Source organism: Lactuca saligna, chromosome 9, assembly GCF_052625555.1.
Source record: "Lactuca saligna cultivar CGN05327 chromosome 9, ASM5262555v1, whole genome shotgun sequence".
NCBI lineage: Eukaryota > Viridiplantae > Streptophyta > Magnoliopsida > Asterales > Asteraceae > Lactuca > Lactuca saligna.
The window spans coordinates 160,303,905-160,375,993 of NC_136425.1; the positions used below are offsets into that span (position 1 = coordinate 160,303,905).

Here is a 72,089-nt window from a genome sequence, read left to right on the forward strand (position 1 = left end):
CTCATTTTATTTGTATCACAGGTATCGATGTGAAGATACTTTACACTGAGAGATTAAAGTAGATGTAATTCATTAATGTAAATGAATGTAAGGTCTGCTTATGCTTATGTCTCTGTATTGATGATGACATCCCAATGTTTTACGATAAATAAAATACATTTCTTTGGAAATGCTTTAATAACATCTTTATCATGTTTTTCTGGGAGCAAATTCCACAATATTATTCTTCAAAAGAGGATACTCTGATTTTTAAATAAGCATAAACAAATTGGTCTTTTCTGGCCATGAAAATGGGGATGTCACAGTTGGTATCAGAGCATTAGTTTAAGAGAACTAGGAATATTAGGAAATTTCTAGACTTAAACTTAGAATGCCAAGAAATGATTATGAGATGAGTGTCTTATATATTTAGGAAGTATGCCCGAATAGACTCGAGCACTAGCTTATTTAGGATTAGATGCCTAAATTGCTTTTATGAGCTAAATGATTTATGTTATAGCCTTATCTGCTTTATGATGCTATTATTTGATCGGATCCATGGTCTATTGCCGACCAGATCTGAAAATTTATGCGTTCAGATTTCTAAACGTTTAATTACAATATTAAAACTGGCATGTAGCTTTTCAGAGTAATCTAAACCTTCTCTATCTTAAACTTCTCCTATTGAACAACTATTACGTTGTATGGAACGTCATGAAAAGGATTCGTACCAGACTAAGCAAGTAGAGGAAATAAGAAAGCCGATGATAGTGAATGATACCTATCAGAAGATATCATAAGAGAGGTATCTTGCCTTTAGAATGTGTCTAATAAATAATATGTCTAATATGGGAGAAGTACACTTTTGTCACACACCCAAACTGGAACGGCGGAAACGTTCGGGGGTGGAGGACGTCATGTAAAGTATCATAACAATGCACAATAGTAAAACAAGCAACAACATCCATTGAATTAATAGAATAGTTAATACATGTTTGTTCTTTGTATAGTTGTAATACACCAAAAATGTATAGCAAAATAAAAGACGAGTCTTGAACATGCTCCGTCTTCCCGAAACCTGGTCCAGTGTACTTGTCTACTGGTTCCTTGAGAATACAAGTTATTTTGAAAGAGAGTATCAATATTTAAGTTGGTGAGTTCATAACTATTTTAGTGTCAAGTGTGTGCATTTGTTTCATGAAAATGTTTATACTGTCTTAGTGAAAATGATTGTATTTTTCTTAGTGAAAATGTTTGTATACTTCCCAGAAAATCCTATATTTTCTTCTTTAAATGAAAAGTAGCCTTCAATCCAAAACCAACATGTTTGTATGTTTTGCTCTCTTGAAATTGATGTAAAGTGTATGTTTGTACTTGAAATAGTATAAAATGTATGTTTTCCATATTTGTAAACCATCTTTACTAGAAAAATAGCATGTATTACTCATGTGAGAATTTCACTTATATCAATGTAATGGAAATGATGATTTATAGTAGCATTGTATAAAGTACACTACTGATGCAATAACTACCTTGAAACCAAACTGGTTAATTAAGGTTAAAATGTGATTATGGTTATAACCATACTTGATTGACTAGTATAAAACATGACGTTCTTCAGGCGTCGAAAATGGTATGACATTTGTTACCTGTAGACCTGCAGGTCCCACTGTAGCTAGTAGCAAGGTGTGGGATAGTCAATCTTGTATAGATCTATACACAAACTCAAGCTCTCCCTCTAGGATACTCTGGTTACAAAACTTGACATAGTAGGTATATTGTTATGCCATGAAATAGTATCTCACATTTTAGTTATCTTGTTCTTGTTATAGTGTGTAAGTTCCTTCTTGTTCTTGTTATAGTGTGTAAGTTCCTTCTTGCTCTTGTAAATGAATAGTATACTTTGTAATGAATAGTAATAGTATGCATGTATTGATTTATGTATGTTCCTCTGTTCTAGAAAATAATATGTATTGATCCTCTAAACTATACCTATTATAATTTACTAGTACGTTCTGTATTAGTAATAACTGGTCATGAATACACCCCTTTGTTCAACATGTCAAAAATGGTATTGAAAATGAATGGAACACTTTTATATTTATATACATATATAAATATATATAACTAAAATTTAAACGACATTCAGACAAATATTTATACCCTAAGTCCACATCCAAATAAGGAAAATGAAAAGTTATTAGTCCTAAGACCTTTAAATCTTATTTATATAACTATAACTATATATATATATATATATATATATATATATATATATATATATATATATATATAATTTTTGACAATATATAAGTTTAAAAAGAGTTTGTAAAACATTTAAAGAGTTTAACCATTTTGAAAGATTCTTGATGACTTGATGTCATTTTAAAATAATTTGAAACCGTTTGTTGGTAACATAGTTATGTTGTGTTCTACTTATATTCCCTACTTAAGACATTGAAAAAGGTAAATTTCATGGGTATGAACTAACCTTATCTGAGCGATTCGATTGAAAGTTTGATATAGGATGTTATTTCCACGAGTGAAATCCGATAGCAAAATCGAGTCCTAAATAGCATTTTATGTAATATATATGTAAACAACTTGTGTATATAGACATAAGAACGATAAGGAATTGGACTAATTCGTAAGTTTAACTTACAAATAAGAGTGCTAGAAGCAAATATGGGAGGCTGCAAGGTGTTCACGGCCAGCATGGGGGTTTACGGCCCATGGAAGATGTTGATGATCTTGATGAATTTAAGAAGATTCAAGTGTTTGCGGTCGAGAAATTCCCAGAAATATTGATGAAATGAAGAACACTTTGAAGATCCAAAAAATATTTTAATAAGATTCAACGGATTAAAGGATGAGAGTTGAGAGAGAAAGGTGTTTTCGGTTGGTGTTCCTAAGAGAAAAGTCTTGAATTTGCAGCTAGAAGAGAAGAAGTGAAGAATATTCCGTTTAAACACACACACACACACACATATATATATATATATATATATATATATATAGGGTAGATTTTGCGGTCCGAATGAGTTCACAGCCCAAAAGAGTTTACGGTCCGACGCATGTTCACGGCCCGAAGGCTCGTTTGCGGCCCATGTGAAGGTTTGCGGTTCTCGGAAAATGTCCCTTATAATTCACTTCTAATTCAAGCAACTATTCTAATTAAAGGTTTTAAACCAAAATTAAATATACTTAAATAAGATAGATCAAAATGAGAAGTTTGACTTTAGTTGACCAAGTTTGACTTTTACAAGAATATAAATTTTGGGTTGTCACATCATCCCCCCGTTAGTGGGAATTTTGTCCTGAAATTAAGTCTAAGAGATACATATGGACTAAGGGAAAAAGATGAGGATACTTAGCTTTACATTCCAGCGAACCTTCACTATCGGAATACGACTTTGTTTGGTTTGATTGAATTCCCTATCCATGATTTCTACTGGTTCTTCCACGAAATGTAAGTTCTCGTTTAACTTAATCTCCTCGAGCGGGATCACAAGTGTCTCTTCAGATAGACACTTATTTAGGTTTGATACGTGGAAGGTAGGTTGTACGTTGCTAAGTTCTTGAGGTATTCGGAGTTTGTAAGCTACAGGGTTGATTCGTGCGAGAATCTAGAACGACCCAATGTACCTTGGATTTAGTTTGCCACGCTTTCTGAAGTGTATCATGCCCTTCCAGGGTGAGACCATTAACAGAACACTATCACTAACCTGAAATTCCAAGGGTTTTTGTCGTTTATCTGCGTAGCTTTTCTGCCTGTCTCGCGAGGATTTCAATCACTCCCTAATTTGTACGTTCTTCTCTATAGTTTCTCGAATGATTTCCGGACCGGTGAGAGTGGTGTCAAGGATTTTCCCTTTAGCTAACTAAGTATCACCCGCTTCAACCCAGCACAGTGGTAATCTATACTTGTGGCCAAAGAGGGATTCGAATGGAGCAGACTTTATGCTAGTGTGATAACTGTTATTGTATGAGAACTCGACAATGGGTAAATGAGTATCCCATGCCTTTCCAAAGTGTATCACGCAGGCTCACAACATATCTTCTAGAGCTTGAATAGTCCTCTCACTCTATCTATCAGTTTGTGGATGGTAGGCTGTACTCATATCCAGCCTAGTTCCTAGTGCCTTCTGTAGTGACTATCAGAACCTTGAGGTGAATCTACTGTCTCTATGAGAGATAATAGATATGGGTATACCATGCAGTTGTACTATCTCTCTAAGGTAGGTTCTGGTCAATTTCTCCATTTTGTCGGTTTCTTTGATTGGTAGGAAGTGCGTGGATTTGGTTAACCGTTCCACGATCACCCAAATGGTATCAAGACCACCCGTTGTCTTGGGCAACTTGGTTATGAAATCCATTGTAATTCGCTCCCACTTCCACTCAGGTATCTCCAATTGTTGTAGTAGAACTACGAGTGTAACGCCCCAATCCTAGTATGTTATTTAAATGCATATTTTTTTCATGTTTTAAGATGGGACTCGACGAGTCAATAGCCCGACTCATCGAGTAGGGATGGGTTTTCGAGCACGTGTAAGTAGGTGACTCGACGAGTCCATATTTGGGACTCGGCGAGTCCGCCGGTCTGGAAGAAACCCAAGAATCCATGGGTCGTGCACCTTTTTTAAACCATGTTATGAGCCCCAAACTCACATCCTTCACCCTCAGAACGTCATTTAGCAAACCCTAGCCATTATTTGAGCATTTTGAGCATATCTTGTGTATCTTTTGAAGTTTGGAGAAAAGAAAGAAGGAAGGACTGAAAGTGTAACACCCCGAGTTCAGAAGTGAAAGTTCAGGGTTCTAACTGTAAATAAGGAAGGTCAACTCGGCGAGTCGATGGATAGACTCGGAGAGTCGGGTCGCTATTTTGGACGCGTGATGAGTGACCAACTCGGCGAGTCGGCAGCTGGACTTAGCGAGTTGTTGCTGAAGGGAGAAAAACCCTAATTCCTAGCGTTTGCACCCTATTTAAAGAATGATATGCCTTCATTTCAGCCTCTATCTTCCGTGAGTGTTCCAGTGAAACCCTAAATCATGAGAGGCTCCATTGTTGAGAAGATTAAAGCTTAGAAGGATAAATTGTGTAGAGAAGTTGGAGAACATTGAAGATAGCATCAAGAGGGCTTGTGGATCTGAAGTCTGCATCAGTTTAGACTCATCTTTGGGGTAAGAAGCCAGTGCCTTGAGCCTTTTTCCTTATTGTCATCCATGGTGTTTGTTTTGGGGGGAATTCTTTAGCTTGGTTTGGATCCATTTTGGGTTTAGAGGCTAGATCTGAAGTTGCAACTTCAAATCTAGGTTAATTGGAGTCATAAGGGCAGAAAGCATCAGTCCTTAGGCTTGATTGAGAGTGTCCTTGCCTTAAACCTTCATTTTTAGCTTGTTGGAGCTTATTGAGCCTTGCATGCACGTAAAGTTGGAAACTTTACGTGTGAATCTGGCCTTAGGATTCCAACTCAATGTATTGGAAGCAATGGAAAGGCTTGGAATCATCTGGATGAAGATGTCACGTCTGGACTCGACAAGTCACATGGGTGACCTCGACGAGTAGTATGAATATGTGCATGAACTCACCGAGTTGGAAGAACAACTCGACGAGTCTGTTGAAGATTGCATTGGACTCAACGAATCTGATCGTGGAGTCCTAACCTTTTCTGGTTGAGCGGTGAATCGGTGGGTCGAGGGATGACTAAGTGAGTTGAGCGAGAAGGGACTCAGAGTTGTTGGACTTGGCGAGTCATGGGGTGACTCGGCGATTTGAGTCGCGATATGGGAATTTTCAGAGCATAGGGACTCGACGAGTCAGTGGGTTGACTCGGCGATTAGAGTCAGTCAGAGAGTTCGAATTTGATTGAGGACTTTGACTATGACCAAGAGTTAACCATTTGACTTCCAAGGGTATTTTAGTAATTATTGGTATTTATTGAGTTCAGTCATTTGGTATTGATCAGTGGTGGAGTTCGTGTCGGAGGTTGGAGCAGCTTGATCTTATCTCTTCAGTCAGCAGTTGTGAGGTGAGTTATCCTCACTATATCGACATGGTCTAAGGCACCAAGGCCGGCCATTTATCGGATGGAAATCCGGATAGTTGTTATGTTATTGCTTTGCTATATGTTTGCATCCTGGTAGTTAGGATGGTACATGTTAGAGACCTGGTTAAGGTCGGAATCCTGGTATATAGGATAATGCTATGTTAGTGACCGGTTAAGTCGGTATCTTGGTTAGAGTGTGCTATGTATGTGATCTGCTAGATCGGTTGATTAGTGATGAATTGCTATATGATTATATGTTTATGTGCACATGGTTGGTTGAATGGAGTTGGGTTGAGGCGGGTCCTGCTTTGTGCTGTAGCCCAATATACCTCGGGCGGACCGGATATCCCGAAGGCCCAGCGAGCGGTCCGGATAGGTTGTAGGCCCCACGAGGGCAGACAAGACGTGCCGAGGCTCGGAGAATGGACCACGCCGATTGAAGGCTCCGTGCGGGCGGACCAGTCATACTGTAGACTCAGAGAGTGAACCAGGTGGGTTGAAGGCCCGGTGCGAGCGGACCAACCACACTGCAAACTCGATGTATATGGCTAGACTCAGAGGGTGGACCAGGTGGACTGAAGGCCCAGTGCGGCGGACCAGTCACACAGTAGACCCGAAGTGCATGTCTGTTATGTTTATGATATGATATTTTATGATTATGGTATATGTGGTTGGTATTTTGGGGGTAACTCACTAAGGTTTCAGGGTTACAGTTTTCAATGTATTGTTTCAGGTACTTAGGGAGATCGTGGCAAGGCGAAGACGTGATTGTACCGCTCCTCATGTTTTATGTATTTATGATGTGGTTCTGGGAAATAATCTGATAATAAATGAATTGAAGCCCTTTTTGTAATGAATTAGTGAATATGGGTTGTTTTTGAAAAGTTTAAATTGGCTGAAAATTTTTGGATGTTACAAGTTGGTATCAGAGCCTTGGTTTGAGTGAATTGGAGGAACATTCGTGTGAATCCAGTCTCAAATCAAGGAGAGTTTTCAAAGAGAAATTAAAAATGGTTTTCAAAAATAAGTAAAAGATGACGCAAAGTGTACGATTAGCCGGAGCCAGTAAGTTACCCCAATAAAATTACCATACAAGTTATTTGTTTATGTCATATGTTAGAACAGCATGCTAGTGTTAGGATAGGGATCTTCAGGAAGTGCATGATAGAGTTGCCTGAATGTGATGCCAGCTAGCCTAGGGTCTCATTTTATGAGAGTTTCTGTGCTCCTCTAAGAGTGAAGATAAAGCGCTTGCTATGTTCGTTAGGGCTTGGGGTGTTGTGATGATACTTGAGACAAATATGGGTAGGTGTGGAAGGTAGTATGGGCCCGTACTACTGAAAGCAAAGGACCCATACGCGTATCAAGGAAGTCACAACCCCTGGGTGGTTGATTATAGGGTCATTCTGGGTGGTTATGCGAGGTTTCTGAGGATCTCATGGTGTATTGCAGAATGGCGATTACAAGACGTTTCGGGGCAGGAACCGGTTTGGGATCAGGAGCAGGAGAGGGTGGTCAGGATGGGTAAGCACCACCCGAGGTCATTGGCCAGATGAGTACGGACGAGTTGGATGTCACGATTCGTGAGATCCTGCATGATGAGGTTGTCGCTATGTTCCGGGTTGAGTTGTCGGAACTGTTTGGGTCGATCAAGATCGCTATGATTGAGTATTTTGATGAATGTTATGCGACTCTGGCAGAGACAGCGGTCGCGGCAGCCACAGTGGCAGGGGGAGGAGCCAGTCGGGGTTTTCAGTATCAGGACTTAGACAATACGAAGCCGCCTACTTTCGATGGAGTTCAGGATCCCGATCGTTGCGACGCGATGGTTGTCGGATGTGGAGGGATGTTTCTTCACATGTTCACGCCCTGCTGATCAGAGGGTGAGGTGTGCTCTGAACCTGTTGAGGCTCAGAGTGAAGGATTGGTGGAAATTGACCATGAGGTCATATTTGGATGCGCAGCAGGCTGCCGTTTCTTGGGATCAGTTCCGGGAGATGTTCAGTACTCGATATGTTTTGAGGGTTGAGAGAGAGATATTGGCTCAGGAGTTCTTGGAGCTGAAGCAGGATTCAGAGTTGGTGATGGAGATCACCAGGATGTTTACTGAGAGGGTGATGTTTTGCCCTGAGTTTGCTTCGGAGTAGGCTCAGATGTCCCCATATATCTGAGTATGCTCAAGAGGGACATCAGGCAGTTTGTGTCCACGCAGAGATGTGATACCTTGTTAGAGTTGCAGGAGGTCGCTCGGCGGCATGAGTTGGAGATTGAGTTACAGTTGAGAGAGCAGAGGCAGGCCCAACGCAGTCGCAGCCGACACCGAAACGGTCCAAGACCGTTGATTCTAGGTTGGGAGATTAGAGCAGCCGCACTTGTGGGAAGTGCAGGAAGGGTCACACCGGAGTTTGTAGGTCCGGTGGTGTGTGCCACAGGTGCAGGAAAGAGGGGCATTATGCAAGGGATTGACGTCAGTCAACCCCAGTTCAGGATATGAGGATTTGTTATCAGTTCCATCAAATTGGTCACATGAGGGCCAACTGTCCACAGCTTACTGCAGGACCGGTGCAGGCTCCAGCACCGGCCACTTTTAGGATTACGGGTGGAGGTCAGGGAGGAGCAGATCCCCCGAGGGCTCAGGGACGTGCCTTTCAGCTTATAGCAGAGGAGGTCAGGGCAGAGCCGGATGCAGCTGCGAGTATGTTTCCTTCTTGATATCTTGTTACCTTGTGGTTATTAAAGAATATGGTATATCCGCTAGTCTCGTTTGCATAAATCATGGTATTGTATTCATTCGTTATTTCAGATTTAAGGTATTATTGAGGGTTCTGGTAGTTAGAGGTTGTAGACTGTTAGCATCCAAGATGATAGGTGATCAGAAGATAGGATGCAGGGACTCGTTGCTAGGATTAGCAACTGCAGTGCGAAAAGTGTTCAGTTGAGACTTCAGGAAGATTGCTCATTCTAGAGGAAATCAATTCAAGTATAAGAGAATTTGTTGAGTAGGATTGTTTAAGTGATACCAGTTGGGTCACCGGTGGTTGGTAGTCAGTGCTCTAAGTGGGGAGAATTGGAAAATTCTCAGGAGGATCGACAGCATGAGAGGTTAATTAGTTGTTTGGGTTTCAATAGTGTTTCTGTCAGCCAAGAGCGTAGGCTGGTATAAGTAAGTGACAGGCGATTTGGGCGGGATACAGACCAAGGTTAGGCCTAGGGTTAGGCTAGGAGTTGAGTATATAGAAGGGAGTTAGAGTTCGGAACCCCCAAGAGGGCTAGAACAGTATGTATGGGAGAGATTCCCGGAAAGAATGGTTCAGGGTGACGTAAGACAGTTTTGAGTGGTCCGGACAGACTGGAGACCTGTGGGCGTACCAGTCAGGCCGAAGGCTCAGGGAACGGTCCAGTCAGGATGAAGGCCCAGGAGGGCGGTCCAGACATGCGGAAGATTCCGAGAGTGGTCCAGATAAGCTGAAGGCCTGGTAAGGCGGTCCAGTCATGCTGAAAACTATGTATGTGTTAGTGGATCGGTACGAGGAGAATGAGGAAAAGTGTCACCAGGGAATGATAATTGATATGGTTTGGCCCCAAGTATTGATCATGTTAGTGGAAAGCAGTGCATGGACCCGAGATTCCTTGCGAGCAGATTCATGGTATATGGAAGTTCGAGAATAGCAGTTTCTCTACATGGATAATGTTGAGTGAAGTGTGGCTTAGTGGCACGTACAAGTGCGGTAAGGGTTGTTGAGTGGATTTCCTGGGAAGGAAAGACAGGTAGCTCCGGAAGGAGCGTGGGTACTCCAAAAGAGGAGGAAGTGGAGTAAGTGGATTATCATCAGTGCTTTAGCTAATGGTAGTAAGTACTGGGATTGTACCAGTGGTATGGAAGCACATCCAGGTTGGGTGTCTATTGAGGTTGCGGAAGGATTTCCGGTACCAGAGGAGTTCAGAAGGGATGCAGGGAGGGAGCCTTGGATTTTCTGTATGGTTGTGATCAGGAGGTTATGTATATAGCAGTAATTCATCCTAGGAATGTCTGGATGTATCATCAGTGTGTCGGGTTTTCCACCCCGAGGATGTTAGAGCAGGTTCAACATGTGTATGTGATTGCAGGGGAGAGCTCATGGGAGTTGCTCAGGAGCTGAAGGATGTGCCATCCTGTTAACTCGGAAAGAAGCAAGTTGGATTCGGAAAGGAAAGAGGGATAAGTCCCAGAAGTGAATTCGATAAAGGATATGCCAGTCGAGGAAAGGGGTAGCATCCTGGTACTGGGTCAAGACCCAGTGGTTTAAGGTGATGTCTAGCTTTGTAAGGGTCAAGTGATTATTGTGATTTGGGGTGATGAAAGTATCATCGGGTGATCATTGGTTAATAAGGGTCGTTATCAGAGAATGAAGCTGGTGGCCGGCTTGAATCAGTTGTCGTAACTCTGGGAGGGAAGAGTTGGACTTTATAGAGGTTCTATAGCAGTGTTCTGAGGAACCTGGGTCGGTTGATACCGGGAGGTGCATAGTGGGAGTATTATCTGGAATTGTGTGCTGCAGTAGGCTTCGAGGACAAAGCCTGATTTAAGTGGGGGAGAATTGTAACACCCCGAGTTCAAAAGTGAAAGTTCGGGGTTCTAAGTGTAAATAAGGTAGGTCGACTCGGCTAGTCGATGGATAGACTCGGCAAGTCGGGTTGCGATTCTAGACGCTTGATGAGTGACCAACTCGGCGAGTTGGCATCTGGACTCGGCGAGTTGGTGTTGAAGGGAGAAAAACCCAAATTCCTGGTGTTTTCACCATATTTAAAGAATGATATGCCTTCATTTCAGCCTCTATCTGCTGTGACTGTTCCAGTGAAACCCTAAATCGTGAGAGGCTCCATTATTGAGAAGATTAAAGCTTGGAAGGAGAAATTGTGCAGAGAAGTTGGAGAACAATGAGGATAGCATCAAGAGGGCTTGTGGATCTAAAGTCTACATCAGTTCAGACTCATCTTTGGGGTAAGAAGCCACTGCCTTAAGCCTTTTTCCTTATTTTCATCCACGGTGGTTGTTTTGGGGGAATTCTTTAGCTTGGTTTGGATCCATTTTGGGTTTAAAGGCTAGATCTGAAGTTGCAACTTCAGATCTAGGTTGTATTGGAGTCATAAGGGCAGAAATCATCAGTCCTTGGGCTTGATTGAGAGTGTCCTTTCCTTAAACCTTCATTTTTAGCTTGTTGGAGCTTGTTGAGCCTTGCATGCACGTAAAGTTGGAAACTTTACGTGTGAATATGGCCCTAGGAGTCCAAATCAATGTATTGGTAGCAATGGAATGGCCTGGAATCATCTGGATGAAGATGTCATGTCTGGACTCGGCGAGTGACATGGGTGAACTGGACGAGTAGTATGAATATGTGCATGAAGTCAACGAGTTGGAAGAACAACTCGGCGAGTCTGTTGAAGATTGCCTTGGACTCAACGAGTCTGTTCTTGGACTCGGCTAGTCTGATCGTGGAGTCCTAACCTTTTCTGGTTAAGTGGTGAATCAGTAGGTCCAGGGATGACTTAGTGAGTTGAGCGAGATGGGACTCGGAGTTGTTGGACTTGGTGAGTCATGGGGCGACTCGGCGATTTGAGTCGCGATATGGGAATTTTCAGAGAATAGGGACTCGACGAATCAACGGGTTGACTCGGTGAGTAGAGTCAGTCAGAGAGTTTGCCTTTGACTAAGGACTTTGACTTTGACCTAGAGTTGACCAGTTGACTTCCAAGGGTATTTTGGTGATTATTGGTATTTATTGAGTTCAGTCATTTGGTATTGATCAGTGGTGGAGTTCGTATCGGAGGTTGGAGCAGCTTAATCTTAACTCTTCAGTCAGCAGTTGTGAGGTGAGTTATCCTCACTATATCAACAGCGTCTAAGGCACCAAGGCCGACCCTTTATCGGATGGAAATCCGGATAGTTGTTATGTTATTGCTTTGCTATATGTTTGCATCCTGGTAGTTAGGATGGTACATGTTAGAGACCTGGTTAAGGTCGGAATTCTGGTATATAGGATAATGCTATGTTAGTGACCGGTTAGGTCGGTATCCTGGTTAGTGTGTGCTATGAATGTGATCTTCTAGACCGGTTGATTAGTGATGAAATGCTATATGATTATATGTTTATGTGCACATGGTTGGTTGACTGGGGTTGGGTTGAGGCCTGTCCTGCTTTGTGCTATAGGCCAACATACCCACGGCGGACCAGATATCCCGAAGGCCCAGGGAGCGGTCCAGATAGGTTGTAGGCCCCACGAGGGTGGATCAGGCCAATTGAAGGCCCGATGCGGGCAGACCAGTCATACTGTAGACTCAGAGGGTGGACCAGGTGGGTTGAAGGCCCGGTGCGGGTGGACCAACCACACTGCAGACTCGATGTATATGGCTATACTCGGAGGGTGGACTAGGTGGACTGAAGGCCCAGTGCGGTGGACTAGTCACACAGTACTCCCGAAGCGCATGGATGTTTTGTTTATGATATGATATGTTATGAGTATGGTATATGTGGTTGGTATTTAGGGGGTAACTCACTAAGCTTTTGGGCTTACAGTTTTCAGTGTATTGTTTCAGGTATTCGGGAGATCGTGGCAAGGCGAAGGCATGATCGTACCGCTCCTCATGTTTTATGTATTTATGATGTGGTTCTGGGAAATACTATGATAATAAATGAATTGAAGACCTTTTTGTAATGAGTTAATGAATATGGGTTGTTTTTGAAAAGTTTAAATTGGTTGAAAATTTTTGGATGTTACAAAAAGGGAAGGTAAGAAGCAAAGATCTAGAGTCCAATCCACAATTTGTTGAGGTATAATCCGAATCTCTTTTGTTTCTATGTTGATCTTCCATTATAAATCCCATTTAGGCCATTTTTATCCACTTCCTAGCTTGATTGTAGTGGAGAAATCATATTGAGTTGAATAGCCAATGGATCTAGCTGGGTTTGAGCTTCAAAAGTTCAGATCTACCATCTTTATGAGCCTAACTCGTGTATAAGCCCTAGATCTACTCTTTTAGTCCTTGCTAAGCCTTTAAATTCCTTTTCATGCATATATACATGTAAAGGTGGAAACTTTACGTGGTAACCAAACATTAAGAACCCAGATCTATAAGTTGTATGCATTGGTTTTGATAAGAATCAACTGTTTAGAAGTTGCATGTAACCGACTCGGCGAGTTGTTCTTCAGACTCGACGAGTCGAGTCGCGAGTCCCCGAGTTTTCCCCCTTTCATGTATTATGTCGAGTGGAACAAGTGAGTTATAGGTGGACTGAGTGAGTCGAAGATCGGACTCATTCATGGAGGGACTCGGCGAGTCAATGCCCTGACTCAGCGAGTCCAAGGTAATCTTCATATCTCAAGAACAGAGTCGGCGAGTTGTTCGTACAACTCGGCGAGTCACAGTCGGAGTGCTCATATATTGAAGGAGAACTCGACGAGTTGTTCATAAAATCGGCGAGTCGGATGCAGATTGAATAAGTGTTGGTATCGAAGAGGAACTTGTCGAGTCTACGCCAAACTCGATGAGTAGTTGCGAGCAGAAACGAGAAATGAGAGTAGGGACTCAACGAGTTGGCGGTCCAACTTGGTGAGTCAGGTCAACTGTATGTTGACTTCAACCAAGAGGTTGACTTTGACCAGGGGTAAAATTGTTATTTTATCCTCAGTATAGTTATTAGTATTTGATTGAGTATACTTATGGAAATTAAAGCAGAGGAGTTACCGGAGCAGCAACAGATAGTTTCCCGAGCAGTTCATTCAGCAGCCAGATTACGACGTGAGTTTCCTTCCAGTAGGAATGGGTCTACGATCACAATGCCGACCCGTTTAGTTAGTAGTAGTTCCGGACCTTGATCCGATGCAGTTGTTAGATTGCTTGATGTCTTTGTGATTCAAACATGTTTTGTGTTATTTTTTTCGGACTTCGGTCCGATGCAGTATACAGTATATGTGCTGATACTAATTGATATGTTTATGCCATGCTATGTTATGCTCAGTTAGTTTTCGGACTTCGGTTCGATGCAGGGGACAAGATCCCAGTCAGTTCCGGATTTCAGTTTGATGCAGTTAGTTCTGGACTTCGGTCCGACGCAGGGGACAAGTTCCCAGTCAGTTCCAGACTTCGGTCCGATGCAGTTTCCGGACTTTGGTCCGATGCAGAGGGCAAAGCCCTGGTTAGTTCCGGACTTCGGTTCGACGCAGTTTCCGGACTTTGGTCCGATGCAGTTTTCGGATTTCGGTCCGATGCAGTGGGCAAGGCCCAGTATGTGCTTTACATGTTATTGTATGGTATGTGGTAGTTCGGTGGAGCTCACTAAGCTTCATGCTTATAGTTTCAGTTTTGGTTTCAGGTACTTCCACAAGTAAAGGGAAGAGCTCGGGATGATGGCATCGCATACACCACCGCTTCAGTTTTTGTCCTGGGAGTCGATTCAGCTTTTAGTAGATATGATTTGATACAGTCTTGATATAGTTTTCTCATGATACTTTATTATGGTTTTGAGATATTGACGTATGGGTTTTTATTTTATGATATTCATGTAATGATTTAGTCATGATTAAACAAAAAAAATTTTGGGTCGTATTTTGGGATGTTACAAGTTGGTATCAGAGCCTTGGTTTGAGGGATTCAGGCACACTTACGGGTGTGACTGAACTCAAACTAAGGGAAATAGTAAAAAGATTTTTGAATGAAAAATGTTTTCAAAAGAATTTTTGAGGAAAAGACTTAAAAAGTAAAGAGTTTTGAAAACGAGAAAAGGGTGTGGTGCATGCGATCAGCTAAGCTCAAGTAAGTACTCCCAAATTACCCATACAAGATTATGTTATGATTATCTGTTTCAGTTTCAGTAGAATAGCATGCTAGAATAGGACCAAGGATCTAGGAAGATGCCTTATGTGCCTGCTATATGTGTTCCAGCTTTATGAGAATTGCATGCTAGTATTGAGTAGACAGTAGTAGGATAGCCTGTTAAGTTATGCCTGATAGTATGAGCTTAGCATTGTATGCTAGTACAGTTTCTCGTTATGAGGATAGAATTGCTTGAGTAGTTTCCTGTGTCCAAATGTTGCTTTCTTTGTGCTTTGTGGGACTCCGAATAATGGGAGTTAGCCATTAGGTGAATACATTACATCGCATGTGATCAGGGTTGAATAATCTCAGAGTGCTGGATTTGGCCCTACCGCGCAACTCTTGTTTGAGTCTAACCATTGTAAGGATGAGTCTTTTACTCGAAGGATTATCCGAGCCTCGTCATATGTGATGGTATTCAGGTGATGACTAATTGTCATTACAAGGAGGCTTTCAGCGGTTGAGGACAGGTTTTGGTTGAGTTAGAGATTTCCCTAGGGCAAGCCTAGGATGAGAGTAGCAGAGATCAGTAGCAGTGGTAGTGTCTTGGTTGAGTCGAGGCGGTCCTTGAGGAAGGTACGGATAGATGTGGAAGGTAGTAGGGGCCCATACTACTGGAAGCAGAGGATCCGTACTTGAATTGAGGAAGGCTGAGACAAGACCGGAAAGCCTGTAGTAGTAGTGGTCCCTCGAGATATATTAGTGTTTCTGACGTTTATCGTAATGTGTTTCAGAATGGTGGTTTTATGCCCTAGACAAGCAGGCGGCAGTTCAGATGCCGGGGAGGGATCAGGATCAAGCTCGGGGGCCGAATAGTTGGATGAGCAGACTAGAGAGTTCTTCACTTCATAGGTTACTCATATCATTCTTGAGCAGACTCCAGTGATATTGGTTCGATCAAGGAGGGTATACTAGAGTTGATGGAGGAAAAGCTAGGCACATTTCGTGCTGAGGTGGCGGTCATGATGGGGTCGCACACGCTTACTTTCAGGGAGTTCCGAGCATGTGGAGCTTTAGATTATCACGGGGCGCGGGACCCCATAGCGAGTACCAGATGGTTGGCGGATGTGGCCAACGCATTCCACACTAGCAAGTGTCCCGAGGGGGACAAGGTCAGATTAGCGTCCTATCTCCTGAAGGATAGGGCACGAGATTGGTGGGATGAGGTTGGACATGTCATTGGAGATGACGCAGCTTTGGATGCTATGACTTGGGCTGAATTTACTGCTAGGTTCAAAGCTGAGTTCGTACCGGTTATTGAGGTGCAGCAGTTAGCCATGGAGTTTCAGGATCTCACCCAGACTACAGAGACAGTGGCAGAGGTTACCGCCAAGTTTAGGGAAAGGGCGCTTCTCATTCCTCAGTACGCAGCTGATGAGGAAATGAAGAAGGCTCGTTATCATGAGATCTACGGAGTGACATTTGCTAGTTTGTGAGCCGGTCCAACTGTAAAACGTTGGATGACATGATTGCTAGGGCGAGAGAGAGAGAGAGAGATAGAGAGAGAGAGAGAGAGAGAGATTGACCTTGAGATGGAGAAGAAGAGGAAGCCGGAGGCGGATTTGGGTACAGGAAGTTCGAGAAAAAAGCCTAAGGTTTCAGATCATAGATACAGAAGTCAGCAGAGCCATGGTCGATGTGGCAAGTGTGGGAGATTGCACGAGAGGATGTGCAAAGCAGGGAGTTCCGGCTGCTACAAGTGCGGTCGGACTGGGCATATGAGCAGAGATTGTACAGCCACTACTACTGCCATCGCAGCGTCAGATCTGATTTGCTTCCAGTGCAATCAGAGGGGACATAAAAAGTCCCAGTGTCACAGTTTAGCTGCTGCGGGGAAGGTGTTAGCACCTGCCCCTGCTACTTTGAGGATTACGGATGGCCGTCAGGGCCGAGTTGAGACGTCGGTGGCGAAGAGTAGGGCTTTTTAGCTGATAGCAAAGGGGGCGTGAGCGACTCCTGAAGTGGTGACGGGTATGTATTTTTCCTTATCTCTGCATTTATTTCTGGTTGTTTCTTATGGTTATATGTTTTGTATAGGGTCATTCTCAGTGAATGGCATATCAGCCATAGTATTGTTTGATTTGGGGCCACACGATCATTCGTCTCTCTTGTGCTTAGCAAGAGGTTTAGAAGAGCTCCAAGGGAGTTGCAAGAGTACACAGAGGATGTTCCCTTCAGTTATTCGATGAGCAGTTTCCGGTGGACTTGGTCCCTATTCCCCTGCGAGGGAATAAAGTCATAGTAGGCATAGATTGGTTGAGCCCCACTGGGGCGGTGATAGATTGTGAGCTGCAGTTAGTGAGGATTCGCACTTCCAGTGGGGGAGAGTTAGTGATTCACAGCGAGAGGCCACAACGCGGACGATTTCTTTGTTTAGTAGCGAGAGCGAGGCGCTACTTCCAGCAGGGTTGCTCCGACTACATTACCTATGTTCTAGATGCTCGGGAGAAGGGTAAGATGATAGGTGACGATGTTCCGGTAGTGCGAGACTACCCGGATGTATTTCCAGAGGATTTGCCGGGAGTGCCCCCAGAGAGGCAGGTGGAGTTCAGGATTGACCTGATCCATAGTGCAGCTCCGATAGCCAAGGAATCGTATCAGTTGGCTCCCCCAGAGATGCAGGAGTTGTCTATGCAACTGCAAGAGTTGCTAGACAAAGGTTTTTACAGGCCAAGCAATTCGCCTTGGAGAGCACCGATTTTGTTCATGAAGAAGAAGGACGAGTTGCACCGTATGTGTATAGATTACTAGGAGTTTGATAAGGTAACGGTGAAGAACCATTACCCACTCCCGAGGATTGATGATTTGTTTGATCAGCTGCAGGGAGCATCTTGGTTTTCCAAGATTGATTTACGCTCTGGGTACCATCAGATGCGAATCAGGGATGAGGACGTCTAGAAGACTGCTTTTAGGATCCGCTATGGTCATTATGAGTTTGTGGTGATGTCGTTTGGGCTCACCAACGCTCTAGCCGCGTTCATGGACCTCATGAACCGCGTGTGCAGGACGATGTTGGATCAGTCTGTGATAGTATTCATAGACGACATCTTGGTTTACTGGTAGATCCGGCTAAGATAGAGACCTTGAGGAGGGAGAGGCTTTTCGCAAAGTTCTCCAAGTGCGAGTTCTAGTTGCGCGAGGTACAGTTCCTTGGGCGTATCGTCAACCAGAATGGTATACTGGTAGATCCGGCTAAAATAGAGGTTGTGATGCAGTGGGAGGTCTCGAAGTATCCATCTGAGATTCGGAGCTTCCTAGGTTTGGCAGGGTACTACAGAAGATTCATCCAGGATTTCTCCAAGATAACTCTACCGCTCACCCAACTGACTAAGAAGTCAGTGGTGTTTCGTTGGGGGCCTGACCAGTAGGCAACATTCGAGACCCTCAGGCAGAGATTGTGCGAGGCACCGATTCTTACCCTGCTAGAGGGAGTAGAGGATTTCGTAGTCTACTGTGATTCTTCGATCACAGGTATGGGAGTAGTGTTGATGCAGTGAGGCCGTGTGATAGCTTACGCCTATATACAGTTGAAGCCTCACGAGGCTAACTATCCTACGCATGATTTAGAGCTGGGGGCAGTGGTGTTTGCTCTCATGATTTGGAGGCATTACCTTTATGGGGTCCGTTGTACCATATACATGGATCATAAGAGTCTGAGGTACCTCATGGATCAGTCGAATCTTAACATGAGACAGCGGCGGTGGTTAGATGTGGTAAAGGATTACAACTATGAGATCCTTTATCACCCAGGGAAGGCCAACGTGGTGGCCGACACCTTGAGCCGCAAGGCGGCAACAACTTTGATCAGGAATATATGTCTGAGGATGATAGTGATTACTCCATTGTTAGAGTAGATCAGAGAGGCACAGGTCGAGGGCCTCAAGGAGGAGAGGTAGAAGTGTGAGAGGATCGTGGGCCGAGTAGCTTCCTTTTACTATGACAGCCAAGGAATGTTGACCCTTCATGGGAGAGTTTGGGTATCGTACTGGGCGGTGTGCGGCAAGTATTGATGGACGAGGCCCATAAGTCTCGATTTTCCATCCATCCAAGGGTGACGAAGATGTATAGAGATCTTCGGGCCTATTATTGGTGTCCCTATAAGAAGCGGGATGTCGCCTGGTATGTGGAGAGGTGCCTGACCTGCAGGAAGGTCAAGGCAGAGCACCAAAGGCCTCACGGAAAGATGCAGCTGTTAGACATTCCAGTGTGGAAATGGGAGGACATCACCATGGATTTCATCACTAAGCTTCCCAGGACCGCACGTGGAGTGAATTTGATTTGGGTTATTGTGGATCGGCTGACGATGAGTGCTCAGTTTATACCGATCCACGAGAGTATATCGGCTGAGAAGCTAGCCGATATTTATGTGCGAGAGGTTGTGGCACGGCATGGAGTGCCTGTTTCAGTGGTGTCAGACCGAGACGTCCGTTTTACTTCCAGATTCTGGAAGCGGTTTCATGACAAGATGGCTACTCATCTCCATTTCAGCACCGCTTTCCACCCTCAGACGGACTGGCAGAGCGAGAGGACAATTCAGACTCCCGAGGACATGCTTCGAGCATGTGTTCTAGACTTCGGTGGCATTTGGGATACGTACCTTCCATTAGCAGAATTGTCATATAACAACAATTACCATGCGAGTATTGACCACCCTCCTTTCGAGATGCTCTACGGGAGGAAGTGCAGGACCCCGATTTGTTGGGGCGAGGTCGGTCAGTGTGTCATTGGGAGCACCGAAGTGGTGCTCAAGACAACATAGTTGATCCAGCAGGTTTGTAGTAGACTACAGACTGCGCAGAGTCGGCAGAAGAGTTACGCCGACAGGAGGTGTTCATACTTGGAGTTTTAGGTGGGTGACATGGTCCTCTTGAAGGTATCACCCTGGAAGGGTGTCATCAGATTCCAAAAGAGGGGCAAGCTGGGCCTCAGGTTTATCGGTCCTTTTATGGTTTTGGGTCGGGTAGGTCGTGTCGCTTATCGGTTGGATCTTCCAGCAAAGCTCAACCAGATCCACAACACCTTCCATGTTTCCTAGTTATGGAAGTGTTTAGTGGACGAGTCAGCAGTTGTACCCTTAGAAGACATTCAGGTTGATAGCAGCCTAAATTATATCGAGAGACCGGTCGTGATTCTGGACCGAAAAACGAAGACCTTGAAGAACAAGGTGGTTTGGTTGGTGAAGGTGCAGTGGCAACACCGGAAGGGGTCGGAGTGGATGTGGGAGGCAGAGGAGGAGATGAGGGAGCACTACCCAGAGTTATTTCCAGATGCAGTAGCAGCAGACTATGAGGACAAAGTATGAGACAAGTGGGGGAAAGTTGTAACGCCCCAATCCTGGTATGTTATTTAAATGCATATTTTTTTCAAGTTTTAAGAGGGACTCGACGATTCAGTAGCCCAACTCGTCAAGTAGGGATGGGTTTTCAAGCACATGTAAGTAGGCGACTCGATGAGTCCATATTTGGGACTCAGCGAGTCCGTTGGTCTGGAAGAAACCCTAGAATCCACGGGTCGTGCACCTTATTTAAACCATGTTATGAGCCCCAAACTCGCCTCCTTCACCCTCAGAACGTCATTTAGCAAACCCTTGCCATTATTTGAGCATTTTGAGCACATCTTGTGTATCTGTTGAAGTTTAGAGAAAAGAAAGAAGGAAGGACTAAAAGGGAAGGTGAGAAGAAAAGATCTAGAGTCCAATCTAGAGTTTGTTGAGGTATAATTCGAATCTCTTCTGTTTCTATGTTGATCTTCCATTAGAAATCCCATTTAGGCCATTTTTATCCACTTCCTAGCTTGACTGTAGTGGAGAAATCATATTGAGTTGAATAGCTAATGGATCTAGTTGGGTTAGAGCTTTAAAAGTTCAGATCTATCACCTTTATGAGCCTAACTCGTGTATAAGCCCTAGATCTACTCTTTTAGTCCTTGCTAAGCCTTTAAATTCCTTTTCATGCATATGTACATGTAAAGTTGGAAACTTTACGTGGTAACCAAGCCTTAAGAACCCAAATATATAAGTTGTATTCATTGGTTTTGAGCATAATCAACTGTTTAGAAGTTGCATGCAACCGACTCGGCGAGTCGAGTCACGAGTCCCCAAGTTTTCCCCCTTTCATGCATTATGCCAAGTGGAACCAGTAAGTTATAGCTGGACTCAGTGAGTCGGAGATCAGACTCGTTCATGGAGGGACTCGGCGAGTCAATGCCTTTACTCGGCGAGTCCAAGGCAATCTTCATATCTCAAGAACAGAGTCGGCGAGTTGTTCATATAACACGGTGAGTCACAGTCGGAGTGTTCATATGTTGAAGGAGAACTCGACGAGTTGTTCATATAACTCGGCGATTCGGATGCAGATTGACTAAGTGTTGGTATCGAAGAGGAACTCATCGAGTCTATGCCAAACTCGACGAGTAGTAGCGAGCAGAAACGAGAAATAAGAGTAGGGACTCAACGAGTTGGCGGCCCAACTCGGTGAGTCAGGTCAACTGTATGTTGACTTCGACCAATAGGTTGACTTTGAACAGGGGTAAAATAGTCATTTTATCCTCAGTGTAGTTCTTAGTATTGATTGAGTGTTCTTATGGAAATTGTAGCCGAGGAGATACCGGAGCAGCAGCAGATAGTTTCCTGAGCAGTTCATTCAGCAGCCATATTACGAGGTGAGTTTCCTTCCAGTAGGAACGGGTCTACAGCCACAATGCCGGCCCGTTTAGTTAGCATTAGTTCCGGACCTCGGTCTGATGCAGTAGTTAGATTGCTTGATGTCTTTGTGAGTCAAGCATGTTTTGTGTTATGTGTTCTGGAATTCGGTCCAATGCAGTATGCAGTATATGTGCTTATGCTAGTTGATATGTTTATGCTATGCTATGTTATGCTCAGTTAGTTTCCGGACTTCGGTTCGATGAAAGGGACAAGGTCGCAATCAGTTCTTGATTTCGGTCCGATGCAGTTAGTTCCGGACTTCGGTCCGATGCAGGGGATAAGGTCCCAGTTAGTTCTGGACTTCAGTCCGATGCAGTTTCTGGACTTCGGTCCGATGTAGAGGGCAAGGCCCTGGTTAGTTCTGGACTTCGGTCTGATGCAGTTTCCGGACTTTGGTCCGATGTAGTTTCCAGATTTCGGTTCGATGCAGTGGGCAAGGCCCAGTATGTGCTTTCCTTGTTATTGTATGGTATGTGGTAGTTTGGGGGAGCTCACTAAGCTTCATGCTTTCAGTTTCTATTTTGGTTTCAGGTACTTCCACAAGTAAAGGGAAGAGCTCGGGATGATGGCATCGCATACACCACCACTTCAGTTTTTATCCTGGGAGTCGATTCAGCTTTTCGAAGATATGATTTGATACAATATTTATACAGTTTTCTCATGATACTTTATTATGGTTTTGAGATATTGATGTATGGGTTTTTATTTTATGATATTGATATAATGATTAAGTCATGATTAAACAAAAAAAATTTTAGGTCGTATTTTGGGATGTTACAGCGGGCTTTTGGTATTCTACCTTAACTTTGGTGCAAGTAAGGCACTCGCCCACGAAGGTAGCAATCTTTGCTTTCATGTTAGGCCACCAATATAACCTTTTGTGATCCATATACATTTTTTCTAAACCGGGATGCATGAATTATTGAGTATTGTGTGCTTCGTTCATGACAACGTCTCTAAATCCACCGAGCTTCGTTGTCTAGATGCGATCCAGAAGGTATAAGGCTCTGTCAACCTTGACTTCTAAGTTCTTATTCATCCCTCTCAGGATTTCACCTGCCACATTTTCGGGTTTTAAGGCTTCTTGCTGAGCCTCCTTAATTTGTGTGGACAGATATGAATGGATTGTCATAGTCAATGTTGTGACTCTATGACTTGAGTAATCTTTCCGACTTAGGGCGTCATCTACTACGTTGGCTTTACTGGGATGATAACGAATTTCGCATTCATAGTCAGGGACTCGGCGAGTCAATGCCTTTACTCGGCGAGTCCAAGGCAATCTTCATATCTCAAGAACAGAGTCGGCGAGTTGTTCATATAACACGGTGAGTCACAGTCGGAGTGTTCATATGTTGAAGGAGAACTCGACGAGTTGTTCATATAACTCGGCGATTCGGATGCAGATTGACTAAGTGTTGGTATCGAAGAGGAACTCATCGAGTCTATGCCAAACTCGACGAGTAGTAGCGAGCAGAAACGAGAAATAAGAGTAGGGACTCAACGAGTTGGCGGCCCAACTCGGTGAGTCAGGTCAACTGTATATTGACTTCGACCAATAGGTTGACTTTGAACAGGGGTAAAATAGTCATTTTATCCTCAGTGTAGTTCTTAGTATTGATTGAGTGTTCTTATGGAAATTGTAGCCGAGGAGATACCGGAGCAGCAGCAGATAGTTTCCTGAGCAGTTCATTCAGCAGCCATATTACGAGGTGAGTTTCCTTCCAGTAGGAACGGGTCTACAGCCACAATGCCGGCCCGTTTAGTTAGCATTAGTTCCGGACCTCGGTCTGATGCAGTAGTTAGATTGCTTGATGTCTTTGTGAGTCAAGCATGTTTTGTGTTATGTGTTCTGGAATTCGGTCCAATGCAGTATGCAGTATATGTGCTTATGCTAGTTGATATGTTTATGCTATGCTATGTTATGCTCAGTTAGTTTCCGGACTTCGGTTCGATGAAAGGGACAAGGTCGCAATCAGTTCTTGATTTCGGTCCGATGCAGTTAGTTCCGGACTTCGGTCCGATGCAGGGGATAAGGTCCCAGTTAGTTCTGGACTTCAGTCCGATGCAGTTTCTGGACTTCGGTCCGATGTAGAGGGCAAGGCCCTGGTTAGTTCTGGACTTCGGTCTGATGCAGTTTCCGGACTTTGGTCCGATGTAGTTTCCAGATTTCGGTTCGATGCAGTGGGCAAGGCCCAGTATGTGCTTTCCTTGTTATTGTATGGTATGTGGTAGTTTGGGGGAGCTCACTAAGCTTCATGCTTTCAGTTTCTATTTTGGTTTCAGGTACTTCCACAAGTAAAGGGAAGAGCTCGGGATGATGGCATCGCATACACCACCACTTCAGTTTTTATCCTGGGAGTCGATTCAGCTTTTCGAAGATATGATTTGATACAATATTTATACAGTTTTCTCATGATACTTTATTATGGTTTTGAGATATTGATGTATGGGTTTTTATTTTATGATATTGATATAATGATTAAGTCATGATTAAACAAAAAAAATTTTAGGTCGTATTTTGGGATGTTACAGCGGGCTTTTGGTATTCTACCTTAACTTTGGTGCAAGTAAGGCACTCGCCCACGAAGGTAGCAATCTTTGCTTTCATGTTAGGCCACCAATATAACCTTTTGTGATCCATATACATTTTTTCTAAACCGGGATGCATGAATTATTGAGTATTGTGTGCTTCGTTCATGACAACGTCTCTAAATCCACCGAGCTTCGTTGTCTAGATGCGATCCAGAAGGTATAAGGCTCTGTCAACCTTGACTTCTAAGTTCTTATTCATCCCTCTCAGGATTTCACCTGCCACATTTTCGGGTTTTAAGGCTTCTTGCTGAGCCTCCTTAATTTGTGTGGACAGATATGAATGGATTGTCATAGTCAATGTTGTGACTCTATGACTTGAGTAATCTTTCCGACTTAGGGCGTCATCTACTACGTTGGCTTTACTGGGATGATAACGAATTTCGCATTCATAGTCAGGGACTCGGCGAGTCAATGCCTTTACTCGGCGAGTCCAAGGCAATCTTCATATCTCAAGAACAGAGTCGGCGAGTTGTTCATATAACACGGTGAGTCACAGTCGGAGTGTTCATATGTTGAAGGAGAACTCGACGAGTTGTTCATATAACTCGGCGATTCGGATGCAGATTGACTAAGTGTTGGTATCGAAGAGGAACTCATCGAGTCTATGCCAAACTCGACGAGTAGTAGCGAGCAGAAACGAGAAATAAGAGTAGGGACTCAACGAGTTGGCGGCCCAACTCGGTGAGTCAGGTCAACTGTATGTTGACTTCGACCAATAGGTTGACTTTGAACAGGGGTAAAATAGTCATTTTATCCTCAGTGTAGTTCTTAGTATTGATTGAGTGTTCTTATGGAAATTGTAGCCGAGGAGATACCGGAGCAGCAGCAGATAGTTTCCTGAGCAGTTCATTCAGCAGCCATATTACGAGGTGAGTTTCCTTCCAGTAGGAACGGGTCTACAGCCACAATGCCGGCCCGTTTAGTTAGCATTAGTTCCGGACCTCGGTCTGATGCAGTAGTTAGATTGCTTGATGTCTTTGTGAGTCAAGCATGTTTTGTGTTATGTGTTCTGGAATTCGGTCCAATGCAGTATGCAGTATATGTGCTTATGCTAGTTGATATGTTTATGCTATGCTATGTTATGCTCAGTTAGTTTCCGGACTTCGGTTCGATGAAAGGGACAAGGTCGCAATCAGTTCTTGATTTCGGTCCGATGCAGTTAGTTCCGGACTTCGGTCCGATGCAGGGGATAAGGTCCCAGTTAGTTCTGGACTTCAGTCCGATGCAGTTTCTGGACTTCGGTCCGATGTAGAGGGCAAGGCCCTGGTTAGTTCTGGACTTCGGTCTGATGCAGTTTCCGGACTTTGGTCCGATGTAGTTTCCAGATTTCGGTTCGATGCAGTGGGCAAGGCCCAGTATGTGCTTTCCTTGTTATTGTATGGTATGTGGTAGTTTGGGGGAGCTCACTAAGCTTCATGCTTTCAGTTTCTATTTTGGTTTCAGGTACTTCCACAAGTAAAGGGAAGAGCTCGGGATGATGGCATCGCATACACCACCACTTCAGTTTTTATCCTGGGAGTCGATTCAGCTTTTCGAAGATATGATTTGATACAATATTTATACAGTTTTCTCATGATACTTTATTATGGTTTTGAGATATTGATGTATGGGTTTTTATTTTATGATATTGATATAATGATTAAGTCATGATTAAACAAAAAAAATTTTAGGTCGTATTTTGGGATGTTACAGCGGGCTTTTGGTATTCTACCTTAACTTTGGTGCAAGTAAGGCACTCGCCCACGAAGGTAGCAATCTTTTCTTTCATGTTAGGCCACCAATATAACCTTTTGTGATCCATATACATTTTTTCTAAACCGGGATGCATGAATTATTGAGTATTGTGTGCTTCGTTCATGACAACGTCTCTAAATCCACCGAGCTTCGTTGTCTAGATGCGATCCAGAAAGTATAAGGCTCCGTCAACCTTGACTTCTAAGTTCTTATTCATCCCTCTCAGGATTTCACCTGCCACATTTTCGGGTTTTAAGGCTTCTTGCTGAGCCTCCTTAATTTGTGTGGACAGATATGAATGGATTGTCATAGTCAATGTTGTGACTCTATGACTTGAGTAATCTTTCCGACTTAGGGCGTCATCTACTACGTTGGCTTTACTGGGATGATAACGAATTTCGCATTCATAGTCAGGGACTCGGCGAGTCAATGCCTTTACTCGGCGAGTCCAAGGCAATCTTCATATCTCAAGAACAGAGTCGGCGAGTTGTTCATATAACACGGTGAGTCACAGTCGGAGTGTTCATATGTTGAAGGAGAACTCGACGAGTTGTTCATATAACTCGGTGATTCGGATGCAGATTGACTAAGTGTTGGTATCGAAGAGGAACTCATCGAGTCTATGCCAAACTCGACGAGTAGTAGCGAGCAGAAACGAGAAATAAGAGTAGGGACTCAACGAGTTGGCGGCCCAACTCGGTGAGTCAGGTCAACTGTATGTTGACTTCGACCAATAGGTTGACTTTGAACAGGGGTAAAATAGTCATTTTATCCTCAGTGTAGTTCTTAGTATTGATTGAGTGTTCTTATGGAAATTGTAGCCGAGGAGATACCGGAGCAGCAGCAGATAGTTTCCTGAGCAGTTCATTCAGCAGCCATATTACGAGGTGAGTTTCCTTCCAGTAGGAACGGGTCTACAGCCACAATGCCGGCCCGTTTAGTTAGCATTAGTTCCGGACCTCGGTCTGATGCAGTAGTTAGATTGCTTGATGTCTTTGTGAGTCAAGCATGTTTTGTGTTATGTGTTCTGGAATTCGGTCCAATGCAGTATGCAGTATATGTGCTTATGCTAGTTGATATGTTTATGCTATGCTATGTTATGCTCAGTTAGTTTCTGGACTTCGGTTCGATGAAAGGGACAAGGTCGCAATCAGTTCTTGATTTCGGTCCGATGCAGTTAGTTCCGGACTTCGGTCCGATGCAGGGGATAAGGTCCCAGTTAGTTCTGGACTTCAGTCCGATGCAGTTTCTGGACTTCGGTCCGATGTAGAGGGCAAGGCCCTGGTTAGTTCTGGACTTCGGTCTGATGCAGTTTCCGGACTTTGGTCCGATGTAGTTTCCAGATTTCGGTTCGATGCAGTGGGCAAGGCCCAGTATGTGCTTTCCTTGTTATTGTATGGTATGTGGTAGTTTGGGGGAGCTCACTAAGCTTCATGCTTTCAGTTTCTATTTTGGTTTCAGGTACTTCCACAAGTAAAGGGAAGAGCTCGGGATGATGGCATCGCATACACCACCACTTCAGTTTTTATCCTGGGAGTCGATTCAGCTTTTCGAAGATATGATTTGATACAATCTTTATACAGTTTTCTCATGATACTTTATTATGGTTTTGAGATATTGATGTATGGGTTTTTATTTTATGATATTGATATAATGATTAAGTCATGATTAAACAAAAAAAATTTTAGGTCGTATTTTGGGATGTTACAGCGGGCTTTTGGTATTCTACCTTAACTTTGGTGCAAGTAAGGCACTCGCCCACGAAGGTAGCAATCTTTGCTTTCATGTTAGGCCACCAATATAACCTTTTGTGATCCATATACATTTTTTCTAAACCGGGATGCATGAATTATTGAGTATTGTGTGCTTCGTTCATGACAACGTCTCTAAATCCACCGAGCTTCGTTGTCTAGATGCGATCCAGAAGGTATAAGGCTCCGTCAACCTTGACTTCTAAGTTCTTATTCATCCCTCTCAGGATTTCACCTGCCACATTTTCGGGTTTTAAGGCTTCTTGCTGAGCCTCCTTAATTTGTGTGGACAGATATGAATGGATTGTCATAGTCAATGTTGTGACTCTATGACTTGAGTAATCTTTCCGACTTAGGGCGTCATCTACTACGTTGGCTTTACTGGGATGATAACGATGTTGGCTTTACAGACCATAAAATCCTTCAGCATATATATATATATATATATATATATATATATATATATATATATATATATATATATATATATATATATATATATATAAGCTTAAAAAGAGTTTTGTAAAACATTTGAAGAGTTTAACTATTTGAATAGATATTGATGAATTGATGTTAGTTTATAAAATGATTTGAAATCGTTTGTTTGATAACACAGTTTGAAGTATAAGAAATCCTTTGTCTGATTGTTATAAATCACATGTAATTGATTAAATAACTATGATTTTTTTCTACTTTTATCCCCCCCCCCCCCCCCCCCCCATAAAAGCATTTAAAACCATTAAAAGATAAGTTTAGGGGTATGAACTCACCTGTAGTGAGTGATTCGAAGGTAAGATCGATATAGGATGCTAAGTGTCAAGTGAATCCTTGAGCACAAACGGATCCTATTAAGCATATAATGACACATATATGTATATAATTAGTGTATATAATAACTAATCATGAAAGGGAACAACCTTAAATACTAGGAAACACTTGGAATGAAGTGTTACAATCACATATGATTGTATAAAGGGTATTCACGGCCACACCTTAGGTGTTTACGGTTATAGGGTGAGTTTACAGCCCAATGTGCATGACTTTAAGAAGTGCTTACGGCCTCAACTAGCACCTAAGAAGTGTTCACATTCCTATGCTTGGACTTAAGAAGTGGTTACGGCCAAAACATGCACCAAACAAGGGTTTACGACCATAAGAAGGAGTTTACGACCGTAAACTCTTGGAGTTTATGCACTAGATAATGTTTTATGGTTAGGAATCAAGTGTTTCTCATGTTTAACTAGATGATAGAAGAGATACTCACACTTTTGAAGGTTCTTATGGAGTTCACGGCCGAAGAACAAGTAGGTATTCTTGGTGTTCGTGGTGATCTTGTTGGATAAGGTGTCTAAGTCCATAACTTATTTGGTATATACTTGACCCGACCCGACAGGGTCCATTTGGGTTGCCCTTCACACGAACTATTTATATGGATAATATTTATGAGAATAGTATGTTTATGATTTATTAATATATTATAAGTTATAATATATTAATATGAAATCATATTATTTAATTAGTATTGATCTTAAATTAATTATGAATTAATTTAGTGATAAAAAAGGTGACCAATTAAACATGGGTATTATATTTATATAGTGTGGGCTAACGCTCATTAGGAAATGGGCTAAGCTTGCATGGGATTCCATGGATGATCCATGGAGCTTTTAACCCATGGATGATCCATGGAGCTTTTAACCCATGGATCCTTGGAAAAGGAAAAGACATGGGTTATTAGGGTTTACCCTAATCATCTACACTATATAAGGAGGCTTGTGATGCTTGAAATGACACTAAGTGTGTGTGCATAAGAGTGGCCGGTTTATAGAGAAAAGACATACTCTCTCATAAATTTTTCCAAGTTTGTGGTGTTTTGTGATTTCCATTTGAGGAATTCACATTATTGGGGCTTGGCTCTCAAACTCCAAAGGAATCAACTCACAACCAAAGGTATGTAATTCTTCTAGTTCTTTTATGTTTAAAAGTACCCTATGCCATGCTAGATAAGTTATGAACCTTGGAAAAATAATTTTGCATGTATCATAGTCAAACATTGATCCAAGGTTTCTAGGGTTGCATGAACACCTTAGGAGTGTTATTTTGCTCAAAACCCAACAGTGGTATCAGAGCCTAGGCTTGTTTGTTGATACTTTATGCAAAATTGTGTTAAAATCGAATTTGTAAGCTGGCTGCACAAGGGACTCGCTGAGTCCATGGGGGACTTGACGAGTCCAAGTGTATCTTCAACCAACTCGGCGAGTCAGTTCATGCACTCGACGAGTTAGTCATGCAGAATGCAGTTTTTCGATTTTTGCTGCTGGAAATGGACTAGAAACATTAGCCTAAAATGTTTTGGTGTTTTAAAACTTGTTTTAGATGGTGTAATGTTTGTGCTAATCCATTTACTTTGGCTTATATCAAAATTTCATGCTTTGTATGTGTTCGTATGATTCTTGAAATTTTGATATACATGTTCATGTTCTTATGAGTTTAGAAGATGATAGGAATTATTTGATAAATTGTTTATGATTAATTCTTGATCATTTATGTGTTTTAATGGAGTCCATAATTTGTCCTCAAGTTATGGATTTCCAAAGGTCACTTTCTTTAAACATACATTTAAAGCATATAATTTACATAAAAAATAAAGAATCTTCATTTTATGAACCATTAACTCATAAGTTATGAAATAAAGTGTTTTGAATAGTTTCAAAACTTGCCCTCTAGTTTTGGAATTTGTAAAGTTACACACACTTTAATAAACGTTAATTCCAAACCTTAGATGACAGCTTAATGAGTGTCCATTCTCACCCACCGCTTCCTTGATCGATGGAGGGTCGTTAGTCGAACGGGTAGGATAATGACTTTAATTCTCATTAAAAGTATAAAGATTATTATAAAGTAACTAAATGCTTTTATAATTCACAATCTTAGTTACTTTAGGAAAATGTGAATATGATGCTAACCCATGAAATTGTTACTTTGTACCTTACCAAGTCGTTGGTGGAGCATGTGTGGGTAACCGGCACACTAACTTGGACTAGTAAGGATAACAAAGGGTGACTTAATGTTTATCATAGATTGGTGGAGCGCATGTGGGTAACCGACACATTGATTAGGTGATAATATTAAGGGTACCAAGTGAATTTGTATGGTTATTCACACCTTGTTTTGTGATCCTCGGCATCCCAATCACAAAACTTGAAGGGCACAATCACTTTTCGATAAAATACAAGAAATTACAAATATAGCTTAATCCTTTAATTACTTTGTGGAAAATAGCCAAAAAAAACTGAAGTTACAAATATAGCCATAAAAATCATAGATGGATTAAGTCCATCTGCGATTTTCGTATTCCATCTACAAACATACAAATCGTTAAAACACAGTTGTGCTTTAGCAATTTGTATGTTTGCCGATGGTTTTTTTTTTTTTTTTTTTTTTCCGTATAAATACCCCATTTCTAATTAAAATCGGAGATGAACTAAGTTTATCTGCGATTTCATCTTATTCCACGTGCAATTTGTGTTTTTTTATTTAATTTTTATTTTTATTTTGACTACGAAACTGTTAAGTTTCTAAAGTGATAATTTTTTGTAAAACTATATACTTCTTTCGTTCCAAAATTATAGTTCATCTTCACTTTTTGATTTCTTACAAAATAATAATCCACTTTTAAAAATAAATAATATTTTTACCAAAATACTCATCATTATTACTTAACCAATTAACCATTAAATACAGAGTAAGAAAAAAACTATCATTTTATTATATAAATTTAATAGTAATTAATGCTTCATTAATTTGTATGTTTTTTTTTTTTTTATCTGTGGACAATAATTTTAGGATAAAATAAAAAAAAATAATAAATAAATAAATAAAAACACAAAATCACAAGGGGGATGAAAAGAAATCACAAATTAAGATTTGAGTCAGAAATAGGGGTATTTATATAGGAAAAAATCAAAAAAAAAAAAAAAAAAAAAAAAAAAACCCTGATGGAAATCTAAAATCGGATATAAACTTATTCCATTTGCAACTTTTACGGCTATATTTGTAATCTAGGTTTTTTTAGTTATTTTCCTCAAAATAATTTAAGGATTAGGCCATATTTGTAATTTTTCTCATAAAGTAATAAGTTGGTTTTTTTGTTAAACTAAGTTACTTAATTTCCCTTATATAAATCACTTCAACTACCTTTAATTAATAAAGATCATCACCAAACTCAACACATTAACTAATCTTCATCACCAAAATCAACACATGACATATATATTATATTCATTATATAGACAATAAACATCACACTAATTGTCTTGTGGAAAAAACCTAAAAACATATCTTATATACTTCATCATCGAGACTTAAGATCATAACCATTTGATTTAAGACAATTAACTAATCTTCATCGCCTGTTGAAAGTAACCACGAGATATAATCAGAGCCATGAATGCAATCAGATTCATTAATTGGAAGAACTCTTTTCCTCATCAAAGCATCAATCACACCAGGCAATTTCCTCTTCACACCACCCCTTTCCCTTGATCTAAACTCATCATCCCCTTCAACAAAATCCCCCTAAAATCACACACAAACAAATTACCACATCACATCAAAAACACAATTCAACTAATTATAAATTATTAATCACATCCAAAAAAAATCATCTTCTTACCATAGTGTAAACATGGCTTCCGGATTTCTCATGGTTATCTCTCACATGCTTAAAAGCAAACCTCATTCCACACCCAGAAACACTGCACACAAATGGCTTCTCTTGATGATGAGCAGCTTTTACATGTACTGCAAGATTTGACCTCTGCAAATTTCATAATCATTAGAAGTTATAATTCATATTCTTTTTGAATGTATGAAAGGGTAAACTTGGGAATAAAATGGTTATTACTTTTGAGAATGTATGATCACATCCATCAAAGCTGCATTTGATCCTCTCTCTCTCTTCAGATACAACTTTTTCATGTGTTCGAAGGTGTCGTTTGATGTTTTTCTTTAAGTGTTTGCTACCACAGATTTCGCAGTTGATATGTTGATGACATGATTGAATGTGTGCCTTTAAACACTGTTCGTTTGTGAAATACTTCATGCATTCTCCACATAAGGCTTCCACTGTATCCAACTTAACTGTGATAATCAACAAATTGAGTTATAAGTTTATAATCCCATCAAATTTGAAATGAAAGATTGGAAGGTGTTTAATTACCATGAGATTCTTCGTGTTTTTGTAATCTTGATGCATATTGGAAAACTTTTCCACATCCAGGTTCTGGACAAGTGTAAGTAGTCTTTTGTTCTTGTGTGTCTTCAGAGTCTGAGTCATTATCATCATGGATTTCTTTGATGTGTCTTGTTAAGTTCCCTTGGATTGAGAATTTGCTCTTGCAGTTTTTGATTGTACATTCAAAGATTTTACCCTGGTGTTGGATTAAATGGCGATTTAGGTGATCTTTTCTTCTGTAACTGTGGTTGCAGTCTTCCATTGGACAAGAGAAAGGTCTCTGTAAAAAGATGAAGTTTGATTCATGAGAAATTTTGTTTGTGTTGTTGTGGTTGAAAGTTTTGGGAATAGTAAATGGATAAAAAAAAATGGAAGAATCTTGGAACCTTATTGGTGGCGTGATTGAGGGTCGCTTGATGGAGCTTCTCAGGAGGTCGCCCAACCTGATACTATTCCAATCAAGGTCTCGCATTTTGGAGTTCTTCATGGGATCCAATGCTTTCACACAAACAAAATCCGTTTTGTGTTCATATAATTTTGAATACCTAGAATAATTTTATACCCTGCATAGGTGTGGATAGTGTGATAGATTAATGATCTAAGAATTATATCGTTTGAAATCCTTGGGAAACGATTATACTATTCTAGATGAAAGCCGAGAGCGATCCATTCATTTACAGTAGCAAGAAGATAAGATCAGACTTCAAAGTATTGATGTTTCATGAATACCTCGAGTGAATGGCTTTGTATATGCTGCTTCAAGTGCGCGGGTTTTCGAAATGAGATCCCGCATTCCTCACAAACGTTCAACTTGCATTCTCCATCATCTTCTTTCTCTATAAGTTTATCCTAAATACCACAAAATTTTCAACATTAAATGCTTGCAAGTCCAGCAATAAAAGCTAGTTAAGTCGCATAACTAAACAGAGCTCAATTACTAGTCCTGATCAACACAAAATCGCACAATATACCCTCGCATACAACAAAATCCATCAACAGCCTTCGATTGAACCACTAACAACTAAATACCTAACCGATTTCATCCATATCGATATAGTTTTTAACAGATCCGACTCTCCGAACAAGAATTTGCATGTCACGTAAAGTTCATCAGCTAATTACAATATTCTATCACGAACAAGCTGTGGTTAAACACAAACCTGGTGGTGTGAGTGAATATGAGCATTAATGAGGGTCTTCTTCGAGCGAACAATCCCACAGTACTCGCAAGTATAACGCCTTATATCTCTGAAGATCGGGATTTCTCTTTGCGTTTCGATTCTTTCTTCTTCCATCGTGAGAGATTTTGTAGCTCAGACGAAGTAAGAGATAGACGTTAATGGCAGCTTCGGACAAGCTGCTGCAATATAAATACTGCAGCGCTAGGGTTTTCAATATTACGTTCGATGGGTGGGCCAAACTTTGAGCCCAAATTTTGGGCCCCAAATTAGATATCCAAAGTGAGAATAGGCGTTTTGCACCATTTTAATTTAATCAACGAATTTTATTTTATTTTTGATATTTATATTTTCATTAATTTATTAATTTATAGTAAAACATAAGTAAAGAATTCACTTTACATATGGTTATTTTTATATGGTACAACTTATAAAATTGTATTTTGTTTCCATTTTTGGGGTTTAATTAGGGTTTAGTTCTAAATTCAAGATTGCATAGTGTTGTATTTTTGTTTGTTTAACGCGATGGTCTTTACACTAACAATATCATGAGTTGATAAACATGTTGGGTTTTCTTCTAACCTGCAACTTAATGTAACAGTGACAAAGGGAGTATAGAAGGAATTGAGGCAAATGCTTTCTATTTTATTGAATACTTTTGAAGAGATCGAAGTACATTTGTTGGGCATATTGCCTTCCTATTTAACATGAAAAACTTGCAATAAAAATGGAAACAAACTAGCTAACACCTTGAGACCAGGGGATCACATCTCTCGTGGTTTTACTTATTCAAAGGACTATCAAATTAGCTAAATAAAACATGTGTAATAAATTGAACCGGATATAACAACTAAACCGGTCATAATTCTAAATTAACATTACATTCTCTCCCTTAATTCATAATATCATACCTTGACAACCCCCACTAAGCTTCTCATTTCCTCAAACTTGATCCTGCCCAAAGGCTTTGTTAGCATATCTGCCTTCTGTTCCTTTGTGCTCACATGTGTTACCGTGATCTCACCATTCTCCACACATTCTCTGATGAAGTGAAACCTGATGTGTATGTGTTTACTCCTCCCATGAAACACTGGGTTCTTTATGAGATCAAGTGCTGAGCTGTTGTCAACATACATGGCAATTGGGGGAACTTCTTGACCTGTAATACTCGACAACAAACACCTTAACCAAATTCCTTGACAGGCTGTCATGGTGGCTGCCATAAACTCAGCTTCACAAGAAGACAGAGCCACACATCTCTGTTTCTGTGAAGCCCAAGTCACTAGATTTCCATTTACATAAAATGTCATCCCTGCTGTGCTTTTTCCATCCATCATATCATTTCCATAGTCACTGTCTGAGTACCCTGCGATAGTAATTTTTCTTTGTCCCTTTCTATAGACCAGACCATAATCTGTGGTACCTTTGATGTACCTCAATATTGCCTTCACTGCTTGCATATGCTTTATAGTAGGCTTCTCCATAAACCTGCTCACTACACCTACTGCGAAGGAGATGTCTGGCCTGGTATGGGTCAGATATCTAAGCCCACCCACAATACTTCTAAATTCTGTAGGGTTGACTAAATCTTCTTCTTCATCATTGACTAGTTTTAGCTTGTGATCCATGGGACACTTTGAGGGATTGCAATCCACCATTTGTGTCTTAGCTAGGAGAGTTCTAGCATAAGACTCTTGCTTTAGAATGATGCGATTTTCTTCCTGTTTTACTTCAATACCTAGGTAGTATGACAACAACCCAAGGTCACTCATTTCAAATCTTGCATTCATTTCTGACTTGAAGTTCTTCACATCTTCTTGACAGTTCCCTGTAACCAACAAATCATCTACATAGACGCCAATGATCAGAGTATTACCTGCTTTCTTCCTTGTGTACACTGAGTACTCTTGTGCACATCTCTCGAACTCCAAGCTTTTGAGATATTTGTCAAGACACGAGTTCCAGGCCCTGGGTGCCTGCTTCAACCCGTACAGGGCCTTTGATAATTTGTACACCTTCCCAGTCTCTCCCTTATTCTCAAAACCCTCTGGTTGACATACATACACCTCTTCGTCGAGTTTTCCATTCAAGAAGGTCGATTTTACGTCTAGGTGGTGTACCTGCCATCCCTGTGAAGCTGCAAGGGCAATTATGACTCTTACCGTCTCAATTCTCGCCACAGGTGCGAAGACTTCCTCGAAGTCGATCCCCTGTTTTTGTACATATCCCTTCGCGACGATTCGAGCCTTGTACTTGACAATCTTTCCATTTGGGTCTCGTTTGACTTTAAATATCCACTTAAAGCCAATCGGTTTTCGATTCAGTGGTAATTCAACGAGATCCCATGTGTTGTTTTTCTCGATCGAGGCCAATTCCGCCTTCATCGCTTCCATCCAATTTGGGTTTTGTTTAGCCTCATGATAAGATGCTGGCTCTTCTTCACTTCGTGTCATAAGTAATTCATCCAGGGGTAGATGAATTTCTTCCGTGTTGTCGTACAAGTCAGTAAGTTGTCGATAACGTTTTGGAGCGCCTCCACCGGTGGAGCTCGAGACTGAGTTGGTTGTTGTTTCCGGAATCGGTGATTCTACATTGCTTTGCGAATTTGGGGAACCTGGTGGTGTATATGTGTCACACCCCCAAACCAAGGATGGCGGAAACGTCCGGAGGTGGAGGACTTCATATAGAGTCTCACAACAATGAGTATAATAGTGCTCAAAGTAAATACAACCAACACAAATATAATTGAAAACGTTACATCAAAGCACTTGTTTACATGATTCACATCAATTACATTATAATACAAAATGAACTGTTTGACGATTTATCGTCCCATCCTCAAAACGTTGTTGATTTCCTGTTTTCACTGAATTCCTGAGAATACAAGTAGTTTTGAAAAGTGTCAACACAAAGGTTGGTGAGTTCATAAGAGATTTCGTTGGAAAAGTAAATCGTTTTCCTTGTAAAAGCGTTAGAATATGTATCCAGAAAATCCGATATTTTCTTTAAAATCTGCGTAATGTAGTCTTATGACTGAAGACCAAAATGTATAAGTAACCTTTCTTATTAATAGAAAATGTTATGTACTTAAATGGACATGGACGCGTTTGAATTAAATGAAATTTCTGTATGTTCTCATGTTCGTTAATACTTTATATATATGTAGTCCTAAATTAGAGGACCGAGAAATAACAAGTATTGACCATACTTAAAAGTATAAATGTGGTTTCAAATGATGTGTAGTCGTAACTACCAAAACCAAAAGTGTACAGTAATATCTGTACTCATAGAGATAAAAAGTGATTTTAAATCGACATAAAACTCATTTAGGTTTTAAAAATAAAATCCCGTAAACTTATGGATTGTTATATCCCTATGTGAGTCGCTATAATCATACTATGACTATGTGAACCTGCCACGACGTTCTCAGGCGTCGCGAAAAATAAAATGACATTTGTCACCCGTAGACCTGCAGGTCCCACTGTAGCTAGCAGCAAGGTGTGGGGTGTCAAACCTACTACAGATCTATATACAAGTATCACGTTCTCCCTCAAGGAGATTCTGATTATAACTACCAGGAATTACATCCCGCACTCGGACGTACGGGGAGAGAGAGAGAGAGAGTCTCACAATATAGGTTAACAAGTTTACGTGAAATGTGTGTGAATATAAATCTTTCTTGTATGAATGTACTCTTTCTGTACGAGTGTGTTGAGTGATGTATCATAAACTATACCTATTATAGTTTATCTAAAATGTATGTAATATGTATGAACTCTTTTATGGAAATGTATTAGTGTTATGAATTTATTAAACTATACTTTTATAGTTTGATATACGTGTTCTAAAATGAATAATCAATATTTATTATGAATGGCTTAGTTTCAGTTCATGATGACAAACTAACAAGGAAACACATTCAATAATTAGAACTTAGGTTTATACACTTTGCTCAACATAATACAAAGTGTTATGATATTTACATGCTGTTGGCTAACTTTAGCCATTCAGCCCTGTTTTGGAAAAATCATAGAAAAATCATACGAAGTCGAAAACTAGATCCGTAAATTCTGAGAGTTCACAAAATGTGTCTAGTTTACTCATAATTTTTATCACGATTTTTAATGACCTCCAACTTGGGTGAAAAAGTCCATAATCACAGACTGGTCCGGATTGTTGTTTGAAATGATAGGCAGTTTTGTAAAAATCACCATAAATTGTAGAAAAATCGTATGGAGATGTGCAAGTAGTCATTTTAAAGCTAAAAACTTGAACTATTTGCACCTTGTACAGTTTTGAAAACAAAAATGTTTAAGATGCCCAAAACAGTCCGTGAATGGAGTTGAACTTTTCTGATGAAGACTGTTAGAAAATTTTAGTTATGTTCTTGGTGTTTTAACTTGTATTCCCCCCATGAAAACTTGAGAAAACATGAAAATGTAGGGGTATGAACTCACCTTGAGTGATTTCAGTAGATAAGTGTTGAAGAAGAGAAGTGTTCAAGCCAAGAACACTTGAAGAATCACTTGAAGATTCGAAGCTCTAACACAAATATGATGGAGTTTGTGTAAGATATCCATGATTTGAGTGGAAATAAGTGAGATAATCATAAGGAGAATGGATTATGCTTACCAAATGTGGAAGAACACTTGATAATCAGCCTTGAATCTCGAGTTTGGTGGAGAAAAAGTTTAAGAGAAAAGTGGTGTTTGATACTTAGTGAAATGAGAGAAAACGAGAGAAATGAGGAGAGAGGATGTTTGTTCCAGCTCTAAAAACGTGGGAATGAGTGTAAATTGAGTGTAAGGGACATTGAAGTGACCTAGGTAAGGTGGGGAGGTATGGCTGGTCATAGAGTGGGTGTGGGGTGGTTGCTTGTGACATTGGATAAGGCAAAGTCAACACTCCACCTTTAATAATTCACCCATTTGATTTTTATTATTTAGATAATGATTTTCATCAAAATATGTTTAAATTATGAATATTTAGGGTTTATTATGTTAAAATATAATTTCTGGAGAAAATCCCGCTTTAAAATCACGAAAAACGAGCTTAAAATGTTAAAAATATCAAAAATGGGCTAAAAGTGACAAATTTCCGAATTTTGGCCGAGGTTCGGCCTTCTGATGCTGAAACCGAGAGGAGGGAGGGTAGAAACCGAGAGGGGAGAAGGGAGAGGGTAGGAACCGAGAGGGGAGAAGAGAGAGGGTAGGAACCGAGAGGGGGGGAGAGAACAGAGAGGCGGAGTAGAGACCGAGAGGAGGGAAGAGACAGAGAGGCGGAGTAGAGACCGAGAGAAGGGAAGAGATAGAGAGGCGGAGTAGAGATCGAGAGAAGGCGACTGAGACAAAGAGGCGGAGTAGAGACGAGAGAAGGCGACAGAGACCGAAAGCAGAGAAGAGAACAGAGAGGAGAGAAGGAGCAGAGACCGAGAGGAGCAGAGACCGAGGCTTGGTCTCGCATGCCTCAGCCAACAGAGGCTCGGTTTTGATCCTAAGAGGCCTCTCTTCTTGGTTTCGGTTCCTAAAGCCTATTTTTCTCGTTTTCGCCCCGTTTTAAGCCGTTTTTGACCCGGTTAAGGGTCGGAATGACCCGAATGATTCTAAAAAGTTACGGGAACTATTTGAGGGAGATTTGGGAGAGATTTCTCATACTTGGAGAGATTTGGGAGAGATTTAACATTCTTGGAGAGATTTCTCATACAGAGAGATATTTGAGAGAGATTTCACATACTTGGAGAGATTTGGGAGAGATTTGACATTCTTGGAGAGATTTCTCATACAGAGAGATATTTGAGAGAGATTTCACATAATTGGAGAGATTTGGGAGAGATTTGACATTCTTAGAGAGATTTCTCATACAGAGAGATATTTGAGAGAGATTTCACATACTTGGAGAGATTTGGGAGAGATTTGACATAGAGAGAGATAGAGTGAAAACGATTGAGAGAGGTTCCCTGTGTCACAATTGTGAGTGTCCGGCATCGCAATGCATGGTTCGTAAACCCTGTTAAGCCTTGTTTAAGGATCTTACACACTCCCGATGGGTATGCAACATTGTTTTATCGGTTTGGCTCGCCACATACCACAGTTTTAGGTTAAGGAGATCTAGGTGTTCGCACTTTTGATTTATGATCTCTTATTAGAATAGAGAGTTATGTAGAAATTTCATAATGTAATTTTTAGTACTCACGGGCAAATTGAGTCAAACGGTTCGACTTGCTGACTTTAGTTGACTTTGACTTGACCGAAATTTGACAGTTGTCACAATATGGTGATGTGGTATGTGGACTCGAGTCGTCATGTGGGTTAATGGACTCAGGAGACTCGACCCATTCGTCCTGTGGTGACCCATTTTGCTGGTCCGGTGTGTCCGGCACCCATTCACCATCTTCATCGTAGAACTCATCATCGAAATCGAAGCCATCGACTATGAAAATCATTCCCGGCACCGTCTTTATCTTGGTCGTTCTCTCCCAAGTCCAAGTCTTGTCTTTTTCGAACACCACGTTGCGACTCACATAAACTTTGCTAGTGTCTGGGTCTAAGAGTTTGTAGGCCTTTGACCCTTTCTCCACACCCAGATGAATTACCTTCATGCTTCGTTCATCCAACTTCTTCAGATGGTTCTTGGCAATCATCATGTGAGCCAGACAGCCAAACACTCTGAGATGACTTACATTTGGTTTTCGACCTGTCCACATTTCATATGGTGTTGATTCATTCAAAGCCTTTGTGCAGATTCTGTTTAGAACATAGGCTGCATGATTCACTGCTTCACCCCATAGCACATCGGGAATTCTCATGGCCTTTAGGTTGCTTCTTACCATCTCCAGCACTGTTCTATTCCTCCTTTCCACCACGCCGTTTTGCTGTGGTGAATATGGCAAGGTGAAATGTCGCTCGAGCCCTGTTTCATTGCAGTACTCGGTAAATTGATTAGATACAAATTCACCACCTCGATCGGTCCTTAAAACCTTCATTTTTTCACCAGCTTCTACTTCAACCTTCATTCTGAAATTCTTGAAAGTCTGAAAAGCCTCATATTTTGTCTTCAGTAGATAAACCCACATGACTCTAATGAAGTCATCCACTAATAGCAAAAAATACCGATTACCTACAGGCGTAGGAGGTGATACCGGACCACACAGATCTCCATGAACAAGTTCAAGTCTGTGTTTTGCCCTGTAATTTGTGTGAGAGGGATAAGGTAGCCTGGTTTGCTTCCCTACCAGACAGCCTTCACACCGACGAGATGGCACAGTGATCTTTGCCATTCCATCCACTAAATTTCTCTCGGCCATGAGTTTAAGTGCTGGAAAATTGACATGGCCAAATCGAGCATGCCAGAGCCATGTCGGGTCTTTAACTTCAACAAGCAAACAAACAGGTCTTATCTCCTCCAGCTCAATTTTGTAAAGACGGTTCATAGACTTTCTCACCTTCATCAATAGTCGCCCAGCATCATCGTGCACCCACAGATACAGTTCCTTAATCTTTATCTCATCACCTCCTTCTAATAATTGGCCCAAACTTATGATGTTACCGCATAAGTCGGGTATGAAGTAGACTTCAAGAAGCTTCCTCTATTCCCCGTTCTTGCATCGAAAAATAATGGATCCTTTTCCTTCGATCCTAACTCGTGACTTGTCTCCAAATCTCACGAAACCTTGAATGCTTCGATCTAACTTGCAAAACTTTGTTTCATCCCCTGTCATGTGGTTGCTTACGCCGGTATCCAAGTACCACACTTTTGACTGGTTCAAGTCTTCTCCCTTAGATTTCAACTTTGGCTTCACATTTTCTTCATTCAAGAAAACTTCACCATATTCTATCTTCTTTTCACATGATGCTAGCAGCAACGCGGGTTCGTTATCATCTTGAATCAAGTTGTTCTCTTGCTTCCTCTCCTTCCTGGGATTCTTGCAGGTGGCAACGTAGTGACCAAATTCCTGGCAATTATAACATTGTATCCCACTCTTGTCATGATTGCTTGGTTCACCGTTGTTCCCGTCTTTCTGGTGATAGCCACCTCTACCACGACCACCGCGACCGCCATTGTTTCTTCCCCGTCCTCTTCCTCTGCCACGTGAGCCACCAAAACCCCCTCGATTCGTTTTTGACTTTGTGTCTCCATCATTTTTCTTCTTGCTCCGATCAGACCACTCTTGAAACGTCATGAGTAGTTTCTTATCATCGGATTCGTTGTGGCCCTTCATTCTCTCCTCGTGTGCCTTTAGTCTTCCTATTACTTCTTCCACCATCATCTCATCAAGATTTCCGAATTGCTCCAGCGTTGAAGCTAATTGAAGGAACTTTGGTGGAACTGCCCTGAGTAGTTTCTTCACCACGTAGGGATCATCGACTGCATCTCCTAATGTACGTAGAGTGCTGACAATATTTATTACCTTCGCAGCAAACTCATCAACGGTCTCTGTTTCTTTCATGTTCATTGCTTCAAACTCCATCTTCAGTGTTTGAATTCTTGCGGTCTTCACACGATCCGCTCCTATGAATATGATCTTTAGTGCTTCCCACGCATCTTTGGCTGAGTTCTTTTCGGCCAATGACATTAGGAGATCTTCTGGGATTCCCTGATAAATGGCGGCTAGTGCCATTTTGTCCTTCTTCACCTCCACTACTGTGTTTGGAGTTCGTGGCTCAACTGCATCCCATACGTTCTGAGCCTGCATAAACACCTTCATCTTGATGGCCCATGCACCATAGTTTGTACGTGTCAACATAGGATAGTGTAGTGTTATCTGCCCGTCTTTGTCACCGTTGTTGCTGTTGCCCGCCATTTCTTCTCGTGGTTGATATTTGGGCATGCACAAGATTTTTTGCTCTGATACCAAGTGTTGGGTTTTCTTCTAACCTGCAACTTAATGTAACAGTGACAAAGGGAGTATAGAAGGAATTGAGGCAAATGCTTTCTATTTTATTGAATACTTTTGAAGAGATCGAAGTACATTTGTTGGGCATATTGCCTTCCTATTTAACATGAAAAACTTGCAATAAAAACGGAAACAAACTAGCTAACACCTTGAGACTAGGGGATCACATCTCTCGTGGTTTTACTTATTCAAAGGACTATCAAATTAGCTAAATAAAACATGTGTAATAAATTGAACCGGATATAACAACTAAACCGGTCATAATTCTGAATTAACATTACAAAACAGATGTTCTTCAGCCAAAATTTAAAGATTAACTCCCGATGTAGACAAAAGGTATAAATTTAAGAATAAAATAACAGATGTTTGATAAATCGTTCTAAAAACATCTGTTGTTGGTTGTTGTTTAAACTTCTAAGCTTTCCATAGTAGTTGATTTTGATTTCATCAAACTTTCATGAGATAAGTTTATTTTGATGTAAATTTAACTATGTGAGTAAATAGCAATATATTTTGCCGGTGTGTATTGAATATTTATAGCAAAAGGTATATAAGATATGTGTACTTTTTTTGTTAACCAGATCATAAAGAACTATGAATTATAATGATTGAAAATCTCAATCACCTTCACCTATTTACGCAGAAAATCATATTATTTTACAAATAACAATTGTAAATTGTAAACTATGATTTCTACAAAAAAAAAATTATAAAAAAAAGGAACCAAAAACTATTTTCACAAAAAGTATATATAAAATAAAAATAATAAAAATAAAAATTGTATCCTATTGACTAGTGGCGGCTGTTTTCTCACTGGGTTCTGTCTCAATCATAGAACTATTGACTGGTAATGGTTTCTCATTCATGGGGATGTCATTGCCACCTGTCAAGGGACTGGTGGGACCCGATGCTTTTGGAGAATTTGTGGTTGAGCCACGCGGTCTATTGAGAGCATGACAGCGTGGACAAAAGTATGTAATGAATGGGAAATCCTCTTTCCTTGCAAGACCTACAAAAATAAGACATGCTTTTAAGTATTATATTTTCTCTCTTTTTTTTTTATTTTTTATTTTTTATTCAGGATTTGTTTGGTAGGAAGGAATGAAATCTTGAAAGAAAAGAATGGAATGAATTGTCATGTTAAGTTGGTGAAAGAAAGGAATGGACGGAATTATTACATTTCCTTTTGTGGCCAATTTTATTCTCTTTTTTATTACTACATACCAAAGGCTACCTCAATATTTAATGATAGCAAAATTTAATCTAGTAAATTATATAAGAGTAGGTTTTTTTACATGCATAAAAAACGATTTAATAGAGAAGTTCATCAAATAAGGCTTTCCTAATTTGAGACCTAACTTTTTTTAGATTTGTACTTGTTTATTTTAACCTTTTTCTTAAAAAATTTCATCTAATTCCAAACAACACTTAACTATATATGAGTATTCTTTATTTTTTTTTACTTAATGTAGAAAGAATAACTTAATACAGACATTAAGTACTATCTTTCTATTATATGTCCTCATTTATTTTCTTCTTCCATTTCCCATCATTTTCTGTAATTTTAAACAACATTTAACTTAATGGGAAATTGCATACGACATTTCGAACTAAAATGTTCAATTATGTCACATATCAAGCAGCTATAACTTTTGAAATTAGTACTTTTTAGGTTAAAGTATATTTTTGGTTGACTTTTAAGGTATCTTTTCTTGTTTTAGTTTTTATTTCACTGTTTCATAAAACTTTTCTCCCCTCTCACTCACCTTGTAAATTTCATTCCATTAAACCCTTGCAAAATGGCCATTATGCCCTCATCATTTCCTTCAAGAACATATTGGTAATTAAAAAGCCTAAACAGTTTTTTAAGGCTTTTAGATTGATTTTTGTTTTATGAACAATTTTTACATCTGGGCTTGAGTTAACTTATTTAAACTTTGTGATTTCACTCGTTCTTTTTTTTTTTTACGTTTCTATGTTGCTATGTTCTTGCTTGTTAGTTTTGGTGTATTTAGGTTGAGAATATGTAGGCGTTCTTTAGATATTAGATGGGTTTTAACTTTTTTTTTTTAAAAGAAACAGCCAAATATATACCTAAAATTTTGCATTACCCAAGATTTCTAACCTAGTTTTACCATAAGTTAAGAGTGTAGAAATGAAGTGTGTGTACTTACCATTGTGCATAAGGCAATTCCCACATATAAGTGCGAAAGATTGTGTAGGGTCCTCTCCAACAAGCAAAGCTGCAACTTTAGCAAGCCAACCCCCATCTTGAGTCCCTGAAGCCGAAGGGTTATGATGCTCAACAACAATCTGATGAGGTGGCGACACCTCAGACACCTCATCTTCTAAATGCTGAATCATGTCCACATCAGATTGCTGCATTACATGGCCTCCCCCCTTTGATGTTGTAGCATCAGATGTATTTCTTTTCCTCAGCCCACAAGATGTCACAGGCTCAAAATCATTGCTCTTCCCTGTATCTTGAAGATCATGATGAGACTCCTCTAGGAACATTCTTATCCCTGAATCAGCACTCAATTTCGATGCAAGAACAGCTGCAGCAGCTGCTTTGGCTGCTGGATCAGGGTCATATTTCTGCCAATAAACATTTTTAATTCAATAAAATCTTTGCAATGATGATTAAGGAGATCACTATTGTGTACCTGAATTAGTTGCTGAGTGGTGTAGTAATTTGTTCGTTCTTTTAGTTCATCAATCTTTTCTTGTCTTTCAGCCTGAAGGCTTTCTAGGGTTTTCTGATCTCTGCTATCACCTATTTGAGAGAAATGCATGAGAAAGTTCTTGCATTTGAGCATTGATTAAGTTTAGGAGCTTACACATTCTTGTGAAGCAAAAAAGTGCCCAATACAAAGCGGATGAGAAAGCAGGCAGAAGAAAGATAGGAAGAACTCGTAATGCCCTCATTTGCCAGTCTAAGTCCACAGATCTTGTTGTAATTATAGCGTAAGCCAATGCTACAACCTGTAAAGAAAGGAAATCAACATGAAAACGAGAAGAGCCTGAAGAAAGTAACAGAAATTAGCGTGTAATGGAGAAGTGAGAAGGACCTCAAGGAAAACAGAAACGACGACTAAATTCCTAGCGGTTGACCTCCAACTTGAAGATCTCCTCTTCATTTTAGAAATAAGAGTGGCTTCTTCTCTAGATATGTATTGCAATCGTTTCTCAAAATCATCACCATGTAACCTAAACAAAAACAAACCATTCCAGACTCGAGACCAAAAACTCCTCTTCCTCTTTTTATTATCATCGCCGTCTACTTCAGCCATTTATCCTCTACTCAATTCCATAAAATATACAATCAGCACAATACGAATTGAAAAAAAAAAAAAAACAAATGACATGATTATTATTCAACGGAGACGTTGTCATCGGATCAAAACCCTAACAATGAAATACGTTGGAATCGGAAACTTACGTACCTGGAATTCAATAATCGACTTAAAAGTTCTGATTTCTGAAGAAGGCGCGAATGCAAAATCTCTCGCTGTAATTGAAGATGAAAGCCAATTTTGATCGTGGATAGCAGTGATGTTTTGATTGTTTCGTGATGATCAGAAAATCCTATTCGATCGATCGGCGATTGGAAGGGAAAACGGATTTAGTTGGGTCGGGCGTAAAGCATAAAAATTTAGCCGCGAAATCGAGGATAGTGGTGACGTTAAGAAAAGCATATAGATATCCCCCATACTACCCCTTCAACTTTTAAATTTTATATTGACGTTAAGAAAAGCATATAGACATTTTTATAAATTATAGGGGTGATTTTTTTAATTTATTCTTTATATAGGGCTCAAAGATGTTAATATAAGAAAACCTTAAACATATAAAAAAAACCTTTTGTAACTTATTTTTTAGATATGGAACAACATATGAAATTTTTGTGGCGAAAATCTTAGAACTTAAAATTCTAGAGATAAAATCTACCAATATATAAAATTGTTATGTAGTCAAAGTATTAAACCTAAAAATTATAGGAACCAAATATACCAATATACAAAACTTGTATCTACCAATATTCAAAATTTTAGGACCAAAATCTCAAACTCAAAAATCCATTGGTCATTTCTCAATTCAAATTAGTATATATATATATAATAATAAATATTCATTTCTCAATTCAAATTATAAGGATAGAATTTTTTTGTTCCGTTTGTTCTATATGAAACGAAGGCAAAGTGGTAACTCATAAACCGTGAGATGTTGTAAATTATCCGGTTTGGACCATCCAATGATGGTGAATACAAGACTTGCCTTATCATGCTAACAAGCAAAGTGTTTAGATACATAGCCACAACCACTCAATTGAGCAACTTTCACTTACAGAAAAATGGGTTTTCTTGAAAGCACAGAAAATGATCTTTCTTTGGTAGGTTTTAATCTATCCACAATTGATGGGATTAATCTTTGCAGATCATTCTATGAAAATAGAATAAGTTCTTTGTTGGATGTGTTTCTCCTTTGAATCAAAATATGTTCTAGCTTATAATAATAAAATTATTGTTATTCTCAAGATTGGTTAGCTGAGAATTGTTGGGTTAACAACAAAACAAGTTAAGCACTTCAAACAAATATCAAGACACAAACATCGGTAAACACAAAACTTCTTAAAATGTAAATAAAAAAAACACATGATATTTCACATGGTTCGGCCAAGGTGACATACGTCAATGGGCGAACGAGAGAGAGAGGGAGAGAGAGAGAGAGAGAGAGAGAGGATTTTATTAACTTTCTGGAAAAATTACAAGCACTTAAAGTTGTATCTCACTTTGAGCTCTCACCGAAATCTAGCAATTTACAATGCTGGGGTGTGAGCCTATTTATACTTGAGGGATCAAATTTAAAACACTAATGGACCAAGCCCATTGGCACGTAGGCCCATGAATGGTAACAACCAATCACAATCCGACATGCAACATCTTCTGGAACATTCTTGAGTATCATCATCTTCTAGACAGACTTGGATCAACATGTCACAAAAAACGAATCAATATGGTGCATCATGTACCAAGATGGTCCATGATGGCGCAACAGCTTCTTCATAGCGCAACAACAACCCTAGATGGTGCAACACGGATATAAATGGCGTAAGAGCATCAAGTATGGCGTACAAACATCAATCTTGGAGCAACAACATCACCATGGAGAAACAGGCACATGCATGGCGCAACAAGTAGCATTTTGGCGTAGGGATGAGCAAAGGAACCGGCTAGAACCGAACTCGACCTGGGAACCAAAGTCGGCCGAATTTAAGAACCAAACTGGACCGTCAGTTCTACCGGTTCCAGTCGCTTCTTGTCCTGTCTTCCTTGTTAGAACCAGTCCTCAAGAAATAACAATAAACGGTTTCGGTTTTTTCCGGTTCTACCGGTTCCAGTTCTACCGGTTCTGATTCCAAAAATCCACAAGAATATCGTCTCAGTCCTGGCCCGGATGGTTCTATCCGATTTCGATTCCAGTACCAGTTCCGGTTTCGGTACCGGTTCCTCAGTCCAAATGCTTATCCATATCTTGGCGCAAGAGTAGAACAAGATGGCGCAATAGGGAGTGTCATTGTGCAAGCGCATCCTTCCTGGCCTATCCTTTTATCAAATGATGCAACAAGGACTCATTGATGCTCCATATCCCTCCCAAGTGCTCCAAACCTCTTCTAGGTGCTCTAAACCCCCTTCTACATGATCTGTTTCTTTCGCACTTAATTCGTTCCTTTGTCTGATGATCCATTCCTGTAATGCCTACATTTTTGGCTAAGTATTAGTATGATGATGTAATAGTTCGGGTCAACAGTTGTGACCTATTTAAAGTAATGAAGAGGGATTATTTGAGTATTATGTGATTTATGTGAATTATATGCAATATACGTACTTATAACCATATAATAAAATAATAATAAAAAATATGTGTTAAAAATAGAATGAAGGTTTGACCCAATATCTTTGTTAAAGTAGTCGTAACAAGGATTTCGAGGATATAAGGAACGTTGGTGTAACAACCCCAAAATAATGAAAAAAAATTCTATTTAAAACATTACTTAAAACATAATTGTCAAACCATAAATAAAATCATAACATAAATCAGAGTGTTAATTCCAATACATATTTCCGTTATTAGAGTAAAACATCCCAGGCTGATTAATCAATGGTGTGTGCCATGCGATCACCCCGAGCTCTTCCTTCCGCAACCAGAAGTACCTGAAACCAAAACTAAAAACCGTAAGCATGAAGCTTAGTGAGTTCCCCAACCTACCACATACCATGCACATAATCGCATACTGCAAATATTGGGCCTCGCCTACTACCTCGGGCCCTGCCCACTACAACATGCCCCGCCTGGCTTCGAGCCCTACTTGGTGTACATATTTGTTTCTCTTAGGCCCCACCTATCTCTGGCCCCCACCCGCTAATATATATTAACATACAATCATATCATAACACATAAACTGAACATATACTACTGGATTCCTGTTCTAAGGCCTTGCCTATCTTGGGCCCCGCCCCTGTCCTGCTACTGATGAGTCATGGAACCCCGTCCACGCTCCTACTGATAGTGAGATATGGGCCCAGCCGACACTCACTCCCTTCCTACCTTGGGCCTCGCCCCTGCTCTACTGCTAATGAGATATGGAACACTGTCCACACTCCGGTTTTAGTGAGATACGGGACCTCGCCCACACTTACCTCCCTACCATCCACGCTCCTACTGATAGATGAAGAAAAGAGAAAGGCCAACGTCGGTGCTCTAGATAAGTTTATCCATAGACAACCTATTGAAGAGCATGTTGAAGAGCACATTGAAGATCACATTGAAGAGCATGTTGAATAGCACATTGAAGAGCATGTTGAAGAGCAAGAGCATATAGAAGTAGAAGAGGCAGAAGAGCAAGAGCCCGTTAAAGAGCTTGTTGATATATATGATCCAAGAAGGTGGGAAAAACTTAATTTTGAGGAGATTAAACTTTTGGTCCAGAAAGGCCCTAAAATAGATAACAGTATTATGTATGGTCCTTACGATAAATTTGGTAGACGGTTTTATGTAGCTTTATATACAAGAACATTACCAAATTTGGAGAACTGTGATAGAGAATGGCTAGTATATTCAAAAGAGTTAGACAAAGTTTTTTTTGTTTCTGTTGTAAAGTGTTTAGAAAAGGGATTTCAAAAGGTAAATTGGATGATGAGGGTTATGCATATTGGCACCATGTTACCACTAGGGTTAAAGAACACAAAATTTCATTGGATCATCTTACAAATGGAAATAAGTGGTTTGATATGCGTAAAACATTGTACTTGAATAAAACAATTGATAAAGTTCAATACGAGCAATTCAAGAAAAAAAAGAGATTACTGGAAACAAGTCCTTTTGAGAATCATTGCAGTAGTGAAGTTTCTTGTTAAACATAATTTAGCATTTCGTGGATCCAATGAAAAGGTGTATCAAAATGGTAACTATAAATTGTAATTTTTTTGTTCTAATTCCACAAAATACCTTTTTGTTAATTATTATGACTAATTTCACTTCTTATTTGTTAATTTTATTTAATAGGCAATGAAATTTTTTTGGGTGTCGTTGAAATGTTGGAAGAGTTTGACCTGGTTATCAAAGAGCATGTATGGCGGATCATAAGTGATGGGCTTCATGTGCATTATCTTGGCCACTTAATCCAAAACGAACTAATATCTTTGCTAGCTCAAGAAATTAAAAAAGAACTTATCAAGAAGATAAAGGAAGCAAAGTATTACTCAATCATACTTGATTGTACTCCCGATTCAAGTCACCAGGAACAAATGACTATAATGGTGAGGTATTTAACGTTATCATATAATTCTGTTACTATTGAGGAGTCCTTTTTAGGTTTTTTGAATGTTGATGATACCTCTGGAAAAGGACTATTTGATATTACACTTGAGGAGTTAAAGTCTCTTGGTCTTGAAATTGATGATATATGTGGTCAAGGCTATAATAATGGAGCAAACATGAAAGGAAAACACCAAGGAGTGCAAAAGAGATTTTTAGATATAAATCCTAGAGCATTTTACACTCACTGTGGTTGCCATTCTCTTAATCTAACATTATGTAATATGGCTAACAACTGTGTTAAAGGAAATAACTTCTTTGCAAATTCTACTAAGAGGTGAGAAATTTTGAAAGATAATGTTAAAGATTGGAGTCTTAATTCATTGTGTCAAACTCGTTGGTAAAGCTGGGTTGAGAGTGTAAAGGCTATTAAACTTCAACTTGTAGATGTACGGGAAGCTTTACTTCAAGTTGGAGAAAAAGATAATGATGTTGCAATTGCAAGTGAAGCAACTTCACTAGTAGAAAATGTAACACCCCCCTCTGGCACGTATCACAATATTGTCCGCTTTGGGCCACTCGGCACGAGGACTTCCCAGGGGGTCACCCATCCCGGTACTACTCCCGCCCGAGCACGCTTAACTGCAGAGTTCTTATGGGATCTGCTGCCCTCACGGCTTTAAAACGCGTTGTGACAAGGAAGGTATCCACACACCTTATAAGTAGATGTTTCGTTCTCCTTCCAAGCCGATGTAGGATCAGGTGCAACCCACCTTCACCCCCCATTATAGGGTTCGACGTCCCTGTTGAACACATCGACCCGTGCCCTGGCTCTGATACCATTTGTAACACCCCCCTCTGGCACGTATCACAATATTGTCCGCTTTGGGCCACTCGGCACGAGGACTTCCCAGGGGGTCACCCATCCCGGTACTACTCCCGCCCGAGCACGCTTAACTGCAGAGTTCTTATGGGATCTGCTGCCCTCACGGCTTTAAAACGCGTTGTGACAATGAAGGTATCCACACCCCTTATAAGTAGATGTTTTGTTCTCCTTCCAAGCCGATGTAGGATCAGGTGCAACCCACCTAGGATGAAGAGATGACGTATGGAGTCATTATACGAGCCCTATTTCGTTGATGATTCCGGGACGTAATCATCCTAAGGGGGAGATAATTGTAACGCCCGCAGATCCGGGCTAGTCAATTTAGAGGCAATAGGGGTCGAAAACAACTTTTCTACAAAAAGATTATTTAGAACAAATAATCTTGACCAAGTTGTAGAATATGTCACAAGGTTTTCGTACATATAAAGAACGCCGAAATCCGAGTTATAACGAAGAAGTTATGACCCGTCGAAGTTTCGCGTCGGAACCGGCACGGCGCCGGGAAGCGTAAATAGTAAATTTATGATAGAGAGAGATTTAGCCTTAGCGCTCTAAACGAAAGTCGTAGAATATGTTAAACTAAGAACATCGATAAAAAGAACGCCCAAATCTGACTTCGTATGAAGAAGTTATGATTTTTCGAAGTTTCGGATTAGCGGTGTACAACCCGAAATTCGAATTTTAGATCGATTGATTTTTAGCCGACACAACCTAAACAAGAATCGAAGATCTCGTTATTAGTAGCGTAACGATAAAAAGACAGACAAAAATGGACATCGGATAAAGAAGTTATGAGATTTTAACGGACCAATCCTGTCCCGGCCTGTTAAAAATATAACTTTAAAAATAAAGTCAAAATTAGCCGACGGAGTCTAAACGAAAGTTGTAGTGTACGTCTCCACCTACGCGTGGATATAAAGAACGTCAAAAACGGAGTTCGTATGAACGAGTTACAAATTATAATAGCATATTTATGTATTAAAATAAAGTATAAATCATGTATACGTACACATATATATACATATGTATATATCATTAGAAAGGTATCGACGATGCGGTCATTATAAGACTAATGTTGAGTTCTTTCGACATTAGTTTAGTACAAATATCATTAAATCCATTTAAAATAGTATTATAGAGGGGTGTTTAGTTGTTTATATAACTAAAAGGTCATTAAGTAATTATGGAGGGTAGTTTTTAAAAATTCAATTAGTATAAATAAGAGCCTTGGGCTCTCATATTTCTTGCACCATTCTCTTGATTCAAGAGTCTTTCTCTCCTTATCCCCCGAGCATTTCGGTCCCTCGTGATTCGACTTCTCTTTCTGTAGTTTAGTATAGTAAGGTGAGCGCTGAAGCGCTGCACGAATCTTTCTTAGAAAGATTCAGCGACGAAGTTCTACCCCTGCAGAGCCCGACTCCTAGCTAAAATCCCCTTGAAAGTAAGTTATGCTTACCCTATTTTAAATATAGTTTATATTTAAATTTAGTATTGTTATTATAAATTTATAATAAATATTTGAGCTATTATTATGACTTATATAAGTGTCGTTATAATATCTTTTAACTACTCGCGGTACGGGGAATCTGGTTTAAAGGGCCGCATAGGGTTGTTGGATTTCAGAAGTGCTATACGCCAAAATGGTCCTGCCCTTCGGTGTTTTATGTCTGGCCCCTGTCTGTACATAGTAGTTGGAAAGTATTGTTTAAACGCTTATATAATAATAATAATAAGACTAATAATTAGTGACGGTAATATTAGACTAAAATCTAGTGGTGATAATATTAGGTTTCATCAAAGGAAATTATTTTAAAGTAAACGAAGCGCTGTCCGAGTACCGAGTCACCACCTTCTCAAGTGAGTGCATAGTCCCTTTCATCTTACACATAGATATGAAGTATTTTACATAAACTACGTGCTATGTGTGCATATTATCTGAATACTTGTTGTCTATGCTGGATGAACGTTTTATACATGTTTTAAAGAATTTAAGCTGTATAAGTATTTTATATATACGAATATGTTGGGTATGAGATGGGTAGATGAATGATGAGAGATAGAAGATGATACATTGGCAGCTATAGACTTAGTGCCTATGGGACAAACACCGGTAGCTATGGACTTAGTACCTGTTAAACGTTGGTAGCTATGAATTTAGTACCTGTTGGGAATTGGTAGCTATGGACTTAGTACCTGTTGAACATTGGTAGCTATGGACTTAGTACCTATTAGATAAAGATTGGTAGCTATGGATTTAGTACCTGATGAATAGACCATAGCAGCTATGGAATTAGTGCTTTATGAACGAACATTGGCAGCTATGGATTTAGTGTCAGTCCTATAACCCTGGAGGTAAGGGACTTCGGAATAAACGAATGCAGGATAGATGACTCTTAGGTTAAATCCTTAAAGAGTAAAGAAGATAATGGGGATGGGTAATTGGGTTGATTGTTTGATTGAACATAGTAATTATATTATTGTGGGTTGAAAACCCTATGTACTCACCAGGTTTCCCAACCTGACCCACTCAGTTTATGTATATCACAGGTGACGAAGTGAAGTGACATTACACTGAGAGATTTAAAAGAGATGTAGATCACTAGTGTAAATCATTGTAAGTTCTGTTTATGCTTATGTTTCGGTATTAACGATGACATCCCAAACATTTTAAAATGAAATAAATATGTTTCTTCGAAAATGTTTTAATAACGTATTTACCATGTTTTTCTGGGAACAAATTCCGCAACCTTTTTATAAAATGAAGTACTCTGATTTTTATAAAGCATAAACAAAAATCGGTCTTTTTTGGCCGTGGTTTTGGGGATGTCACAGAAAAATAACTTTATGACTTTGAGTTTTTGGTATCAACTGTTATTTGGTATGAAGTACTAAGCTATGTGAATATTGTGAGTAAGAAGTTACAATCAAAGGATATGCATCTTGATAATGTTATTACATAAATAAACAAATTTATTGGGTACTTCAAGAATTATAGAGAAACTGGTTTTTCAAAAGCGATTGTTGACGCTAAGGAGATTGCTATTGAAATGGGTATTGATCAAAATTTCCAAAAAAATGTTTGATTGAAAGGAAAAGAAGGTTTGATGAGAGTTCAACTAGTGAAGAAGTTTCATTTACACATGAAGAGAATTTTAGAGTCAATTATTTCTTATTCATTGTTGATCAAGCTATTTCTTCTCTTGAGACAATATTTGAATAATTCAAAGAGTATGACAATGTATTTGATTTTTTATTTCCACATAATTTGAGAGGAATTGAAGATAAAGATCTTAAGTAGTATTGTCATCGTTTTGAAAAAACACTCAAGTTTGAAGAAAGATCAGATATTGATGCTGATCAACTTTATACAAAGTCGAAATTATTTGAGACATTGGAAACCAATGAATTTAGCAACCCTATAGATGTTTTGAAGTTTTTGAAAGAACTTAATTATTTCCCAAATGCAAGTATTGCATATAGAATATTGTTGACTATTCCAGTAATGATTGCATCTACAGAAAGGAGTTTTTCAAAATTGAAGTTTGTGAAATCTAACTTACGCTCCACAATGACACCAGAAAGACTTAGCAGTTTGGCAATGATATCTATCGAGAACGGAATCTTAGATAGTGTAGATTATGAAGAGTTGATCAATCAATTTGTAATCAAGAATGCTAGGAGAGTTTCACGAACGGTTAGCTATTAGGATATGTAATTACTCATTAAAAAACTATGATTTTACTTTGTTTATTGCTATAAAGTTTATCGTCATTTTAATAAAAATATTAGTTTATGTAAATTAATTTGTTACACGTTAAGACCTAAGGGCTTTTTTTTATCTATATCGTCATGAGCATTTGAATCCTCAGAACCGGCTCTGAACCAAGTAAAGAACCGGCTCTGAACCAAGTAAAGGAGCACAAATCAACATAAGTTGAGGTAGATTAGAACCAAAAATGCTATAACGTTTATAAGTACGTAGATCAAGATTTGCTGGTATAATGGAAGGATAATGAACTACAAATTTCGATTTTAGCACAATGGCTAAAATCAAAATTTTCTTTGCAATCCTTGCTTCCCAAACCAAAAACATATTTTGACCTATTCACAGTATGCATATTTTCTTTGCAATCCTTGCTTTTTCAAGGCACGGCTTACGAACAACTTAACCCATGACTAGTTTCTAATATGTTATACAATGGTCCGATAATTTTAAAACGTGTCTTTATTTTGTAGCAAGGTTATATGAACGCATAGAACAAGACTTACACCGCAATCAATGAAGATATTTGTTTCTAGAGAAAAAAAGAATTTTATATTTTTTTCATTTCATAATAAAATAATATAAAATTGTATTTGATTGGAGTAAAAATTACTATGATTTTTATGTTTTACTATTTATGTATAACAAAAGTTTTACCGGATTAAACCGGTAATTAAACATATTCTTCGAAAGATGGAGAAAGTAGTAATAATCCTAGCATATTATCATAAGATCTTTTAGTTTTTTTTAAGTCATGTAAGCTTAGCATGTTTAATACTAAAATGTTTAATAGGTTTAATTTTTAAAAGAAAAAAATAAAAAATAAAATAAAATAGGAATAATCAATTACACAAACTATTTTTCAATTTTCTCTCTCCTCTCTCCTTTCGCTACCTACTTTGCAAGGTCTTCTTGGCCGCCCCTTAACGCAAGTTATGGGATGGTGTAGCACATGATTAGCATGCCTGTTGGCGACGCTTAAAGCATATGGTATTCGTCGCCTTAATGATATTTTTACCGACGTGGACATGCCTTAATGACATTATAACACGGAGCACACGGTACCCTCCCTCCTCGTTATGATGCTTCTCACGGGCGTTACGACAGACTGAATAAGGTATTAGTGTATATAATACATAATTTAAATGTGAAAAGTTGTCCTATAATAAAAATAATATTGAATGAAATGATCGTAAATTATCGGATATGACTACCCCTTTTCTTTTCGGGAAGATATTAATCGCAAAGACAATGAAATTTCTAAAATGATTGAAGTAATTGGGACATTACTTGCGAAACATGTTGTTTGTAACATTTTTTTACTGTTGTTTTACTAGACTGCTGACAAATGGTCAAATTTTATCAGAAAAACCTTATTTTTTACATACATATACCATATATTTATCTCATTTTTTACATACCATTCTTTTATTTCTCTCTACATTTTATAAAATCCAATTCTTGTTCAACAAAAAAATGGAGCAAAACCCTAACATCTCTCCACCAAACCCAAACCACAGCCAAACACAATCTATCATCTCATATTTGTTGGTTACAAAAATTATTTTCACATATTATCCTCTTAAAGCTCACCACATATCCCATACGAAGGAGCTTGTTTTAATCCCACTTCACTTTGAGTCCAATTTCCTTCCTCACCCTACATTCAACAAATTATTTTTGGGCAAACCCCAAATTTACAAGAAAACCTTTTCCTACTTTCTCTTCGATGCCAAAAAACAACCACACAACCATCAGACGAAATTGAGATCGGAACGCAAGCGGGAGGTAGTAGGACAAAGAGATGAAAGGGAAAGGTAAAGGGAAAACTATTGAAAGGGAAAGTGGGGAGATTCCATAATAGTGAACACCGGAGGAGGAATATGCTTTAGCGGTAGCATGATGTGCGACTTCAAAAAACGAAAATCACAAAAATGGTATGACGTAAGGTGCTTATTGGGAAGCGATCCTCGCCAAATTTCACAATATCTTGAATAAAAATTCATATCACAATATCAACATGCTTAGTAGCAAATAGAAAGTAAGTGGTGCTCAAAATTCAATGGTATTTACAACAAGCTTCAGTCGAAACGGTAGAGCGGAACCAACAACTTCGATTTGTGATATCCCATACGAAGGAGCTTGTTTTAATCCCACTTCACTTTGAGTCCAATTTCCTTCCTCACCCTACATTCAACAAATTATTTTTGGGCAAACCCCAAATTTACAAGAAAACCTTTTCCTACTTTCTCTTCGATGCCAAAAAACAACCACACAACCATCAGACGAAATTGAGATCGGAACGCAAGCGGGAGGTAGTAGGACAAAGAGATGAAAGGGAAAGGTAAAGGGAAAACTATTGAAAGGGAAAGTGGGGAGATTCCATAATAGTGAACACCGGAGGAGGAATATGCTTTAGCGGTAGCATGATGTGCGACTTCAAAAAACGAAAATCACAAAAATGGTATGACGTAAGGTGCTTATTGGGAAGCGATCCTCGCCAAATTTCACAATATCTTGAATAAAAATTCATATCACAATATCAACATGCTTAGTAGCAAATAGAAAGTAAGCGGTGCTCAAAATTCAATGGTATTTACAACAAGCTTCAGTTGAAACGGTAGAGCGGAACCAACAACTTCGATTTGTTCAAATCTAGAAAATAATATCAGATCGAAATGAGACGTGTGTTCGAGTTTGATAAATCATGAGATTTGGTGCGAGTAGATCCAAAATAGATCAAAACTCCTACATCGTCGGAGGTTCAATCGAAGAAGTCTCTAAATGCAAGTTCGATCGACGTTTCAGACGCACAAACTTACATCAACCTCAACGCTGACATTAGCCAGATTCCGAACAACATCGATGAGATCTCCCCGCCACGACAATCGGAGGGACGCGACAAAATGAAGCATGCTACAAAACATGCAGAGGATGTTGAGATGAAAGCACAACATATGGCGACAATGAAAGTGAAGTTTGATGAGCACAATTTACTACAAAAAGAAAAAAAATGAGTTGAAATGTGAGCATTTGGATTTCCTTTATAGACAAGCACATGGAGGAGAAGGAGCAACGCGAGTGAGAAGGCATGATGAACCAGTTGACAATTCTTCAAGTTAGCGATGATGGTATGACGCCCCGAAATTTGGGAGAAATGAATGAGAAGATTATGGATACTTACTACACAAGAATAATGTTAATATTAGTAAATGGAGAGCAGCTCCAGTCAATCCACTTACCACATCCGAGCGAACCTCTATGGTTGCACCAAACATACGAGAGGGATATAATATTATCAACAACCTTGATTAGAGGTAATATCAATTTTTTGAAGATCAAATCATTTCTTTCCTTCCAGACACTCTATAACATGCAGAAAAAGACCATGCTACTAATTGGTTTTTCCGAGGATAGTTACCCCAAGAGGCTACAAAATCTATAAATTCCATGACATTGAAGAATTGTTGATTCTGAATTCCACACCACCTAAAAATCCAGTCACAAACTACCCAATCGAATTCCATCGAACTAAAAGATGGTCTACTAATATCCCTATTACATATAGGGCAAAGCAGTTGGGGGACCATTATCCCTGCAATCGAGATTCTACTCATCGATGCCCTCAATACAAAGCACTGAACTTTTAAGGGAATAAAATTTGGCCACCATATCGCGTGACCTTTGAATAGAATCAAATTTGAATCAATTAGTCACCTAATTGATTTGACCGTGTAACTCCCATCCACATTTAGGTTAAAACAAAAACCAGATGAAGATGAAGATACGTTCTCCAAAGCCCCGATATCGGAATAGAGCTGTAATAATTCCCTCGACGATACCATATCAGTCGGAGTATGTTTCCATTCAAGAGTAACCATTGGTAGATAAGTGATCATTAAGTTCACAACATTTGATTGATTCAATATTGTATAGACTAGAAAATCTTGTATGAAATAGTATAATGCAACACCAAAGATCATTCTAAAATAAAATTTTCACATATGAACCTGGAATAAGTTTGAAAATTTCGTTGCAATCAATGTTATACTCAGCAAGGCAGTTTACATCCTTAGCAATATTACACGTTGAGGATTTTCTAGCAATGTAAGAAGTTGGTTTTTTTTCTTAGGTTGTGTATGCTTGTGATGACCTCTTTACATAAGTTTTTAGCCTAACGGTATCAAACAGTGTCCTCACTCTTTAAGGTTGAGGGTTCAAGTCCCGTTGTGGATATAAATGCGGAATTAGGTGTTAGTTTAAGAGTAGATTATATATTTATATTTGTCGGTTCCAAAAAATTAAAAAAATAAACTAAAATAAACTACCTTTCTCATTCAAAAATCACCACCACCATTTAATTAAAAGAGAAAAGTTTTGAGTTTTAGTGTACTGACCCAAAGACCTACGTCTTTTTTAGGTGCAATTAGTTTGTTCCAATCCATCCAATGAATTTTAGATTTTAAATCTCCACCACCCCAAATAAACTTCTAATCTTTTCAAGAGAATCGATAATACCTTGGGGAGCTTTGAAAATAGACATATAGCATTTAGGGAGGCTGTTAAGTATTGATATTATTAGAGTTAGACAACCTCCAAACCATAGAGATTTGACTTTCCATATCAATAACTTCGATCTAAATTTAACCATGTTAGCACCCACCGTGACTCTAAATAAATGAACGAGAATAAAACCCTCGAGGCATCCCAAAACTCGAGCAATAAAATGAAGTTCCTGATCTCAAGTACCGATCCCGAAAAATCTTAATCTCAACAAAATATGAAAACACTTGAAAATGCAGGAGACATTTTTGATACTATCACAATCCCATTCCCATAACTAACAACTTAATGAGTAAACGAGTATTGGGCCAACTGTTAACTTGGGTTTATATGATCCCTTTTATTTTATGGGCTTATGTGGTACACGTCTCATTTAGGCAAACTATTATCCATTATCACAAATGCAATCAATTTCCAGAATATAAAGGGGGTGTGGTTGAAAAAAAAAACATATTTTCAATCATTTATATTTAGATAACATATATTTTAAAGTTCGTTTGTTTATAATCAAGTAAAAGACTTATTTAATAAATAGAAACCGGCACACATAATATTACTTTTTATTTTAAGTAACATTTCTCTTACAGTATTTAATGAATTTTGGATAAGATAAAATAATGAAACCAAGGGGTACCAGGGGGACCACACAAGTAGCCTTTGAGAAGGGGAATTATAACTGACATCAATGTAGACTTTGTAATCCGTACCCTTATCATTTTAACCTCCGACATTTTATGTCGTTTTACTATAATCCATGCGCCTTTTACATCTTTTATCATTTACCTCGAATTTAACATTCATGTTATTCCATTTTCATCTCAAGGAACCCAAAGCTATCGGGTGTTGGCTTTTGTTTTTGAAGACAATAGTTCAAGTTTTTATGGGCATATATTTAAAATTAAATGTTAGTTTAAAAATAGATTAGATTTGTATGTGTAGATATATATTAGTTTAAGAATAAATTAGATGTGTTTGTTTAAAAAGAAATAAAAAAAAAATCTAAAGCTAGTTAATCACATTAATAAATTAATAAATATTTAAAACGCCTTGTAGGCTTTCACCGAGAAGTTATAATTAGTAAATACATGAACCCATCATAAGTGGCCCAATGAAATACTAATATGGTCTAACATACAATGTGCTAGAATTCATCAAAATATTATAATTTCTATCTCTACAAGACAATTATTCTATGACGTTGATATGAACAATTGAACATGTTATTACATTCTGATATTGTCCACTACGATATTTGATGTCTTGTTATTATCTAATTGACGTATAATTGAGTCTGTCTACTTATGAACTACGACTTAGGATGGGTAGAAAATGCATGTCTTTTATCCACTACAATATTTTATGTCTTGTTATTATCTCATTAATAACTTTTCTGACAACATAAATAGTCACGTAATCTTTTTATCTGTCAACCATGAATTGACCTAATCCTTATTAACTTAACCCAATCAGACCGTATATCATTTTGTTTGTCACGTTATATTTTATGGCATCTCCATAATATTTTATACTTGTTAGGAAATATCACACAACGGTCACAACCACACAACTTTATTTTTCATGTCATTTTTTTTTGGGTTTTAAGTTTTTTATTTAACTTTTTTCAATAACTTTTTAAAAAATTACATAACTTTATAAAAAATAATTGTATAAAACATAAAAATCAAATAAAAATATAACACAACACAATATAATTAAATAAATCACTCGTCATCATCATTTGAAAAATTCTATAAGCCAAACCAGTTTCTGTTTCATTGAATGGAGAAAGAATACAAGCGGAACATTTAAAAGAGAACCTAGCTAGAAAGGAGGAATAAACTAGGAAACTCAAACAAATGAAAAAAATAGAAGATATGACAGAATATATCCTTTACTCCCCCTCAAGATGAGCATGGAGATTCCGAATGTTCATCTTAACAAGAAGAGAGTGTAGCATGTCTGAACCCAGTGGCTTGGTGAGAAGATCTGCGAGCTGATGATGAGTGTGGAGCCAAGTTGGAGCTATTTCTTTGGTCTCTACTCTTTCACGAACAAAGAAGCAATCCATCTCCACGTGTTTAGTTCTTTCGTGAAAGATAGGGTTGTGAGCAATGTGTTTGGCGGGCTGATTGTCACAAAAGAGTGGAGTGGCTTCTCGAACATTTATGCCAAGTTCCGACAATAACCAACGAACCCATAAAATTTCACTCACAGTGGTGGCCATTGCCCGATATTCTGCCTCAGCCGAGGACCGGGACACAACTGACTGCTTCTTTGACTTCCATGAAATAGGCGCACCACCCAAAAGCAACAAATAACCTGTGTCGAGAGTAGGGGCAACCAAGCCAATCAGAATCACTATAAGCCACCAAATCCAGTGACCCTTCTCGGGGTAGAAGAATACCTTGACCCAAGCTCGTTTTGAGGTATCGCAAGACACGCATCGCTGCATGCCAATCATTAATTCTAGGGTCTGAAACAAACTGACTCAGAACATTTACTGAGTAAGTGATGTCTGGACGTGTCGCTTGAAGGTAGAGTAAACGACCTACAAGACGACAATATGTGTTGGGGTCAACACGTTCTTCCTTATCTCCTTTATCAAGTTTAAGGTTCTGTTCCATTGGAAACTTGCAAGGTTTGCAGCCAAGCATGCCTGCATCTTCCAAAATATCCAAGGTGTACTTTCTTTGGCTCAAAACTAAACCTTCTTTGGTACGTGATACCTCGATGACCAAGAAATACGTTAGGCTACCAAGATCTTTGATGCTAAACCGAGCATCAAGGTCGGATTTGGTGCTCTCAATCTTTGTTGTGTCATTACCAACAATAATAATGTCGTCGACATAGATGAGAGCCGTAACAAAGCTAGTCTTGGTTTTGTAGACAAATAAGGAGTGATCTGCATGCGAAGGTTTGAAGTCCATATCTCGTAAAGCGGCTGTGAATTTGAAATACCAGTTTCGACTAGCTTGTTTCAAGCCATACAAGGATTTTTTTAGCTTGCACACCCGATTGTCGCCTTCCTTAACGAACCCTTGGGGTAGTTTCATGTAAACATCTTCCTTGAGATCACCAGGCAAGAACGCGCTGTTCACATCCAATTGGTGAATGATCCAGTTGTTTTTGACGGCTAAAGTTAAAAGATTCCGAACAGTGACCAATTTGGCCACAGGGGCGAAGGTATCATGGAAGTCGACGCCCTCCATTTATGTGTAGCTCTTTGCCACAAGACGAGCCTTGTGTCTTTCTATGGATCCGTTGGGTTTGAATTTTATTTTATAGATCCACTTGGAGTCGATGGCACGCTTTCCTTCCGGTAAGGTGTGACATCCCCATTTTCACGGCCAGAAAAGACCGATTTTGTTCATGCTTTGTAAAAACCAGAGTACTTCTTTTAATAAAAATGTTGCGGAATTTGTTCCCAAAAATACATGATAAATACATTATTAAAACATTTTCGAAGAAACGTATTTTATTCATTTCAAAATGTTTGGGATGTCATCGTTAATACAGAAACATAAGCATAAACAGAACTTACATTTATTTACACTAGTGATCTACATCTCTTTAAATCTCTTAGTGTAAAGTGACTTCGTATCAACACCTGTGATATAAATGAACTGAGTGGGTCAGGTTGGGAAACCTGGTGAGTACATAGGGTTTTCAACCCACAATAATATAATTATTATGTTTAATCAATCAAGCAATTAAACCCAATTACCCATCCCCATTATCTTCTTTACTCTTAAGGATCTACCCTAAGAATTAGCTATTTCTCGTTCATTCATTCCTAAGGATTATCCTAAGGAATCGGCACAAAGTACATCATAGCCATGGTTTACACAACGGGCACTATGTCTGCATAGTCGCCAGGGTTTAGGCATCAAGTCTGCATGATCACCAAGGTTTAGGCATCAAGTCTGCATGATCACCAGGGTTTAGGCATCAAGTCTGCATGATCACCAGGGTTTAGGCATCAAGTCTGCATGATCACCAAGGTTTAGAGTACACCGAATGAACACATCGTTCACAACACCTACAGGTTGCGAGCCTGCTAGTGTTCCACTGACTGTCTAGAATAGTCTGTGATTGTCATCCATACTCTGCTGAATGATGGGGCCATCATTTGGGAAAAAGGCTTCTCACATTATCCACCTCTCACCCTTACCTCGTGGTCTATAACACCTCTCAACTCATCATTTAAATCATATTCCATCTATTATATCTACCCATGTTTACCCCAACATTATCGTAGATATAAAATACATATACAATTTAAATCATTTAAAACATGTATAAAATCGTTCATTTAGCATAGACAACAAGTACTCAGATAATATGCACACATAGCACGTAATTTATATAAAATACTTCGTATCTATGTGTAACATGAAAGGGAACTATGCACTCACCTGAAAGGTGGTGACTCAGCACTCGGACAGCGCTTCGATACTCTCAAAACAATTTCCTTCGATAAAACCTAGTACCAATACCACTAGGGTTTAGTCTAACGATAACCGCGACAAAGTAATTAGTCTGACTATTATTTTTATTATATAGGCGTTAATAACACTCAATATAACCCATAATAATAGCCCAAATAATTATTTTAAGGACCTAATAACATTCCTATAATTATTCGAAAGCTATATTAAAAATTGCGTAAGCGTAGCACACTTACAGCGAATTTTATCGAAAACCAGGACTTAATTGGAGCAGCGTTTCGAAACCGAAAGACTCCTTTTTCTCGGGACTCCGGGAGCCTCGAGGCTTCCTTAGGGTGCTAGGGGTTCACCTAGACTTTAGGGAACTCAAAAGGGGCTAGAGAGAGAAAGTTCTTAGAGAGAGAATGAAGAAATGTGTGAAAAAGTCGGAAGGGTTCGCACCCCTTTTATAGGCACCAGCCTCGGTCTACGCTGGGCGTTCCTGCGAGGGTACGCGGGGCGTATCTCGCACGCAGGGCGTTCCGGCCTTACACTGCGCGTTCGTACAGCCACTTGTCCGAGCCTCCTTGGTGCGACGTGGTCCTTCCGAAACCAAGCGATTCCGAACACGGGGCGTTCTCTTCTTTTACGCGCTGCGTAGTGAGCCAGCTGTCACCCATCCGAAGCGAGGCCTTGGTCAACAAGCGACGGCCCAGATGCGGCCACGTCATCCATCTCGCATCAGATTTTGCAATTTGCACACTCAACTTTAAAAATTCGTAACTTTCGCATACAAGCTCCGTTTTTGACGTTATTTATATCCACGCGAAGGTGGGAACGTACTCTACAACTTTCGTTTAGACACCGTCGGCTAATTTTGACTCGATTTTAAATTTTATATTATTAACGGGCCGGGACAGGATTGGTCCGTTAAATCCTCATAACTTCTTCATCCGGCATCCGTTTTCGAATTTCGGGCTGTACACTACTAGTCCGAAACTTCGAAAAATCATAACTTCTTCATACGAAGTCAGATTTGGGCGTTCTTTTTATCGATGTTCTTAATTTAACATATTCTACGACTTTTGTTTAGATTTCTAAGGCTAAATCTTGCTCTATCATAAATTCACTATTTACGCTTCCCGGTATCGTACCGGTTCCGTCGCGAAACTTCAACGGGTCATAACTTCTTCGTTATAACTCGGATTTTGGTGTTCTTTATATGTACGGAAACCTTGTAACATATTCTACAACTTGGTTAAGATTATTTATTCTAAATAATTGATATGGGCATATTAAGTTATAAAATTCATGCATGATCTTAATACTTTATGTTGTTTTTGTCTCTTTTAATGAACAAAAGGTGCTTAATTAGATTAAATATTTCTTTTTCAGCAATGATTACATGCTCGGAAGGAAAAGGAAGCGGAACTAGCTATTGGAAGCTTGGATCTTGGATTTTGAAGAAGAAGGATGTTGCTGGACAGCTTGACCCCTCGTTAGTTTTTTGGCCATATCTCATGAACCGTAAGTCCGATTGACAAGATTCAAAATGTTCTGAAAAGTAGACACAATTTCAGACGATTTTCATGTTTTGAGAAAATGCTGATTCAAAACATACTCAGCGAGTAGGGCCGATTACTCGCCGAGTTGGTCAGAAGTTTCGCGATTTTGGACGCGCTGACTTGCCGTACACGGGTTGTAAGTGATGGACTCGCCGAGTAGGTCACTGGACTCGCCGAGTAGCCCCTGTTTTGTAAAAATCTATATAAAGGGACTTTCAGATCGATACCCTAGCATATAGATCAACCCTTGGAGGCCAATTGTCGACTAAAGGTGCTGTTGGAGCGTGGGAAGCAAGGGAATCAACCCTACATTCAATTTTAAGGAGAATCAAGTCAAAATCAAGTTTACTCTTACCTAATGTCTTGTTTGAACTATGTTTTTACCAATTGATTTCGTTTTTGTGCTTGTTTCCATTGTAATCATGAGCTAAAAACTCATAACTTCTGTTTAGGTAGATGAATTTGTGAACATGGATTGATTATTTGATTAGGATTAATTTTAATTGGTGATTATGTTTTATTAAGCTTGTTAAAGAACTTTATGTGTTAACAATAACTATTCTTATGTTAATAAATCAGTAATTAAGTTGTATGAACATCTCTTAGTTGCTAATTTCATATGATTTACGTGACCACATAGTTGTATGTCTAGGAATAACGAATGTGAAACTAGAATTAACTTGAAGATAGGTAAGTTAATGTGTGAGCTTGTGTGATACACCATCAACAAGAGGTTAATTGAATCACCAATTTGATTAACTATTACAAGTCTTATTTAACCAAATCAATAACTAGGAAATTCATTAATTTAGACAACTGGCCATTGCTTGAATTAATCTGTTTTCTAAGGATTAGCTATAGTGAATGTGAATCTAATCACTTTAGTCGGTAACCAATGAATAATTAATTCGATATATTTACCATAAAATCATCCACGGGAACAAATGATTCGAACCTAAACAGAAGTCCTCTTTATTATTGAATTTAGTTGATTTTTATTTGCTTAGCTCTTAGTTTGTTAGTTTAAGTTTTAGTTAATTGTTTAAGTTTCTAGTCTTGCAAAACTAGAGAAAACCCCTTTTCTATTACTTGTTTTATTTAGATAATATTAGCATTTATTTTAATTGTTTACCATTCCCTGTGTTCGATACCCTACTTGCTTGAACTATATTACTAATCGATAGGTACACTGCCTTTCGTGTGTTTATTTTGTGTCTAAGTTAGTAGGATTAAAACTAGTTTGTTTCACACACATCAAGTTTTTGGCGTCGTTGCCGGGGCACGGTTCTAAATAGTTAATTTTATTTGTTAATTGTTATCATATTGTTTTTATTTTATTTGTTGATTAATTTTTTTATTTAGTTTAATTTTTACTTTTATTTTTATTTTTATTTATTATGTATTTTCCAAATCTCGATGCTCTTGATGCTTTTCTTGAGGAAGTAGTGCAAGTAAATGAGCAAAAAGATGAGGACTATGACTCAGATGATGATTTGAAGAAATTTGATAGATGGTTAGATAACATCTTGCCCAACACACAAGAACAATCTGAGTCACAAGAGCTAAAGTTACAAGATGAAGAATTTAATCCAGAAAGAGACTTGGAGGAGTTGGAAAGATTGCTAGCAGAAAGGTCAAATGAAGAACAAGAACAAGCTGAGTTGCAGGAACCAAGCTGTGGTTTGACCATTACCACGACATGCCCCCCTGTATTTTCGGTTTGTGTTTCAAAGCATGGGGTGACGATTCCAACTTTGGAGAAAGTTCTAAATCATGATCCATTTATGATTAGTATCCAACCGGTTCCAACCCTTGTCAATATTCTTGGGTTTTATGAAATCAAGCTCGTTTGGCCAATTTTAGAAGTAAAGAGTCGAATTTTACAAATTGGTCCAAAGAAAATATTTAATGCAACGGATGGATTGACATTGAGTTTATTGGAAGTTTATTAAGTTGGGAGTCCAGCTAAAGACTCGCGCAAAAAGAAGCGCTTGCGGGAGGCATCCCGTCATTAGAGTTTGCTTTTCTTTTTCTTTCTAAACTTCTAGTATTTAGGGATAATTTAGGATTTTTATTTTGATTTATTTTTATTATTACTTGGTTTTTGTTTTTGATCTTTTCAGTTTGAGTGTAAGGATGCATGTGAGGGTCTAGAGTTAAGGCTGATGAAGCGAGAAATCGAGCCTAGGCAAGAGAGGAAACGAAGTTTTGAGTCAAGCTATGAGTCCAATTGATAGAAGGGTTATATAGTGTTTATTACCTAAAGAAAAATGAGGGAAATTATTAGTTTATATAACCCTCATAAATCATAAATGGACTTGGGCAGAATAAAATTTTTGTCACACGGCAGTCTACTCGCCGAGTGCATCTTATGGACTCGCCGAGTCCATGTGAAAATTCACGATTCTTCTGCCATTTATGCTTCAACTTGGCGAGTCTGCATACTTACTCGACGAGTCGCTCATTCTTCTTACTTTTGAGCTGAAGATTTGATGACATTTGATATGGGCATTGATTCTATTCTTTGAAGATCATTTTCCGAGCATTTCCAAGAGTTTTTCCCTTATGTTTGGAGCTTTTATAAAGATTGTACCACACAATATTTTGACACCCAAGACATGGATGAGCTGTTCCCATGTCTAAAGTAAATTGAAGATGGAGCTGAAGAGAATAGATATCAACCTCGCCACTACTATCCGAGGGGAGTTTGTTCCAATTCTCTCCTTATTTTTATTGTTCTTTATCATGCATGATATGCAATAGGGACATTGCATAAATTAAGTGTGGGGGTAGGGGGTTGTTGGTTACACTAGTGAATTTTAAAATTTTGCATTAAATTTGCTAGGATTAAGTTAAAAATTTTTGGTAAAGCAATTAGGGATCATGCTAGTATTATATTTGATGATTGCATGAAAACCCAAATGTTTAGTTGAGCCTATATACGTTCTAGTGCATTTGTGGCTTCCTTATTCCAGTGAAATCATGGGATAAAAACACGACCTCACTTAGTTTGAAAGATGCAATATGTTTAGCATCATGTACCAGAAATGTATCCAGGAAAATTATTATCGTTAACCAATAAAGGTTGAAGTTGAGCGCCCCTGCTTAAGCATGTAGGGATTTGAGTGAAAAAAAAGTGAGGAACATGTAAAAAAAAAAGAGAGAGAGTTAGAAGAAAAAGTTTGAAGAATTTTTGGAGCATCAAAGTTAAGTATGAAATTAGAAGATCGAAAATTCCGAAGAACTTCAAAAAGTTGAAGATACCAAAAATCAAACAACAAGGTGGTGAATTCAAAGAAATTAAAGATCAAATGTCAAAGAAGTGAAGAATTCCAAAGAGCTCCAATGTGGTATCATAAATTGTAATTGTCTAGATTATGTATGCTTGGGTTGCTCAACAAAAATACCTTGAGGTTAAGAGGTTTTCTGAGGATGGATTTGGAGGGATGCATAAAATGAGCATTGTTCGGAAAAAGTGGGCGAATGTTTATGAGGATTGTGAGTATTTGGAGTATGGGGGGTTCTTTAGGAAAAATTTTAGACACAAATGCATGCGTTGCGGTCTTGGCATAATGGCTGGGTTCGATTGGGATTGTTTTATATGATTCTAATGTGTTAAAATTCAGTTTTGCTTGGGGGCAAGCAAAAGTCAAGTGTGGGGTATTTTGATATGGGCATATTAAGTTATAAAATTCATGCATGATCTTAATACTTTATGTTGTTTTTGTCTCTTTTAATGAACAAAAGGTGCTTAATTAGATTAAATATTTCTTTTTCAGCAATGATTACATGCTCGGAAGGAAAAGGAAGCAGAACTAGCTATTGGAAGCTTGGATCTTGGATTTTGAAGAAGAAGGATGTTGCTGGACAACTTGACCCCTCGTTAGTTTTTTGGCCATATCTCATGAACCGTATGTCCGATTGACAAGATTCAAAATGTTCTAAAAAGTAGACACAATTTCGGACGACTTTCATGTTTTGAGAAAATGCTGATTCGAAACGTACTCGGCGAGTAGGGCCGATTACTCTCCGAGTTGGTCAGAAGTTTTGCGATTCTGGACGCGCTGACTTGCCGTACACGAGTTTTAAGTGATGGACTCGCCGAGTAGGTCACTGGACTCGCCGAGTAGCCCCTGTTTTGTAAAAATCTATATAAAGGGACTTTCAGATCGATACCCTAGCATATAGATCAACCCTTGGAGGCCAATTGTCGACTAAAGGTGCTGTTGGAGCGTGGGAAGCAAGGGAATCAACCCTACATTCAATTTTAAGGAGAATCAAGTCAAAATCAAGTTTACTCTTACCTAATGTCTTGTTTGAACTATGTTTTTACCAATTGATTTCGTTTTTGTGCTTGTTTCCATTGTAATCATGAGCTAAAAACTCATAACTTCTGTTTAGGTAGATGAATTTGTGAACATGGATTGATTATTTGATTAGGATTAATTTTAATTGGTGATTATGTTTTATTAAGCTTGTTAAAGAACTTTATGTGTTAACAATAACTATTCTTATGTTAATAAATCAGTAATTAAGTTGTATGAACATCTCTTAGTTGCTAATTTCATATGATTTACGTGACCACATAGTTGTATGTCTAGGAATAACGAATGTGAAACTAGAATTAACTTGAAGATAGGTAAGTTAATGTGTGAGCTTGTGTGATACACCATCAACAAGAGGTTAATTGAATCACCAATTTGATTAACTATTACAAGTCTTATTTAACCAAATCAATAACTAGGAAATTCATTAATTTAGACAACTGGCCATTGCTTGAATTAATCTGTTTTCTAAGGATTAGCTATAGTGAATGTGAATCTAATCACTTTAGTCGGTAACCAATGAATAATTAATTCGATATATTTACCATAAAATCATCCACGGGAACAAATGATTCGAACCTAAACAGAAGTCCTCTTTATTATTGAATTTAGTTGATTTTTATTTGCTTAGCTCTTAGTTTGTTAGTTTAAGTTTTAGTTAATTGTTTAAGTTTCTAGTCTTGCAAAACTAGAGAAAACCCCTTTTCTATTACTTGTTTTATTTAGATAATATTAGCATTTATTTTAATTGTTTACCGTTCCCTGTGTTCGATACCCTACTTGCTTGAACTATATTACTAATCGATAGGTACACTGCCTTTCGTGTGTTTATTTTGTGTCTAAGTTAGTAGGATTAAAACTAGTTTGTTTCACACGCATCAATAATCTTTTGTCTAAAAGTCGTTTTCAACTCTTATTGCCTCTAAATTGACTAGCCTGGATCTACGGGCGTTACAATTATCTCCCCCTTAGGATGATTACGTCCCAGAATCATCAACGAAACAGGGCTCACATGATGACTCCATTTGTTATCTATTCATCCTAAGTCATAACTTCGATGTTTCTTCGAACGAGTATCTAACTCTTGGAGTCCTTGACTGCAGGCGGTGCTCGATCTTGCATATGCTCTCTATCTCACGTTAGACTCCAAATTATGACCTTCAAGTCACAATGTCAATGCTCCGTTGATACGAACTTAAGATAAGTTCTTTCATTACTACAATGGAACGATGTGTCATGTTCTAATGACCTATCATCGTGTGATGCATTGCTTGGACTTAGGTCGTTTAGACTCAAATTCCGGAACAGACTATACCTTCCTTCATATTCTAATCACATCTTAAAGGGTAGCATTTCTAGCAACCATCGCGATACTTCTACTGATCACTTTGATTAATTCTTTTGGCTTAAGTCGGTGTTACATCGAACTCGGTTCTCTGAACCACATAACATACTCATCTTGGTCGGACTCAATTTGATATGACCACTAGGGTCGGAATATCAACAATCTTCTTAGTCATTACCGAAACGATGGTAGCAACACACTTGAATAAATCGAAACCAATTACTAGTTTCTTGGTAACCTTGTGACTTTCCCTGATCCAAGCGTGAGTCCTGTGCTTCCGGTAGTATATGCATCTACTACATTTCACACCTACTCATACTCGTCCCAAGTATTGTCTCGTAGTTTTCCCAAGTCACCATACATGAAAATCACACAACAGTTTAACACATCAGATAACAAAACGAAGGTTTTATTATTTCTTGAAACTATTA

The 72,089-nt window shown here is 39.1% G+C and overlaps 3 protein-coding genes and 1 long non-coding RNA gene across 4 annotated transcripts; 2 read left to right on the plus strand and 2 right to left on the minus strand.

Moving 5' to 3' along the window:
* Window positions 1-31,892: 31,892 nt before the first annotated feature.
* On the minus strand, window positions 31,893-34,247 carry TFIIIA (transcription factor IIIA). The gene is made up of 6 exons (XM_078975854.1): window positions 34,056-34,247; window positions 33,625-33,744; window positions 32,881-33,175; window positions 32,566-32,801; window positions 32,335-32,478; window positions 31,893-32,237 (listed from the first exon to the last, which is right to left on the minus strand). Exons 1-6 carry the CDS (start codon window positions 34,188-34,190, stop codon window positions 32,058-32,060), a joined length of 1,110 nt encoding a protein of 369 aa, XP_078831980.1. The 5' UTR covers window positions 34,191-34,247; the 3' UTR covers window positions 31,893-32,057.
* Window positions 34,248-43,565: 9,318 nt separating this feature from the next.
* LOC145015730 (uncharacterized protein At2g24330-like) lies at window positions 43,566-46,629 on the minus strand. The gene is made up of 6 exons (XM_078974204.1): window positions 46,413-46,629; window positions 46,038-46,266; window positions 45,807-45,951; window positions 45,633-45,742; window positions 45,141-45,564; window positions 43,566-43,975 (listed from the first exon to the last, which is right to left on the minus strand). Exons 2-6 carry the CDS (start codon window positions 46,257-46,259, stop codon window positions 43,752-43,754), a joined length of 1,125 nt encoding a protein of 374 aa, XP_078830330.1. The 5' UTR covers window positions 46,260-46,266; window positions 46,413-46,629; the 3' UTR covers window positions 43,566-43,751.
* A 691-nt stretch (window positions 46,630-47,320) lies between these two features.
* On the plus strand, window positions 47,321-51,125 carry LOC145016876 (uncharacterized). Its single transcript, XM_078975047.1, has 4 exons — window positions 47,321-47,359; window positions 49,813-50,151; window positions 50,299-50,431; window positions 50,533-51,125. Exons 1-4 carry the CDS (start codon window positions 47,321-47,323, stop codon window positions 51,123-51,125), a joined length of 1,104 nt encoding a protein of 367 aa, XP_078831173.1.
* A 1,811-nt stretch (window positions 51,126-52,936) lies between these two features.
* On the plus strand, window positions 52,937-55,380 carry LOC145018506 (uncharacterized). The gene is made up of 4 exons (XR_013667045.1): window positions 52,937-53,111; window positions 53,459-53,527; window positions 54,218-54,284; window positions 55,189-55,380. It is a non-coding gene; the product is annotated as an uncharacterized LOC145018506 (long non-coding RNA).
* Window positions 55,381-72,089: the final 16,709 nt, after the last annotated feature.

Bases quoted from the DNA above. Each gene is read 5' to 3' on its own strand.
- TFIIIA (XM_078975854.1), bottom strand. From the start codon at position 34,190: ATGGAAGAAGAAAGAATCGAAACGCAAAGAGAAATCCCGATCTTCAGA. The intron at 32,479-32,565 runs GTAATAACCATT...TGAAATTTGCAG, and splicing joins GTGATCATACATTCTCAAAA to AGGTCAAATCTTGCAGTACA. The intron at 32,238-32,334 runs GTAAGAAGATGA...GTGTGATTTTAG, and splicing joins GAAGCCATGTTTACACTATG to GGGGATTTTGTTGAAGGGGA.
- LOC145015730 (XM_078974204.1), bottom strand. From the start codon at position 46,259: ATGGCTGAAGTAGACGGCGATGATAATAAAAAGAGGAAGAGGAGTTTT. The intron at 45,952-46,037 runs GTCCTTCTCACT...CTTTCTTTACAG, and splicing joins TCGTTTCTGTTTTCCTTGAG to GTTGTAGCATTGGCTTACGC. The intron at 43,976-45,140 runs GTAAGTACACAC...TTATTTTTGTAG, and splicing joins GAATTGCCTTATGCACAATG to GTCTTGCAAGGAAAGAGGAT.
- LOC145016876 (XM_078975047.1), top strand. From the start codon at position 47,321: ATGGGTTTTCTTGAAAGCACAGAAAATGATCTTTCTTTG. The intron at 47,360-49,812 runs GTAGGTTTTAAT...CATGTTGAATAG, and splicing joins CAGAAAATGATCTTTCTTTG to CACATTGAAGAGCATGTTGA. The intron at 50,432-50,532 runs GTAACTATAAAT...TTTATTTAATAG, and splicing joins TGAAAAGGTGTATCAAAATG to GCAATGAAATTTTTTTGGGT.